The sequence below is a fragment of the Nyctereutes procyonoides genome, unplaced genomic scaffold, assembly GCF_905146905.1.
Source record: "Nyctereutes procyonoides isolate TBG_1078 unplaced genomic scaffold, NYPRO_anot_genome, whole genome shotgun sequence".
Taxonomy (NCBI): domain Eukaryota; kingdom Metazoa; phylum Chordata; class Mammalia; order Carnivora; family Canidae; genus Nyctereutes; species Nyctereutes procyonoides.
This window is the reverse complement of record NW_026575051.1, coordinates 55,798,872-55,870,960: the sequence shown is the minus strand read 5'-3', so window position 1 is coordinate 55,870,960 and position 72,089 is coordinate 55,798,872. Positions and strand designations below refer to the sequence as shown.

Genomic DNA, 72,089 nt, shown 5'->3' with positions numbered 1-72,089 from the left:
CATATATTCCCTCAGATGATTGCTTCATTTGTATTATATCACTCCAGGCATGATGCTTTCTACTTGCCTTCCCAAGTCAGCTCAGGATTGTCCAGATGCAGAAAACAAGGAAATGTGAGCTTCAGCTCATGTTTTCTAGTGTTCCCTTGTGTGACATAATTGCAATAGAACAATCTCAGGTGGGAAGAGCAGTTCTATGGGAAATATCATTAGTTCAAGGGATCTTCAACTTTAACTAAAGCAGTGGGTTGGCTCTGGAGACCCAAAACAAACCGTAGAGATGTAAAGTGGCTATGAGACACCTGTTTCAAGTGCTACAAAATCTCTGAGAAGATGTCCAACAGATCCTTCAGACCATATCAGCAACCACTGCCCTCTCTGGTCCTCTCGGCTACCTCTAGTAGAATTACTACCTTCTACACTCTTTATTATCCAGTCCTAATATAATGTACACTGTGAAGCATGCCCTGACTTCCTACAGTGCATCAGAAAGAAGCAACAGCTCCTTCCATTACAGTCCTACTTCACTTTCCATGATTATGGCACGTATTTTTTCACAATTTTCATTCCTGTCTATGCTGTGAGTTCTTTAAGGCCATGGATATGAGACATATGCATATTTGTCTCCCCAGTGCCACAAACCATTGTTCCTGGCACATGCTGATATTCAGTACATGCTTGCCATGGCATATAGCTGTCCCTTGGTTATACATGGTTCAATCAATTTGTGATACTAGAGAAGATTCTTTTAGCCCCTGTGAATAGGATAACACTGAAAGAAAATCCTGTTGAAACAGTCAAGTCATCTGAGGCTTCTAAAAGTAAAGGTGAATTAACTTTCTTCACAATATTCCTTTTAAATTTTTCCCTTTAAGCTTAATTTTAAAGTCTCAGAAAAGCACAACAAACTTTGTTCCACTTGAGATTCAATAGAAAATCAAGAATAGAAAGGATGAAAGGCAAAAATGATTTACTTTAGCTATTAATTATAGAGGTTAAAGGAAAAGATGGCTTCCTTCTCATGAAGTACATTAATATGTATCTGTAATTAATATGTATAATCTGTTATGTCTAGAACAGCAAGAGGGAATAAAAAACTCCTAGAATCTCTGTTCAGAAGGGAGATAAGACTAAGAGCAGAAACCTTAGCAAGAAGAAAGAGAGATACCTCAGAATGACTCCAGCATTGGTCCTATAAGTTGAGACTCTAGGAGGCTGACTTTAACTCACATTTAACCTGGATCCATAGGTATTTCCAAATCAGGTGTCCAGCTGGGAGAGAATTACAGTTGACAGTGAAAAATTAATTAAAAAGGATTCTCATTTTAAGGCATTATGTGTGCTTTGTTTCATTTGGAGATGAAAGGAAGATTATTGAAAGCCAAAATTAATATATGCAGACATTGATACAGATCAATTTTTCAAGCATCTTTCTTCCCAGTTAACTCTCTCTCTCTTACCTTTCCAATCTCCCTCTCTTTCCTCTTCCATTGCATTATCCATCTCTTTCACCCATCCCAGTAACCACAGTTCCACCTCTCATTCAATTTAAATCCTTCTATCTCAAATTTAAAACCTAGAAGTGGCCTAAAGTCTTTTATATACCCCTCACTGTGCTAAATGCTGAAAATACAAAGACAGCAAAATAGCCTCTAGATTCCATAGTGCTTCATGAAACTTTCCATTGTAAACAGAAAAAAGCAAATAATTAGGTATGAAATACCTATTCCCACTTCTGGTAAGGTTCAGTAGATACATTTTCCTTATTCCTCCTCTTACACAAAACTGAAAATTCCAGACATTATACATATACAAATAACATATATAAGACAATGGTAGTGAGAAGAAAGTAGACTCCTAGGGTCCCTGGAACTTGAGTACAGTACAGTAGTGAGTTTCCTGAATTTTCTTTTTGCCTCATATATACCAGACTTGGTGATGACAAAGCTAGAAACTTGGAAACACAAACAGATGCAGATCAAAAAGCCCCCAAAGAAACCTGCTCTCTCTAGGAAAATGACCAAGAAAGGGATGATCAAGCAAGACAAAATTTTTAAATAATAATCACCTTACTGCAGCCAATACCACAAGGCAAAACTATGGCTCCAAGAAGCAGGAGGATGTCAAACTGAACAAAAGAAAGACAACCAATAAATGCCAACACCGAGATAACAAAGATGTTAAAATTAAATGATGAAGATTTTAAAGCTGACTTGACAAAAATACTTCAACAAGCAATTAAAACATGTTTAAAACAAATGAAAAAATAAAACTTTCAACACAGAAATACAAAATTTTTTTTAAATGGAAATTTTAGAACTGAAAAATACAAAAACTGAAATAGGAAAGCTCAGATGAGTTCAGAATGTAAGGGAAAAGGAAAGAGTCAGTGAAGTGGAAGATAGAATGATAGAAATTTCCCAATCTGAATGTGGCCACAGTGGCAGAGGTTTAAGTGATGCAGCCACAAATCAAGGCATGCCAAAAGCCATTGAAGCCTAGAGAGTCAAGGAACACATTCGCCCAAGAATCCCTACAGGATGCATAAACCTGCCAGTACCTTGATTTCAGCCTAGTGAAACTGATATCAGACTTCTGGCCTCCAGAACTGTAGGAGAATATAAATTTCTATTGTTTTAAGTCACCAAATTTATGGTAATTTGTTGCAGCAGCCACAAAAATTAATATAGCAAAATATACTTTCTTATTAAGTACACATGGGACAGTCTCCAAGATAGACCACCTACTGGGCTACAAAATGATACTTAATAAATTTAAAAGGACAGAAATCATACAAAGTATGTTCTCGTACCACCATGGAACAAAATTAGAAATCAGTAACAGAGAAATTTGGAAGACTCACAAATTAGTGGAAATTAAACAACACATTCTTAAATAATCACTGGATGAAGGAAGAAATCAAAAAGGAAATTAGACAATATTTTGAGATGAATGAAAATCAAGAAAAAACTTATGGAATGGAGGTCAAGCAATGCTTAGAGATAAACATATAGCTGTAAATGACCACATTAAAAAAGAAGAAAAAGGCAGTCAGTTCACTCACTTGGTTAGACCATGCTGCCAAAAAAAGGAAGAAAAATCTCAAATCAATAACCTAGACTTCTACCTAGAGTTACTAGAGGGAATAAAAAAGACAAAATATACCTTAAATAAGCAGGAAAAAAGGAAATAAAGATTAGAGTGGAAATTAACAAAATAAAGCAGAGAAAAACAATTTTTAAAAAATCAATGAAACCAAAAGCTTATTCTTTTAAAAATAAAAACTTAAGGAAATTGACAAAACTTTAACTAAATTGACCAAAAAAGTAGAAAACTCAAATTACTAGGATTAGAAATAAAAGAGACAACATTAATATTGACCTTACAAAAATGTAATAAGAGGAATACTAGGAACAATTGTGTTCCAATAAATTAGCTTAGGTGAAATGTTCAAATCCCCAAAAAGACACAAGTACTGAAATTTACCCTAGAAGCAATACGTAATCTCAACAGACCTATAACAAATAAAGTGATTGAGTTAGTAATCAAAAATCCAATGTGGGGGATCACTGGGTGGCTCAGCAGTTTGGCACCTGCCTTCGGCCCAGGGCATGATCCTGGAGTCCTGGATCGAGTCCCACATCAGGCTTCCTGCATGGAGCCTGCTTCTCCTCTGTCTGTGTCTCTGTGTCTCTATTTGTGTTTCTCATGAATAAATAAATAAATAAATCAAAAAAAAAAAAAAAAAAAAAAGCAAAATCCAATGTCAAAGAAAGACCCAGGCCCAGGAGGTTTTATTTTCAATTCTACCATGCATTTAAAGAAGAATTAATAACAATTCTCCATAAACTGTCGCAATGAATATAAAAGGAAAAAAACACTTCCCAACTTGTTTCATGAGGCCAGTATTACTGTGATACCAAAAACAGACATAGTCCCTGACTTTAGAGCATCAGTCCTTCTAATGGAGCGGCTATTTTTTTAAATATTTTATTTATTTATTCATGAGAGATAGATAGAGAGAGAGAGAGAGAGAGAGAGAGAGAAAGAAAGAAACAGGCAGAGACACAGGCAGAAGGAGATGCAAGTTCCATGCACAGAGCCTGATGTGGGACTCAATCCTGGAACTAACTCCAGGATTATGCCCTGGGGTGAAGACAGGCACTGAGCCCCTGAGCCACCCAGGGATCCCTGGGGAGCAGCTATTAAGCAAAGCACACAAGATGATATAAATTTACAGGGCTGATTGTGCTCCCAAGGACTGAAATCTGCTACCATGAATATGAGTAATGAGTGTTACCAAGTAGAAGAAAAAAAAAAAATCACCTACCAATATCTTTTATAAACATGGATGCAGAAATGCTCAGTAAAATATTAGCAAACTGAATCCAACAACATATAAAAAAATTATGTATCATAATTAAGAGGAATTGAAAAGATTCAAAGTGCCTTTTGCAACTACAATGGAATCAAACTAGAAACCAATAACTAAAGTATAATTTAAAAATTTACAAGCATTTAAAAACTAAAAAAATCTGTGGTTCAAAGAGAAAATTTTAAAGAAAATTTTAAAAAATATTGATCTGAATGAAAATGAAAATACAATATATTTGTGGGACAGAGCTAAAGTAGTACTAAGGGGAAAATTTATAACAATTATATATTCATTACAATCTGTAACAAATTTGTAACAATGCATATATTAGAAAAGATGAAAAGTCTCAATAATCTAAGCTCCTGCTTCTAGAACTTATAAAAAGAGAACAAAATTAACTGAAAGCCAGCAAAGAGAAGAAAATAATAAAAATAAGAGCAGATATCAATAAAAACTGAAAACAAAAGCAATACAGAAAATCAATAAAACAAAGAGCTGATTCTTTAAAAAGATCAATAATATTGGCAAACTTCTAAAAGACAAAAAGAGAGAGAGAGAGAAAAAAGATATAAACTGTCAACATCCATAATGAAAAAGGATATCACTAGACAGTGAAGACATGAAAATAATAATAATACAATAATATTACAAAAAACTTCATAAACATAAATTTGACAACTTAGGCAAAATGGGCCATTTCTTTTTTTTTAATTTATTTATGATAGTCACACACACAGAGAGAGAGAGAGAGAGAGGCAGAGACACAGGCAGAGGGAGAAGCAGGCTCCATGCACCGGGAGCCTGATGTGGAATTCGATCCCTGGTTTCCAGGATCCCGCCCTGGGCCAAAGGCAGGCGCCAAACCGCTGCGCCACCCAGGGATCCCAAAATGGGCCATTTCTTTGAAAAACACAAATTATCAAAATTCACCCAAATAGAAAGAGGTAATATAAGTAGCCCTATAACTATTAAAGAAATTGAATTCACAATTTAAAACACTTGAAAAGAATTTTCCAGGAAAAGAATTTTCCAGGATCGAATGTTTTCACATAAGAATTCTACTAAATATTTAAAGAATTAATACCAGTGCTATACAATTTCTTCAAGAAAATAGAAGAGGTAACATTTCCCAATTCATTTTATGAAATCAGTGTTATCTTGGTACCAAACAGAGAAAGACAATACCAAAACTGCAGACCTAAATTTCTCAAGAATACAGATGCAAAAATCCTTCACAACATTTTAGCAAATAGAATTCGGCAATATATAAACACCATTGTCAAATGGGATTCCAAAATCTCCAACACTCCCTAGTGTATTAAATATGGTCCAATGACTAAATTAATTACCTTACTGCTCTTCCTTTAATTGTTTGAATTTATAATCTCTATTAGAGGATTATTTGAACACCCCCCCCCTCAGTCCACAGACCACCAGAAATGAGCCAGTTACATATGATTCCTTTAAATTCTCCAATCTGACCATGGAGGATCTAACTACTAACTTGATTCAGACCCTAAGTATCTCCCTTTTGGACCACTAAAAAGTGAATATCCTTATCTCTATTCCCTATACTGCCTCTAAGGCTATTTTCTTCAAAGCATACCAAAAATGTAGTATACTATGTTGGTGAGAATAAGTACCCTAAAACTAGACTATCTGAGTTCAACTCTTATCTCTGCAACTTACTAGCTGTGAACCTTGACTTCAGCCCAGCTCTATCTCTGGTCACATTTATCTTAGATTTTGTATTGTTGACTCATTATTTCTGATATGTTGATGATAATGATGATGTAGGATGCAATAAAGTTTGTAGAGGCCTTTTACCAGTGTTATCTCACTCAATCTTCACAAGAAACCTATCAGAAATACATGAGAGCTCTCATTCCAATTTTACAGATTAGGAAACAGAATTTGAAGGGCTAAACAGCTTCCTGATCTATAACTTCAACTAGTGATAAAGTATATTCCAAACATATATTCTAACTCTTAAGCCTTAACCATATACATACTATTAGGCTTGGTGTTCAACCTAGGCCAGAAAAGAGGTTGTCTGTCACTAAATCTCCAATTCAAACTGATTTACTAATTTTCTTGAAAGTTAATTGGTTTCAAAAAAAAAAAAAAAAGAAAGAAAGAAAGTTAATTGGTTTCAACATAACTGAAGTTATTTGGAGATTCTCATTGTTTGACCTCCTATTAAATGAGTTGTACTGTAAATATACATACAATATATATATGTATAAAACACAGTTTAAGAGCTCAAGCAGTGAGCCAAATATTCTGGATTTGAATCTCAGCTCTATCATTTAGCAACTGTGAACCTTTAGGCAGGCTGTCTAATCTGTGAGACCCAGGATTCAGATGTGTGAATTGGAGATAATAGTATCTATCTACTTCTCTGGGTTGTTGTAAAGCATCAGCAATTTAGTACCTACAAACTGCTTTGGACAATTATCACCATTGTTAAATTTAAAAATACTATTATATGCCTTGTTTTATTTGGCTCCAAGGATTTTGACCCCTCAAGAGCACACAAACAAATATGTAAGAAAGAAAGTGATAAACAGAAAATGTTAGGCTAAATTTATGGAGGGAACAAAATCTCCCGAACCTTCTCATTCACAGATGAATGGTGATATACTATAACTTCAGGAGACTAACCATGTTGTTTTCTGATTTATTTTCAAAAGTCATAGTCCTAAATGATCACTACTGAAATTAAGTTGCCATGCTTTTTGATAAGGTAGGTCTTAAAAAGAAAAACAAATGTTACCATGTGCCTTTAAGCACAGTGCAAGTGATGGTTATAAACTAACAACAGGCATAGACTTTCCAAGTAACTCAAATCCCAACATTTGGTGGTATTTATACATTTTCTATAGACATTAAAAGGATCTGAGATGGAGATAACTGTATGAGACATATAAATAAAGACATTTTTATGTGGAGATTTTAAGCTTACCTCGTTTAGCTTTAAACATAAAAGGCAGAGAAAGCAGCAATCATTTTTAAATGAATTACCCTTTTCACATTTGAGGATTTATTGAACTGTAATGAATTAATTCAATTTAGATGTTAGAAAATATTTATATTTATATTGGGTATCTCATTTCAAAAAGTATATATTATTTAAAAGTCAAAGAAAAGGAATGTAATAGTGCTATTCAAGCAAAAACTCTTCAGTCAAGTTCTACCTAAATCCCATCCATTAAATTAGTCACTAAATGTGGGTAGGTATTTAAATTTTGTAAAATTAAATGTATACTCTACTACCTTAGATATCTTATAATGCCTTCCATAGAACTTTTTAAAATATAACTAGAAACCCTCCCACCAAATGGTATTTAGCACTTAGTCCAAATGAGAAAATAATTTCTTAATGGTATCATCAATATAAAGTTTAAGTCAAAGTTTGCAAATATATATATATATATATATATATATATATATAGAGAGAGAGAGAGAGAGAGAGAGAGAGAGTTTCTTTTTCTTTTTTTTTAAGATTTTATTAATTTACTCATGAGAGACGGAGAGAGAGAGGCAGAGACACAGGCAGAGGGAAAAGCAGGCTCCCAGCAGGGACCCCGATGTGGGACTCGATTCCAGGACTCCAGGATCACGCCCTGGGCCAAAGGCAGGCACCAAACCACTGAGCACCCAGGGATCCCCGAGAGAGGTAATTTCATTTAAGGCTAAGATCAAAGTTGTATTCTATATTGACTTAAAAAAAATTAATGACTTAGTATATAAACAATGTTGGTCAGAGGATATTTAGAAAACAAGGTAAATTGATAGGAGTTAAATGATGACCATTCAAAAGATTATCACAAAACCATATATTACCAGTTGCCAATTAGAGACCTGGAAAATGCATTTTTAAGGGTGTTAATATCAAGCTCACATCATCAACACAGAGTGATTATTTATCCTGTTTCTATGGGAAAAATGCAGGTGGAAAAAATGTACCTCACTTAATTACGCAAAGATCTTGTTCTGTTTTGTTTTAATCTAGGAGCTCCTACTATGCAAAACACAAAAGTTAAGAAAAATTTAGGTTTAAGTACATACAAAAGTACCTACAACTCGAGGATTTCTCTCACTACACATTGGAATTTAATGTCAAAAATTACCCATTTAAATCAATAATTAAATGAAACTTTATGTAAAGTTTACAATTTCACTGTTCTGCAGAACATTTAATACCTGGAACTAGGCCAACCAAAGATAATCCTTCATGATGGATTAAACAATTTATAATCAATAGATCTAAGATGTGGAATCATGCCTGATTTGTCAGAGGCAGAGGTCTGAGCTCAGGCAAGCTATGCCTGAGTGGATAAAACTAGCTTTCTATTGCACTCAGTGTCTGATTTTGTTGCTCTAGATTTAGGATTGCAAGTACATTAATGGTTATAAGTGATTGGTCTATTTACTTTAGCTTTGCTTCTTTGTGTAAATTGGCCATCAGAAAAAGTTTAAATGCTAGCAAATAGCATAGAATAAAAATGTAAATTCTTAGGAGGTGAATGTTGTCTGAAAATAGAAGTTTAGAATTAATTAAAGAACAGAATATAAACTGCAACAGCCCCACACAGGCTCAGGTCTTCAGCAATGGTAAATCCACCATAAGTGAGTATTCTATTCGTGAAGCACTCATTCACCAAGTGATGGATAGAACTTCAGTGAAAGTTTAAAGCATGGTTAAGTTGTCTATATTTGTGACTATTTATGGGAATCATGACTTTCAGAAGAAGTACGGCTTATGAGAAGGCCAGCACTCACACTGTGGCGAAGCAACAGTTACTGAAGATTCCATTATCATGAGCAAAGTTTGGTCAAAGATAAAAGAAAAGGATAGGAGGTACTCAATGATACCAACTTATACTGAAGAAAAACCCCTTTGGGAACTTATGCACCTCAGAAGGAATTGTGAACATTAGAACAGGAGGGAAAGATCTGCTCTTCTGATCTGTGGACTTGCTGTAGGCTTGGTGATTAAGCTAGGCCGTCTCTGTCCTTCTTTATACATACCCCAAGGCATCAAAGGGCAAACATAAAGGCCTCTCATACAGGAACCGGCAGTTCAGTGAAATCTTGGGCCACAGCCAACACGTCTGCAGACTGATTTCCTAAGTGCTGTGAGCCAAAAATTGAACAACATCTTGCTTTTCCTGAACATCAATTAAAGATTCTGCCCATCAAAGATACTGCAAAGGGCCATCCACAGTGTTTGAGTTAGCATATTTAAGGTGAAGTTGTACAATTTATTTCCAAAGAATGTGGTATTTTTTAAGGTTTAATAAATCATTTAATTTCTTAATTTGTAGAATCACTGAAAGTTTAGTTTTTTTATACAATGTATTCTATTAAAATACATATAAAATACATAAATATGCATATTCTGTATCATCTAAAGGTGCTACCTTACTGTTTACCAGTCTAAAAAATGCTGATTCATACATGTTGACGTTTTGTCATTTTTTGCTAACTAAATATTTCCAAAGGTCTTGGTAGGTTTTTATAAATATTCCCTTACAATATTATTTCAATCACTGCCCTTCCACTTAAACAAGTTCTTTTTTAAGAAAATATAGAAGAGGGATCCCTGGGTAGCTCAGCAGTTTGGCACCTGCCTTTGGCCCAGGGCACAATCCTGGAGTCCCGGGATCAAGTCCTGAGTTGGGCTCCTGGCGTGGAGCCTGCTTCTCTCTCTGTCTGTGTCTCTGCCTCTCTCTATATCATGAATAAATAAATAAAATATTAAAAAAAAGAAAATATAGAAGAGAACTTTATCCTGATCTTTAACTGAAGTATCTAAAATATTTAGAAGTATGAATAGACTTTTTTACTGAAAATATTATTTCTTAAGTCAAAGTTTTCTTTAGTTACATTTCTTTAAAATGTACTATGTTCTACCTAAAGCTACATTTCTACTCACAATATGATTTCTACTTTTTTTCTCACTTTGGCATCCTGGAAAAATAGACTGCATTTTATAAAATACTACCTTCATATTTACCTTAAATCATTTGTTCTCAAATATCTTTGCTACACCAACACAACTAAAAAAAAAAAACCTAACTCAGTCAGAAAAAGTGAGTGGCTTGCTAGCCAGTGATTTCAAGATCATTAAAAAAATCCTCTAATGGGATCCCTGGGTGGCGCAGCGGTTTGGCGCCTGCCTTTGGCTCAGGGCGCGATCCTGGAGACCCGGGATCGAATCCCACATCGGGCTCCCGGTGCATGGAGCCTGCTTCTCCCTCTGCCTGTGTCTCTGCCTCTCTCTCTCTCTCTCTGTGACTATCATAAATAAATAAAAATTAAAAAATAGTTCTTTAAAAAAAAAAAAAATCCTCTAATGTTAAAACAGATAAAGAAACAAACCCAGTGAAAGAAAACATTAACTCTTCAGATTAGCCTATAAAAGGCCATATAAATTTTTCTTTTGGTTTTGTTTGGAAGGGAGTTCATTTATTTATATTTTATTTTTTAAATTTCTTATTTTTGTGTCTTTTTGTACCTATCAATTTACATATTTCAGGTTTAAATTACCCAAAGGTACCCATGCAAACATAAAAAATGTAGCTAAAATACATAAAACACAGCAGCAGAAGTCATCAGCATATATTACAATACCAAGTAGTACTTGTAAAGATGCTTCCAAACTCAATAGGTTAGATTTTCCTGCCAAGAATAATTAAGGCCTACACAAAACTCCACAAGTTTTCCTGTCACCAGTTAATGAACCTCAGAATTAATTTCCACAGTGCTGAAGCTATTCTGAGTTGTCCATATAGAAAAAAAGACTTAAACTGTTTAGGAATTTATAGATCATAATTGACCTCGAAATATACTCGAAAACAAACAACATTGAGTGCTACAGTATGAGCAAATACCTACTAAATATAATATTCATATTTCAAAATCAATGGTTTCACAGTTACCTCACCAAAACTAACGCAAATTCTGTCTTCTCATTTTAATGGATAGGGATAGTGGGGTGGGAGCAGGGAATTGCTTGTGTGTTTTGGTGATGAAAGGAACAGCCTTTAACTATAACAGACACATGAAAGATGTTCAACATCTCTCATCATCAGAGAAATATGTATCAAAATCACAATGAGATACCATCTCACACCTGTCAGAATGGCTAAAATTAACAACACAAGAAACAATAGGTGTTGGTGAGGATGTGGAGAAAGGGAAACCATCTTGCTCTGTTGGTGGGAATGCAAACTGGTGCAGCCACTCTGGAAAACAGTATGTTAAAGCTTTTTTTAACAAAAAGTTAAAAATAGAACTACCCTACAACCCAGCAATTGCCCTTCTAGGTATTTACCCAAAGGACACAAAAATAGTGATTCAAAGGGTATATGCAGTCTGATGTTTATACAAGCATTATTAACAATAGCCAAACTATTAAAAAAGCCCAGATGTGCTTGAATGAATAAAGAAGATGCGATGTATGTACACACACACACACACACACACACACACACACACAGTGGAATATTACTTAGCCATCAAAAACAATGAAATCTTGCCATTTGCATGGATGGAGTTAGAGTATATTATGCTAAGGGAAATAAGGTCAGCCACAGAAAGATAAATACCTATGACTTTACTCATATTTAGAATTTAAGAAACAAAACAGATGAACATATAGGAGGGGGATAAAAGAAAAAAGGAGAGAAGGAAATAAGCCATCAGAGACTCTTAAAGATAGAGTACAAACTTAGAGTTTTTGGAGGGATGTGGGTCAGGGGGTAGGATAGATGGGTGACCGGTATTAAGGAGGGCACTTGTTATGATGAGCAATGGGTATTGTATGTAAGCAATAAATTACTAAATTCTACTCCTGATACCAATATTGGACTGTATGTTAACTACCTGGAATTTAAATAAAAATTTGAGTGGCTCAGTCAGTTAAGCATCTGCCTTCAGCTCAAGTCATGATCCCAGAGCCCTGGGATTGAGCCCTGCGTCCAGGTCTCTACTCAGCGGGTAGTCTGCTTCTTCTTTTCCCTCTCCCCCTCCCGCTGCTCATGCTCTCTCACTCTAATAAAACAATAATATCTTTTTAAATAAATAAATATCTGAAAAGAAAAAGGAAAAAAAGAAAGTAACAGCCAACTAGATAGGAAATGCCAGGGACTCCTGGGTGGGTCCGTGGTTGGGTGGCTGCCTTCAGCTCAGGTCGTGATCCCAGGATCCAGGATCGAGTCCTGCATCAGGCTCCTGCAGGGAGCCTGCTACTCCCTCTGCCTGTGTCTCTGTCTCTCTGTGTCTCTCATGAATAAATAAATAAGTCTTTAAAAAAAAAAGATAGGAAATGCCAAACACAGAAAGATTTTTACAACTGGAAACATAGTTTAGATTATGTTCCCTGATCATGTGTACATGTGTACTGAGTACTCCTTCTGTCAGTGAAAGGTGCATTTCTCTGGGAAACCATGGGTTAGCCACATACTAGGTGGTGCAATTTACACCAGTGCTACCACCCTGCACATGCACTGCCCTTTAGAATCTACAGAGTGCTTTCAAAGTCATGAACTCAGTATCCTTATGGTCATGGCATCAGCTCTGTGAGTTAACAGGTATCATAATTATCCTCATTCTGTGGATGAAGAAACTTGAGGCTCAGAAACATCAACTTATTCCATAACACCAATATACAAAAGATTATAATTTTGCTTAAAGTTCCAAACCATATTTTGAAGTACCACTGACTGGATCTGTCCCATTACACACTGACTCTGAGTGTGACCTGGCTATCCTGCTGCTTGAGACTATACCACTTTCCAAGGCAGAATGCCACCTCCACATGCAACAGCACAGTAAGCAAAGTACTGACTCCACTACTTCTTGGTTAGATTATCCTGAATCTCAGTTCCTACAATTAATAGCCACCTTAATAAATAGCTTGGAAATTTAAATTAAATGTGGTTTTATTTTTTTAAATATTTTATTTATTTATTTATGAGAGACACAGAGAGTGAGGCAGAGACACAGACAGAGGGAGAAGCAGGCTCCTCGCAGGGAGCCTGATGTGGGACTTGATCCCGGGACCAGGATCACACCCCAAGCCAAAGCTGAGCCACCCAGGTGTCCCTAAATGTGGTTTTAAAAAAACTGCATTGCAAATCATGAAATGCTGCATAAAACTTAATTCATTCAGTATACAAATATTAAATGTCTTCGATGTGGCAGATACTAGGGATATAATGCTTAGCAAGACAAATACGGTTTCTCACCTCCTGATGCTGGTTGATTGTTACTAGTCTGGACGATGATTATTAGTGACCTTAAGTTGATTAGCACACTCAAACAGAAATCTATAACAAAGTAGCAATTTCATAAAACCAAGACCAGAAGCGAAATGAGTAACAGAAAGAGCACAGAATGTGTGAGAAGGTATTTTCATTTATTTACCCCACTGGCTGGATGCTTAGAGGACAGTGTCTTGTTTTAGATACTAGCAAAGAAATCATGTGAACAATTTGGAAATGATTCATAAGAAAGCTACAAATCTGGTTAATTGGTTGGAAAATAACATCAGTAGAAAAAAATTTAAAGGACCATGCTTTTTAACCTAGAAAACAAAAAATTAAAGGAAGCTTAATAAGAGTTGTCAGATGAATTCAGTTATGTAAATTTTCCTTCTTTCTGCCTCCACTGAGGACAAAGAAACTCAAATTGAAGCATAAAGGTTTGGTTAGATTGGAAGGGAGACAAGGGGGTCCTACTGCGAGAGTTCTTAAATAAATGATTAGCCTAAAAATTAAATTGAAAATGTTCTTCCTCTCTCTCTCTCTCTCTCTCTTTCAGTAATAAGTGACATTCTCTTGTGTCAGAAATTGTGTGGATATGGAGGAATAAATTCAGTGATTTCTCAAGACCCTACAAGCTCAACCACCATTAGTTGGTGCTTATTTCTCGACAATTAAATAAAAGGATCCATTATCTTTCATTCAAATTTATTCTGAAAAAGAGTGGGACAGGGAAGGAGGAGCTGGCTTTAACAATTATCTTCATTTTTATTAAAGAACCCTGCATGGAAATTAGACAGTTGTTCTACATGTCCTCAGAGGCCAATGCCACAAAGAACTAGCTTAAAAGAGAGAACATGGAAGATCTGGGTTAGAGGACTCCTACTAAATACCAGGCAGGGAAAAGCAGAGTGGGTCAACGAGCACATATTTAACATTAGCAGGGCTTGACGAATGAGAACAGAAGTACCAAGTGGAAATAGATTTCCCGGACAGGGGACATTTGTTATTCTGAATATATGATGTAACTTTTTTTTAAAAGATTTTATTTTTCAGTAATCTCTACACCCGACGTGGGGCTCAAACTCACAACTCTGAGATCAAGAATCACATGCTCTACTGACTGCCAGGGACCCCACATGCCAGCCAGGGGCCTCAATATTACATAATTTTTAAGGTGATATTTTAATCTGCTTTTCAGTACATTTTATATAATGTCAACTCAATATCATGATTTCATCTCTTCTCTCTCTTTTTTTTTTTTTTTTAATTTGTCTGGAAGACAAAGATCTGGCTAAATTACTCCCCAACACACCTACTGAGAGCATCAAAGAAAGCCTAGCATTGGTTACTGTGGTATTTAATAGAGCTTTTTAAATATTCAAATAAAATCTATTATGTATCTATGATGTTTATTTCAGCAGTTTGGAGACAATTATTACGTAGGAATTCCACTTATGTTCTATTTATTTATACCCCACTTCTTTTTTAAAAGCTTTGAGATTGTTTTCCAAAAAAAGGCCTCATAATAAGGCTAAGAAAACAAACACATAAAATCAAGATAAGGCGAAAAAGAGAACTCACAGGTGCTAATTGTAAGGGTTTGTTTTAAAAGCAGTTCTAACTGACTTTTAAACTGATCTTTTTTACCACCCAGAGTAAAAAAAGAAATATAATAAAGACCTTATAATGATCCCAGCGAAGAAGTATTTCTATTTCTAAGAGAGAAGAGCTTCTTATAATAATAGTTACTGATTTCAACTTTTCTGAAAATAATAGGATTATGTGTTCACTGAAGATAATTTGGAGAGCACAAAAAACATAGAAAAGGAGGAAAAATCATCCAAGATCCTGCCCTCAGAAGTAGCTATTTTTTTATCACTTCAGGATATTCCCTTCCAATCTCTTTTCTGTGCATTCTATATGATTCAAACTAAAATATTTAATTTTGAAAAATCTTTGTTAAGATGATGTTAAATTAAGACATGAATCTTTTTAATGACTGCATAATGCTTTGCTATGTGAATACAGTATATTAACCATTCCTTTAATGTAAGCTATTCATATTATTCTAAGTTTTGTTGTTTTTTTTAACCATTATAAATGATGCTTTATTAGGATGCCTGGGTGGCTCAGTTGGGAGAGCATGTGACTCTTAATCTCAGGGTTGTGAGTTCAAGCCCCACATTGTGTAGAAATTATTTAAAACAAAATCTATTTTAAAAACAAATGTTTTATTGAACATCTTTATGCATAAACGTTTATCTTTATCTCTGAGAACTTCCTTTAAAGGGAGATACTCTTAAAATTGAAATTACTTGGTCAATGAGTAGAAACATTTTAAAGATTCTTCACATGGTTTTCTATTAAAGATAAATGTCCTAATGGAATGCTATACAGCTGTACAAAAAAAAGTGAAGGAGATTTCTATGAACTGATATGGAATGATCTCCAGAAAATATTGGTAGATTTTTTAAAAAAACAAAATACAAAAAAAAAGTGTATTTTCCTTATTTTTCTTTCTGTTACTCAGAAAAAAAAAAATTCATCTTGAAGGGGCTTCCACTGGTCAAATCTGGGCCAGTACAGTGCAGTAATGAATGGTAAGCCATTTTGCCATTTTTAAAAATAGGAAATCATGACTCTATATAGACAAATGAGAGATAAAGGAAAGAGTGCTTTTGCTTACAGTAGAGTGCAGAGGGCCAACTGGTAAATACAAAGAGAGTACTGAAGTTGAAAATGAGCATTTTACAACAATCACTGTAAAGTTTGGAAAGAGCAGGATCATCAACAGTTGCTAAATCTCAGTGATTTTTTTATGAAGAGTAGAATATTTGTGTGATTTTAAAGTGTAAAAGTACAGAAAAAATGATAACTAGATTATGAAGAAATCAGACCACCTCAATCAGGTAGACAAATTAACATTACCAGTGAGGGTCAAATGAACATCATGTGCCTTTAGATGTGGTAATCTGAGAAGTACACATCTGGTTTCAACAGATAACGTAAAGATTAGAATAATGAGAATCATTAGACAAGAACAAAATGTGAAATGTTCTATCAAAGAAAAAAGGATACTCTATATTCTTCAAAGATGTCAAGGTCATAAGGACAAAGTGGGTACCCTGGGTGACTCAGCGGTTTAGCGCTGCCTTCAGCCCAGAGTGTGATCCTGGAGTCCCGGGATCGAGTCCCACATCAGGCTCTGTCAGGGAGCTTGCATCTCCTTCTGCCTGTGCCTCTGCCTCTCTCTGTGTGTGTCTCTCATAAATAAATAACTTAAAAAAATAAATAGGGACAAAGTGGGGCTGTGTGGAAATGTTCTGGATGAAAGGAGGCTAAAGAGACATGACAAGTTAAAGCAATACCTAATCTGAGACTGAAACCTGTCCTGTACTGAAGGGAAAGAAATCGCTATGAAAGATTATTGAATCAATTGAGAAAATTATAAAATGAATGGTAGATCACATAAAAATTATCATATCAATATTAAATTCAGTAACACCAATAACTGTACCATGAATATATAAGAGAATATTCCTAAGGAAATATACTCTGATGTATTCAGGTCTAAAAGGTCATGATGTGTGCATCTTAGCCTCAAATAGTTCCACACAAAAGTTATAAATTAAATGAAGTAGTAGGGTAGCCTGATTGGCTCAGTTGGTTAAGTGCCTTAGGCTTGGGTCATGATCTCAGGATCCGGGATTGAGCCCTAAATCAGGCTCCCTGCTCAGCGGGGAATCTGCTTCTCTCTCTTTTCCCCTCCCCCTGCCGATGCGCGTTTCTCTCCCAATCTCTCTCTCTCTCTCTCTCTCTCTCTCTCTCTCAAATAAGTAAAAAAATAAAATAAAATAGAGTAGTATAGGGGATCCCTGGGTGGCTCAGCGGTTTGGCGCCTGCCTTTGGCCCAGGGCCTGATCCTGGAGTCCCAGGATCTAGTCCTGCATCGGGCTTCCTGCATGGAGCCTGCTTCTCCTCTGTGTCTCTGCCTCTCTCTCTCTATCTGTGTCTCTCATGAATGAATAAATAAAATCTTTAAAAAAAAATAGAGTAGTGGGATCCCTGGGTGGCGCAGCGGTTTAGCGCCTGCCTTTGGCCCAGGGCGCGATCCTGGAGACCCGGGATCGAATCCCACATCGGGCTCCCGGTGCATGGAGCCTGCTTCTCCCTCTGCCTGTGTCTCTGCCTCTCTCTCTCTCTCTCTCTCTGTGACTATCATAAATAAATAAAAATTAAAAAAAAAAATAGAGTAGTATATTAACAATAGATAGATCTGGATAAAAGTTATACAAGTGTTCTTTGTACTAATCACATTCTTGCAATCTTTCTATAAGCATGAAAATTGTTTGCAAGTAAAAAGGCTAAAAATTTAATTTAAAAAAACTGATTGTTCCAATTTACTCTCCTACCAACAATTGTTGAAAGTACCTCTCCTGTTTCGTCCTTACCAACAGAGTATTGTTTTTTGTAATCTGCTATTTTGATAGGAAGAAATAGTATTTTATGTACATTTACCTACTAATGAGGTTGAAAATGTGTCTATATGTTTAATAGAAAATTTTATTTGTCTTACCTGTTAATGATTTTTCCATTTCCAGGCACAATTTTCTTAAATAAATGATTGTAACTTCGATAGCTCCATTGACTCATGAACGTTATCATGAACAAAATCTTCAACTACATTTTCATAGAATATTCAGAATTGGGTTTTATAGGGTTGTTCAGTAAATTCAATAAAGTTGAAGGTATAATTTAATGTAGGCAAGAAGTCAAGATACATATAATTCCCTTCTAGAGGGGCCAGTTTTCTTTTTTAATTACCCATGTAACTCCAGGTAGATCGCCACTAGGTGGAAGTAGTGCACAGCGCCCTAGTGGAAGCAGCTGGAACATCTCAGATTCCCTCTAAGAAGCAGTCATGCATTCATTCATTCAATTAACCTGTAAGTCTTTTTTTCCAGGTACTGTGCTAGACTGTTGATTTTTTGCACCTGCTGCCTTATGGATTTTAAAATATGGATTATTAATATTTTAATAAGAACTAATTTCCTTTCTGAAAACTATTCCAAAATGTAATTATTTGAACAAATATCAAATATACTTACATTTTTTAAAACAAATTTAAATCCCATGATAATTAATATGTTGCCTCACTATATGTTAGCTATTCAATTAGCAGCACAGTCTATCCCTCTAGATTACCCAAAGTAATGCACTGTTCTTCACCCTGGACCCTTTAGCCTAAGATCAAAACAACCTCCACCTTCCTTTCTGGATAAGTCACCTCTCTGTATTATCCCAGTTTAAAAAAGAGGCTCAAAGAATATAAGATTGTCCACACCTCTCTAATGGTTTCACTAATGGTTAATACCTCACAGACCTCAATTCTACTTTCAGGTAACACATGCCCTTCCTCTTTCCAGGAATAGTTGTTCTTTCACCCAATCAAAAGGAGCCATTGATCTACTTTTTATACATAAATAGTTTAATTTTCTTCATGACATTGGATCCTTCTAGTAAAGCTTTTTCATTTAAGGAGCATCTGAGTGGTGCAGTCAGTTAAATGACTGACTCTTGGTTTTGGCTCAGGCCATGATCTCAGGGTCGTAGGATCAAGCCCTGCATTGGATTCTGTGCTCAGCAAGGAGTCTGCTTAGGACTTTCCCTGCCCCTCCCTGTCCTGCATGTTCTCTCTAAAATAAATAATAAATCTTTTTTAAAAAACTTTTTTCATGTAAAAATAAAATACAATTAATTTACTAAGGAACAGACCTATAACTCAAGGACTTAGTAATATGTCTTACCTTTTAACTGGACAAAGAAATTTAGCAGTTTTAAACAATTTGAGTGAGCAACAGGAAGTCAGAGGGTACCAAAAAAAATTATTGCATCATACCTTGTGTTACTTGAATTTTAATATATTAAGTAGAACAAGACAGTGTGATGAGATATCAGGCAAATATAAATACTCTTTTTAATAAATGCTTTTGATTATGAATAAGGCAAGCAACAAGCAATCAGATTTTCTTTACTGAAAGGTTTCTTTTTGAAAATTATCCCAAGGCACCTGGGTGGTTTAGTAGATTAAATATCTGCCTTAGGCTCAGGTCATGATCCTCGGGTCCTGGGATGAAGCCCCAAATTAGGGCTTCTCCCTCTCCCCCTGCCTGTTACCACTGCTTGTGTTCTCTCTCTCTCTCTCTCAAATAAATAATCTTTGTTTTTAAAGAAAAAAAAATTAGCTCCTCATCCTTATGTCTTTGAATGCTCTACTTACGTGATATGTATTTAAAAATTAATAGCTAGGGGCACCAGGGTGGCTCAGTAGATTAAGCACCTGCCTTTGGCTCAGGTCATGATCTCAGGGGTAGGAGACTAAGCCCTATGTAGGGCTCCATGCTCCGCACAAGATCTGCCTGAGATTCTCTCTCTCCTTCTGCTCCTCCCTCTGCTCCCGTGCTTTCTCTCTCTCTAAAATAAATGGATAAAATCTTTTTTAAAAAATTAATATCCATACATTGAATGGCATTCAGGTTAACTATTATATTGTCACAACAAATTTCTAAATTAAATATTATTTGTCTATATTTGTGTAGGAGTTGATAATTTTTGTTTTGTTTTCAGGACATTTGACTTCATTAACATATTGCTGCTCTTCTATGTTATTTTCTCTCCCCATTTCTTGCTCCCACATATCCTTCTTGTCACTTCAGTCACTTTCCTCAACTCTGCATGGCCTGAACCTAAGACCTCATTATCTCTGTTGCAGACATTTAGTGGTTTCCTAATACCTCTCTTGAGATCAGGAAATAAAAATAAAGCATGAGGCCAGCTCACAAAGAAAGAGCTCAATAGTAATCCTCCAAAGAAGGGGGTAAAAATTATTACTATTGCTGCAAACCACTGATCAATTAATCTACTGTTCAACAGGATTTCCATAACTTTTAATTTTATAAGTTTCTATAGCAGTGAATAAAGTCAAGAACTACAATTTCCTGCCTTCACCTTTACCTCTCTACCATCTCTTCCTCACATTTCAGAATTACCTTCTTCTTTATAAAATTTAAGAATGACCAATCAGGTCTATCTCATGTTTTAAATCCTTCAGTGGTTCCCAATTGACCTTAAGTTCAAATTTTGTAACATAGTTACAGACCCTTTCAAAATCTGACCTCTATTTGGCATTCCAGCTTCACCTCTTTTCAGTCACCTCCATCTCACACTTGCTGGACAGCATCCTAAATTTCCCTCAAGTACCATCCTTATTCTGGCCTCTAGTCTTTTGTATGGCTATACCCTGTGTCATTAACATGCTTCCTAACTTTTATATATTTCAAAGTCCAACTTGTGTATTTTCCTAGGAAGCCTTTCCTGATCTTGCTGATAGTACTTATTTTGTCTTTTTCTGTATCTCACATATTATATTATTTCATTTACCATACTGCAATATAGCTAACTTACATCCTGTCTCCCATACTCTGTTACAGTTCCTGAAAGACAGAACTAAAAGTTACATTTTGTACCACTATAGGATAGTGCCTGACCTATAACAGGGGCTCAATATCAATTTAATTGAACTAAAAATGCTATTCCGGGGCACCAGGGTGGCTCAGTCGATGAAGCATCTGACTCTTGATTTAGGCTCAAGTCAAGATCTCAGGATTATGAGATCAAGTCAGGCTCTGTGCTAGGGGTGGAGCCTGCTTAATATTCTGTCCTTCATATGCTGCTACACCTTCTCTTAAAAAAAAAAAACTATCTTATCATCAGTTTAACAAAGAATCTCTTCTATGAGTAATTACCTTAACACTTAACAGCCTACTCCATTTCTGGTCAATTTGGTTCTCTTTGTAAAAAAGAAACAATCCTTTTTTTTTTTTTTTTTACATTTACATGACCACTAAATATTCAATATTACCAAGGTGGGACCAATGATAGAAATGGTTATGCTTGATATTACCCTCTCCAGAGTCCCAATTATAATTTAAAATTGTTCTTTGATATAATGGAAGTACTCATAATTAATAATGCTCATTATTATTAATATCTAGTATTTATTATCTGCCTGACATTAGACTTTGAGCTTTTGTATGATTATCTAATTCAATCCTCAAAACAACTCTTCCCCATTTCTTATTTAAATAGATCTGTGTTGATGTGGCCTCCAGGTCACTTTGAAAATAAATACATTAATTGGTTATTTATTTCATGGCAGTACACATAAATTGTCCTCAGAAAGCATTTGTCCAGTATCCCTAAGGAGAATAAATCAGGATACAGACATGAAAATGTATTTAAGCCTTTTTTGTGAAAATATTTGCTTCAGGGGAATTTAATGTCTTCGCCCAGTGAGTCTTCCAGGCTAGCTTTAATACATGAGTGAATTAAAAACATGAACAAATGGCAATGCTGCAAGCATGGCAAGTTTATTGACTTTTGTCATGTAGGAATATGTACTGGATAGGACAGTTAATGGCAAAAATGCCTGGTGCAGTAGACTCTGCCTTGTTTGACATACTGATGTAAAAATGAGTATTATTGATTAATTTTTTAAAGACAATTTTCTAGAGACTAGATTAGAATCTGAAAATGCTATTAACCTCATAGCAATGGAAAAAGACTCTAATTCTGTTTGATGGAGGCAGCTGACGAGAAATTCAGGTTAGGGCCAATCACTTCACAAAAATTAGTTCACTATACCAGTTGCAATAGCAAGCAATATGGTTTTGAACATCCTCCAACTGGATTTGATGTTTCTGGAAGCTCTGAAACACCAGTGGGAGAATAAGTGTAAAATAAGTGTCAAATTCTCAAAGCATCCTCTTTTTTTCCCCCCTCTGGAGGGTTAAGAGAACAAAAAGGAGGAAAAGATAATGCTTGCTTGTTTATACATTCATTGTTTGTCAAATAAGAATACTCCTTCACAAATGAAGAATCCTTCTGAACTTTACCAAGTCATACATGTAACTCAAGGATTATTTGCATAGAACTGTTTGATTTTCTGCTTTTTTTTTCTCTGTTTTATTTTGATAAATCATTCTTTGGGGAATACTGAAATAAGAAGTTTTCATTAATTCTAGCAGTTTGAGGAATAGAATTATAAAGGATAAAAGTGTAAGATTAGAATTGCCAGAGATATGAATTGGTTTAAAAAGAGGAAATCTGTGATTAAAACTAGGATAAAGTTAGCTATGAATATATGTATTTTACATGAGAAGTGGTAGGGCAGGGTTCAGAAGATTTGAGTTTTACAAATTTAATTACCCACCCAAATTATCTAGACAAAGATTAATCTTCTGGATTTATAAGATAATACAGCTCTTTTATTAAAAGTATACTTTCATTTTATTCAAAATAAGATAGTTCCTAACAAAGAAAAAAAAACACATTTCAAAGTTAATTTTTAGAGCCTCCTTAAAGGCATCAGTGGTAGCAATAACTTGAGTTAACATTAAAGTCAGTAGTTAAAAATATTAGAGGCTGGGGTGCCTGGGTGGCTCAGTCAGTTAAATGTTTGCCTTTGGCTCAGGTCATGATCCCAGGGTCCTGGGTCTGGCCACAAGTTGGGTTCCCTGCTTGGCAGGGAGTCTGCTTCTCACTCTTCCTCTGCCCTTCAGCAACCCCCACCCCCACTCATATTGCTCTCTCTCAAATATATAAACAAAATCATATATATATGATATATGATATGATATGATATGAATCATATCATATCATATATATATATGTATGTGTATATATATATGACCCAGACACCCTCTCTGCCTCTCAGCCCCCTCCCCAGTACTGTGGGGCTGGACCTCACCCACCCCCCCAACATGTGAAGCCAGTGATGGGTGTGTACATCCACACCTGCGTTCATCCTGTGACCCAGGGCTGTGCTGGCTGGGCAGCTGGGTGAGAAGGAGAGGCATTCTGTTTTTCTGCGAATGTTTTAATGAGTTCATTCTTGCCCCCACCTTGCTAGGGTGTTGCTGGCTGTACTGGACTCACACACTGTATGTACTTACTGGCAATGATGTCAAATGTAATTTATTTTGACATTTTCACAATAAAGCCTTGAAGATGGAAAAAAAAAGTATGTGTGTTTGTATGAAGCTATGAATATATTTTTAGTGAAATGAAATATTTGTAAATATGCAAGTTTTTACAACTCAAGAGAACTAAATTGAGAAAACCAGAAAATAAGAGAGAAAAATATATAAACCAATAATTCACTCAAAGGATGATAATTTCCACACAGGTATAATGATAAAAATAGTCTTCTCTAATGATTAAAACACAGAGCAAAACATCAATATGGCACCACCTAATGAAAGTAACATAATTTCAAAATACTGATATAGGAGAGAAGCTGTGGTAAAACAATACTTGCACAACCCTTTCAGAAAGCAATGTAGCGGTCACAAAGATTTTTATATACTTTTGATATGTTAATACCACTTTTCACAATTTATTTTGAAAAAATAATCCGAAAGAGAGAACAGGTATAGGGATACAAAAAAAAAAAACTGCACAAAAATGAAAGATATATTCCATGTCCAACAATATGTACACGATTAAATGAAGTATGCTAGAGTAATATAATAGGACATTGTATAAGTAAAATTTCTAAATAAGAAGCCTGTGGCAACATAAATAAATATACAAAATAGGTTAAAAAATAAGTATAAGTATATATCTATAATATGATTAGAATTATGTAAAAATTACTTATACACAAGCGACCAGAAAGGAAAGTGAAAAACTAAATACTCGTTTTTTAGATATGAGAAGAATATTCCAGGTTTTTAATATCCATCACATTCATATAAAGCATGTTAAAGATAAGAGAATTTATATAAATCATCTTATGTCAGATATTAAAACAGCCACTCACTAGAGCAATACTAGGACATTAACAGAACCAGTTTCAAGCCTTCTCCTACAACTTCTTCGGGCTAGGGCAGTCCTGTAATCTATTTTGGCTTCAGGCAACTATTTTATCTGTAAAACAATAGGAATGCTATATGAGTAAGTCTCAAACTTTAATCCTGCAATTCCTTGTTCAAACTAAATCTTACTTAAAATTGGTGAAAGTAGAGCTCCTGTGGCTGATGTGTACGTAAGAAGGATAGTGCTCTGAAGGCTAGTTCCCTTCCTTCTCCCCTCCCTAAATGCTACTTCTGAAAGCAATCTCTGAGAAGGCTCTGAGGAACGCCAGTAAAAAATAATGAATTAAAGATTTTGATGGTCCCTTTATATCTGAAGTACACGGTTATTAAAATATTAAGGTTCTCTTCTATTATAATTTTTGTGTGTGTTTGTGTGTGTATGTGTGCAATATCCTTCACTAGATTGTAAAGATTGTTATGTTAGAAATTGTTGCTTATAAAATTGGCTATCTAAATTTCCTTTGCTGTGGGGCACCTGTTTGGCTCAGTTGGTATAGCATGTGACTCTTAATTTCAGGATTGTGAGTTCAAGCCACATGTTAGATGTAGAGAACACTTAGAAACAACAACAACAAAAAATCTTCAAAAAAAGAATTGCTTTGCTATATGCACTCAGATAAAGAATCACTGCATAAGCAAAAAGGGGAATGGTAAAATTAAAAAATCTATATTTAAAAAAATCTATATTTTTATTTGCAACAAAACACTGTCTAGCAATAAGCTGTTGTCTTCTAGTTCATCAAAGTCACATATAAATTACACATGGAAAAAAATAAATTACACATGGATTAGCAATTTTCAAATATGTGTAATATTAAATTGGAATAATTTAGGTATAAATTGAAAGGTCTTTTCTGATATAATAACATTAAAGAAAAAAGCCACCTTTCAGGCATAAATCTTCTTGCTTCCTAAAATTCTCAAGATACTTTTAGTTCATGTCTTTGGCAGAAGCAAAGCAGGATTACCTCTAATATTCAGGTTTATTATTTAAAAGTCCACACAGGTAGTCAAGATCACCCCTGTGAAATCTGATGTGATTGGCCTGATGGTTTCACCAAGTGAGACCCTATGCCATAGGACTGTTCTCTTCTACTAAGTTTGAAATCCTGACCACTGGAATCATTTCCCTTAGATAGAGGATGATTAAAAAGACCATGGAGAGAATGCCTACATTTTAGCAAGCAGATCTTCCATTAATTCTCTGTCATTTGTTGGGTTTATTGGATTAGCTAATGATCCTTCAGTAATGTAAATAATCCAAGGTCAAAGGATTGTAAAACAGAAAGTTGGATTAGAGGAAACATAACATTGCCGAAATGGTAGAAACTAGAGAAAGAATTATCTAGAATTGTAGAGGGCCTGGGACAAATTTATGAAAAGGAAAAGATGAAATCTGCTTACCAAAATGTGAAATGGAAGTCAGTAAGAGCCAACCACTTAACAACATATATAAATGCCTTTACGGCTATCTGACTTCCTTTGAGGATCATTTACTTCAGAAACATTCATTTACTCTCACCATTATAACCCTAACACTTTAACTTAAATACTCCATCTCTTATTTTCCTTTCTAAATTTTACTAACAACAAAGATAAAGAGAGAATAATCATAGGCTTGGCAGTAGGAGGAATAAAGGATAGGAATTCCAGCTCCATCTCTTACTGGCTATGTAACTTTGGATAAACCACTCAAAAGAACAGTCTACTGTTGAGCCCACTGACTCATGACCTCAGTCTCTCTAGGTTTAAAGCCCAGGACTTTTACTTACCATGTATGTCACCCTGGCTAAATTACTTGATCTCCCTAATTCTCCATTTCTTTATGTTTAAAATAAGGGCTGATGATGGTAATAATGATGATAAATATAGAGACCACATAAATATATCCAAAAAGAGCCCTTATCACAGTTTCTAACATACAGAAACCACTAAGAAATACCATCATTATTATTAAGTTGCCTAATATCTCTGGCCTTCAGAATGTCAACTATAAGAGAAGTAATATACTTACTGTACTACCTATTTTCAAGGGTACAATAAATAAGAGTAATAAAAGCACTTACCACAATATCTCCACATTGTAGGTACCCAGAACCATTAAGTGTCCTTCTCATTTAAAGCCTGTCTATTCAAAAGCCTTCTCAATTATAACTTCTTTGGCATAGAGTATATTTTCTATACATTTAACTGATATTGAACATTTAATGGCCTACAATTATTTGTGATTTCATGTACTACCTTTGCAACAATTATTACAATCTCTTTGTAGTAGAAATACATTGTATTTTGCACCAATGTCTATTGCCCCTCTGGTCATCCCAGAAAATTCTATCATTTTTATCTACTTATGGGGGAATCACAGAAATCACATACACCCTCACTCTGAATCTTTATACTTCCTATGGAAGTGAATCCACAACCAGTTCCAGAAATGAGGCAATAACTGATGAGCTCTGGCCAGTCCAAGTAGCTCATTTTCCTGCTTTTTTTTTTAATCATTTTAATCATCATACCATAATCACATTAAAATTGGCAGAACTCCCATGACAGACAGAACAGAGACCTGTCATGCAAGGAAAAATAGTGAGGGTTTCATAAAGCTTGAGAGAAGCACCAGGGCTACACAGGGCAGCTACGGCCATCTCAGAGGACGGTGCCACGGTGCTGGAGCAGGGTAGGAACAAATGGTGCTACAGCGACAGCTGGCCTGAAGGCACTGGGGCTTCCTAACAGGAATTTCCTAATATGCTTGGGAAGCAGAGCACTTTAACAGATGTAAATGGAGTAGGGTACTGCTTCTGCAGAAGCAGTTTGACTCAGATATAACACATGACCTTATTGGAGCCAATGATACTCTCTGTGCATTTTGCTATGTATACTGAAAGAGAGGCATGCAGGGTTTGTTGTTGCTGTTGTTGTTTCAAGTGAATCCAAATGTAGAGATATAGGCCTGGAGTTCTTATTACTATGTGGAGACTAAGAATAAGTCATCTAAATAGATTCTAGATTCCGCAACAATAATTTCAACTAAATATTTTTTAAAAGTCAAAGAATACATAACTTTCCAGAAAGAGTCCAAATTTGAAATAGAGATTCATCAGTATTAGGTCATTTTTGTTTTTCTGTAGTACAACCTAGACATCTTAATTTTTAATCTCTCCTTAAAAGTACTTTGAAGATCAACATTTCTCCCTTTCTTGATTATCCATTTCCTTGCATATATTTGGAGATGATTTTATTTTATTTTTTAATGAATTAATTTTTTATTGGTGTTCGATTTACCAACATACAGAATAACACCCAGTGCTCATCCCGTCAAGTGTCCCCCTCCGTGCCCGTCACCCATTCGCCCCCACCCCCCACCCTCCTCCCCTTCCACCACCCCTAGTTCATTTCCCAGAGTTAGGAGTCTTTATGTTCTGTCTCCCTTTCTGATATTTCCCACACATTTCTTCTCCCTTCCCTTATATTCCCTTTCACTATTATTCATATTCCCCAAATGAATGAGAACATACACTGTTTGTCCTTCTCCGATTGACTTACTTCACTCAGCATAATACCCTCCAGTTCCATCCACGTTGAAGCAAATGGTGGGTATTTGTCGTTTCTAATGGCTGAGTAATATCCCATTGTATACATAAACCACATCTTCTTTATCCATTCATCTTTCGATGGACACCGAGGCTCCTTCCACAGTTTGGCTATTGTGGACATTGCTGCTAGAAACATCGGGGTGCAGGTGTCCTGGCGTTTCACTGCATCTGTATCTTTGGGGTAAATCCCCAGCAGTGCAATTGCTGGGTCATAGGGCAGGTGTATTTTTAACTCTTTGAGGAACCTCTACACAGTTTTCCAGAGTGGCTGCACCAGTTCACATTCCCACCAACAGTGTAAGAGGGTTCCCTTTTCTCCGCATCCTCTCCAACATTTGTTGTTTCCTGCCTTGTTAATTTTCCCCATTCTCACTGGTGTGAGGTGGAATCTCATTGTGGTTTTGATTTGTATTTCCCTGATGGCAAATGATGCAGAGCATTTTCTCATGTGCATGTTGGCCATGTCTATGTCTTCCTCTGTGAGATTTCTCTTCATGTCTTTTGCCCATTTCATGATTGGATTGTTTGTTTCTTTGGTGTTGAGTTTAATAAGTTCTTTATAGATCTTGGAAACTAGCCCTTTATCTGATATGTCATTTGCAAATATCTTCTCCCATTCTGTAGGTTGTCTTTTAGTTTTGTTGACTGTATCCTTTGTTGTGCAAAAACTTCTTATTTTGATAAAGTCCTAATAGTTCATTTTTGCTTTTGTTTCTTTTGCCTTCGTGGATGTATCCTGCAAGAAGTTAGTGTGGCCAAGTTCAAAAAGGGTGTTGCCTGTGTTCTCTTCTAGGATTTTGATGGAATCTTGTCTCACATTTAGATCTTTCATCCATTTTGAGTTTATCTTTGTGTATGGTGAGAGTGGTCTAGTTTCATTCTTCTGCATGTGGATGTCCAATTTTCCCAGCACCATTTATTGAAGAGACTGTCTTCCAATGGAAGTCTTCCAATGGATAGTCTTTCCTACTTTATCGAATATTAGTTGACCGTAAAGTTCAGGGTCCACTTCTGGGTTCTCTATTCTGTTCCATTGATCTATGTGTCTGTTTTTGTGCCAGGACCACACTGTCTTGATGACCACAGCTTTGTAGTACAACCTGAAATCTGGCATTGTGATGCCCCCAGCTATGGTTTTCTTTTTTAAAATTCCCTTGGCTATTTGGGGTCTTTTCTGATTCCACACAAATTTTAAAATAATTTGTTCTAACTCTCTGAAGAAAGTCTATGGTATTTTGATAGGGATTGCATTAAACGTGTAAATTGCCCTGGGTAACATTGACATTTTCACAATATTAATTCTGCCAATCCATGAGCATGGAATATTTTTCCATCTCTTTGTGACTTCCTCAATTTCTTTCAGAAGTGTTCTATAGTTTTTAGGGTATAGATCCTTTACCTCTTTGGTTAGGTTTATTCCTAGGTATCTTATGCTTTTGGGTGCAATTGTAAATGGGAGATGATTTTATTTTTATCCTATAATCTTCAATATAAATACATAGTTTGGTTAACTGTTATCCTAACCAAATGAAAAATAAAATCATATTTTTAAACAGGCAATGCCAGAGGGGAAAATGAGCTCTTTTTGAAACAATATTTTTGATATATAATAATATAATATTTTGAAATATAATGCTCCAGCCTACATTATGACTACGATGGATGATTGATGCCCCTACTCTTTGACAATTCTCTCAAAGAACCATCTAGAAATCTATCAGAGATCTTACTTACACATGAATACCAGAGTAGGAGAGAGGAAAAAAACCCAAATTATCCTCTTCTCTCTTTTGGCTTAGGTTCTCAATAATTCCTTAAGATTCTTAAAAAGTATTATAGCTATGGCTTAGTTTTTTTAGAAAGTGTTCAAAATAATTTTTTTTAAATCAATTTCTCAAAGTTCTTTTTTTCAGTACCTCCCAAGGAACAATTTTTACTAAATTACATAAAAGCAAAGATTAATAATCAACTTCAAATACATTTGATACATTAGAATTATATTCTATCAAATCTCAAGTTCCAAGCCCTACATTATCTCCTATTTAAATACAAGGATGACAGTATAGTCCAGCATTAATTTATATTTAAGGGAATCATTCAAAGTTCTAAATCTAATATGACTAACAAAATGAATTATTATAAGAATGGCAGTATTTCTATATTAAAAGGATCATTTACCATGATCAAGTGGAATTTATTCTGGAAATGCAAGGATGGTTCAATATTCACAAATCAGTCAATGTAATACACCACATGAATAAAACAAAGGATAAAAATCAGATGATCATCTCAATAGATGTAGAACAAGCATCTGAAAAATTCAACATCCATCCATTACAAAAGCTTTCAACAAAGTGGGTTTAGAGGAAACATACCTCAACATAATAAAGGCCATACGTGAAAAAAAACTAATATCATAAATCAATAGTGAAAAACTAAGAGCTTTTCCTCCAAGATCAGGAACAAGAAAAGTAAGCCCACTCTCATCACTTTTATTCAACATAATACTGGAAGTCCTAGCCACAACAGTCAGATAAGAAAAAAAAAAAAAAAAGATGAGAGGGGCAAGCATTCATACTGGTAAATAAGCTAAACTGTCACTAGTGCAAATGACATGTTACTATACATAGAAAATCCTAAAGACTCCACAAAAAACTACTGGAAGTAGTAGATGAATACAGTAACGTTTCAGGATACAAAAGTAATGGCCAGAAATCTGTTGTGTTACTAGGCAATAATAACAAAGTAGCAGAAAAAGAAATTAAAAAAACAATTCCATTTACAATTGCACCAAAAAAGAATAAAATACCTAGAAATAAACTTAGCCAAGGAGGTGAAAGACCTGTATGTACTTTTAAAGCTATAAAATATTGATGAATGAAATTGAAGACAACACAAACGAGTGGAAAGTTATTCCACATTCACAGATTGAACAAATATTGTTAAAATGTACACACCACCAAGACAATCTACATATGCAAAATAATCCCTATCAAGATACTAACGGAACTAGAACAAATAATACTAAAATGTGTATAGAACCACAAAAGACCCTGAATAGCCAAAGCAATATTGAAGAAAAAGAACAAAGCTGGAGGTATCACAATTCAAGATTTCAAGATATACTACAAAGCTGTAGGTGTCAAAACAGTATGGTACTGTCACAGAATTAGACAAATAGATCAGCAGAACAAAAGAGAAAGCCCAGAAATAAACCCACATTTAAAATAGTCAATCTAGGATAAAGGAGGCAAGAATATAAAATGAGGAAAAGGCAGTCTCTTCAATAAAGGGAAAAGTGGAAGCAACATGCAAAAGAATGAAACTAGACCAGATTATACTATACACAAAAAACAAACTCAAAATGGATTTAAGACTTAAAAGTGAGACCTGATACCATAAAACTCCGAGAACAGAACATAGGCAAGATTTCTACGACATCAGCCAGGACAACATTTTTCTAGGTATATCTACTAAGGCAAGGAAAACAAAAGTAAAAATAAAGTCCTGAGATTACATCAAAATAAAAACCTTTTACACAGAGGGGAAAATCAGCAAAACAAAAAGGCAACTTATAAAAAGGAAGATTTTTGCACGTGATATATATGGTAAGGGGTTAATATCCAAAATGCACAAAGAGTTTATACAACTCAACGTGAAACACACACACACACAAACATAATCTGATTCTTAAACTGGGCAAAGAAACTGAATAGATATTTTTAAAAAGAGGACATATAGGCACATGAAAAGATGTTCAATATAGCCCATCATCAGGGAAATGGAAACTGAAACCTCCCTGAGATATCACATCAGACCTGTTAGAATGGATAAAATAGAAAGCACACGAAACAACAAGTGTTGGCAAGGATATGGGGAAAAAATAACCCCTGAACACTTTTGGTGGGAATGTAAACTGGTGCAGTCAATGTGGAAACTGTATGGAAGTTACTCAAAAAGTTTCAAACAGACATATTATATGATCCAATAATTCTACTACTGGATTTCTACCAAAAGAAAATACAAACAATAACTTGAAAAGATATATACACCCCTATGTTTAGTGCAGCATTATTTACAATAGCCAAGATATGTAAGCAACCCAAGACAGATGAATGGATAAGAAAGATGTGGCATATATACACAATGTAATATTACATAGCCATAAAAAAGAATGAGATCTCACCACTTGCAACAACATGGATGGACCTAGAGGGTATTATGCTAAGTGAATAAGTCCAAAAAAGACAAATACCATCTGATTTCACTTATATGTGATATCTAAAAAACAAAACAAATGAATAAACAAATAAAAAACAATCAGACCTATAAATACAGAAAACAAATTGATGATTGTCAGAGGAGGAGGGGGCAATGCATGAAATGGGTGAAGGGGAGTGGCAGATACAGGCTTCCAATTATGGAACGAATAAGTCATGGGAACAAAAGGTTCAGCATAGGGAATATAGTCAATGATATTGTAATAGTGTTGTACAGTGTCAGATGGTAACTACACTTGTAGTGAGCATAATATAACATATAGAGTTGTTAAATCACTATGTTGTATACCTGACACCAATATAACATTATATGTCAAGATATTCAAATTTTTTTAAAAAATTATATATATATATATATATATATATATATATATATATATATATGATTGGTAGCCTCTCAAATAGAAGTTTTACAAAAGACTTCAGGATCAAATATCTTCCTTTGCATATAGATTTACATAAATAAAATCAAAGACTTGCTGTATCACATATATTGAAATATTAATAGAGCAATGTTCTTAGGCTCCATACCCTAATAAATCTGAAGTTCTCTTGATACCTAAGGAATTAGAACCCTCCTATTAGGGTTCATTACAGAATGGTTATTCATTCATTCTTGCATCCATTCAACCCTTATTCCTCTCTGGGTGCTAGACTCTGGGAATATAAAGAAAAAAAGATACTGTCCATTAGTAGTTCATAGTCTAATAAGAGAACAAAGCATATGAACAAATAACTGTATTTTAGTAAATATTATGACAAATATATACAAAAGAATAGATTTGAAGCTCAGTGGAGGAGACATTTTCCTTATCTGGAAAGTTAAGAAAGAGTTCACAAAGAAAAAAAAAAATTGATCTGGAACTAGAACCACGAAAAGCCCTTCACATTGAATTTACTCTCTCAAAAGGGAGATTCCTGTGGTGCTTAAGATTTTTTTCAAAGACATGTTTATAATAGAATACTCTCTGTTTTAAGTTCCTAAAAGTGTCAAGAGACATTTAAAGCAAAATTTTGAAGTGTAACAAGATGACTTTACAGCTGCTTAATTATATGACAAACGGCATAATTACTATAGTTACCTCACACCAACAAAAATGGAAATCAATTCAATTTGAGTTTGAATGGGGAAGATCAGAATTAGAATTTCCTTTCATTGAGCAATGAGAATTGTCTCTACGATCCTGGGAACAAGAAAGAAGTCTCAAAAAATAAAAACCACTTGCTGTGAGGAGCAAAGACCCAGTATATTCTTAGGATTTAGGACCTGTCTAGCGTTGTAGTAGGGAAAATGACATTGAGATGTCCTACACTTGATCCTTCAACTTTGGGAACTCTACAAGTTTCCATGCTATAGCCACAAAATCTCAAGTGCCCTTTAGTGGTTCCCTTATGAGTCCTGACTCTAAGATATGAATCAGAATCAGGAACCCAATCACAGAGAGACAGTCCTCAAGTTTTTGAAGACACAGAGCCTGGTAGGCATCTGTGAGCCTGGTTAGGCTTGTTCCATATGAACTGATTCTAGTAGGGTCTTAATAGTCCAAAAAACACATTCCCTCTCGACTTAAGATTTCTGAAATATCTCTCTGCCTTTCAGTTAATCCATTGCTAAAGCTCTTTTTTATAGCATGTCAGCTGCTGAAACAGTGATAATGATAGTTTTTAATTAACCCAGAAAGTTCAGAGGAGGAAGCACAATGTGCCTGGGCTCCAGGGCATAAGCTAACTTTATAGACAGTGATGTTAAAACTTTGCAGTTGCCAGAAGCATCTCCTGGCTGCATTCAGATTCAGGACACTAACACTTATATGACACCTGACAAACCAGTTTTTAAGTCTCTCCAGGGAATAAGGTTCTCCAATGTCCTGTAAGTAGCCATTTCCATGGAAAGATTAATTCATATTTAACATAATCTCCTGCTTCTAATTTTTTCTTGTTATTATCTTCATTTTAATAATCAAACTAAATTAAATCTGTATGTCTAAATGCTAAGAAAAAAGATAAATCAAACTTCATGGTTGAACATTTCCACTTACTGTGTCCAAAAAACAGGGAAAATATTCTCAATTTGAGAGTCTAGGAAACTCTGTCAAATATTGCCTATAATTAATTTTTATGTTAGCCAGTTATATTTTTGAAATTTTCCAGAAATTCTACAGATTATATCTTGCACAAATGGCCTTTTAGACGGTCTTAGAACATATGAGAAGAAATTCCAGAAACCTTGGTAACTGCCACTTACTCAAATTCCACAGAACAAAATATTTTTGGTCCAACCTGAGTCTTATTGGGAAGCTGACAGTGACGGGCAAGGAGTTTATTCAAAGCCGAATACACAGTGCATCATATATTATGTACTCCATGGTTCTGAGATTAATGATGTGCCTTGGTGTAGGTGTGAAGATATCTAGCACATATTCCAGCAAAGTTGTATCTTGGAATATTTTAACCCTTATAATTAAGGTTGGGCCATTAGGGGAGCATTTAAGCTTCCAGAATTTCCGAACTTACCCTTCTTAACCCAGACCTATCATCTGCAATTGTGTGAAAAATATTGGGAAAACCCAGAAACACCTCAACCTATCACTGGAGATTATTACTGATATTCCTTCTGTGTTACTCCCCTCTATATAACTTATACTAGAGTTCTCCAACTGAAGAACTGGCACATCGGTGTGCATCCAGTGCTTTAGAGGTGTATTTAATATGCTGATTCATTTAGACCCAGGGGCTAGAGTTCCCTCATTAGATGGCTTTGATCTCAATAAGCATTTTCCAGAACTCCTCAGTAAAGGGTCAGACATTATGATCAGGCTCACGCTGTGGTCCCACAGATGAGGAGCATACGATATGACAACATGCTACATTTACTGTTCCTCTATAGCATCACAAGCATCCCCAGAGAAGTGGTCTATTACTTGGACATCTGTGTTAGCATCCTGGGGAATCTTTTGAAATGCTTTATTTGAAAGTTTTACATACATTTAACTTTTGTCTTTTCTAATATCTTGTATTTCTCTTTTCAAATTATATAACATAAATAAAACTTTTTTTTTTAAACAAGCCTGTAAGTAAATACCTTTCTGAAACACCTCCATTTTACCCTAGCATACTAAACAAATCCATCATCTTCTATATATTCGATAATGTGAAGATGGTTGGGGAGTACTTCTTTAGATAAGTAGACCTTGATATAATTTGGTTTATGTCTGGCGTAGTCATCAGTTTGAAACTACAATTATCATTTGTCAAGATAGTCAAGTTAGTGTGTAACCCAAATATTCCAAGGCCACATCGGCATTGAGTTACAAAGTAGATAATATCAACACACAACACCAATTACCACAGTTTTAATATACCTTTCATCTCAGTTATTAATGATTTAAGAGTCCCCAAAAAGATCTTACTCCAATACCTTAGTCACAAATCAGGAAAACTCAATTGAAAACTTCATCACCGGGAGGCCTGGGTGGCTCAGCGGTTGAGCGTCTGCCTTTGGCTCAGGGCGTGATCTTAGGGATCCCCTAAATAAATAAAATCTTAAAAAAAAAAAAAAAAACTTCATCACCATTGGTGATTGAAAACCACCATTCACAAACATCTGGGGCCCTACCTATTCCACTCCAGTGACACACTTCCTTCAGCTTAACTCAGTGCATCAGCCTTGCCTCCCTTAATGACAGAATTATATTTCTAGGAATATCCTCAGAAACCAAGGAAACTAATCCACATAAATGCTTCATTCTCAATTAGCAATAATCACACCTCGGATAAACCTCATCGGCTATGATACTGCTACTGCACAAAGCTAAATGCTTCATTCTCAAATAAGATTCCACTGGAACTGGGATGCCTGGGTGGCTCAGCGGCTTAGCCCCTGCCCAGGGGATGAACCGGGAGTCTCAGGATCCAGTCCCACATCGGGCTCCCTGCATGGAGCCTGCTTCTCCTTCTGCCTGTGTCTCTGCCTCTCTCTCTCTCTCTCTCTCTCTCTCTCTCTGTCTCTGTCTCTCATGAATAAATAAATAAAATCTTTTTTAAAAAAATCCACTAGAACAGTAAAAATCATATGTTATCTTGAAGCAAATATGTAATAGACAATCCTTAGAGATTATGTATATATACTCTTTATGTATAGTAGATACATATTATAGGTGAAGACTGCCTCATTCCATATATGAATGGGAACAAACTAGAAGTACCAAATGCTCTGATAGGCCCACATAATACTTTAGATTAATTTTAGGATGTTAACAAACTTCAGTGTTAGCCAAGCTTGCTTAATAAATGCTAATGGTACCAAATACATCTATAAAGCCTGTTAAAAAGCAGAAAGATCTTGGTATAGTTCATTATAGTTTTTCTGAGTCAGAGCAAAGGTTACTTATATTGCACAGTCCCATGTTCCAAAGCCACATTGCTACTCCATGATTATACTACAAATGTCTCTCCAATTATTTAAGGAAACTATTACTTGAATGAAAATATCAGTGGGGACACTTAGACAGTTTTCCAACCCACATGACCAGAAATGAAATATCCAATTGATTTAGGACTAATCTGTAATGGTGGGAACTATTAATTATTCATACATAAAACTGCATGACAGAAATTTTATACGTGCCCTAAAAATATGTAAAAATCAAAACCTCTGAATGAATCATGCTACTAGCACACTCATATGCACAAGTAGTTCTAGTTAGAGGCCAAAATCTACAGCGTGGCTAGCCAGTCCTTTCTTTATCTGGCCTGGGCTTTCCTTTCATCCTCCACCTATTGTCAGCTGTGCAGGCATCTGCTGTGCTTCTTAGAAGTCCCTGAACATACCACCTCAAATACTTAGCCTCATTCTAGGAAATCATTTCCCTGTCATTCACGTCATAAACTTCAACTCATTTCTTAGGAAGCATCATGAGGATTGCCTCCATTGAAAGTTTCTTGGTCTTCTTGCCCTATCAGATTATATTCCATTATAGTCATTTGCTTTCATTTCCTTCTCCTCTACTTTTTGGTGACTGCTTTGGCATCAGGAACTAGGCCTTTTATAGGTTAGAAGCTGTCTTCTGGAATACTGATCCGGTATGTGCCCTGTTTAGTCACAGGAAAGAAGGGGAAATTCAAAAGATGTATTGAGCACTAGATCCAAGTTTGACACAGTGCTTAGTTCTAGACTCTGTACACATACATTTAATCTTTATAACATCACTTGGGATGTATCATTACCCAATACAAAATATATTCCAGATAACTAGAGAGTTAAATGTAAAAAGTCAAACTATTAAAATTTTAGAAGATAAAACATGAATATTTGTGTAAACTAAGGAAAATACCTTTTTTTGCTTAAAGGCAATAGAGTAAATTATAAAGAAAATGACCAATTTGGCTATATATAAATTTAAATTTGTACACCAGATAAATGTATTAAAGGTGATTAAAGAAATGAATGTTCAACCTGAAATGGATGTTTAGTCACTCACTGGCTTTAAACACATACAAATTTGTCAGCAGCAACATAATCACAAGTTTGGAACAAAAACATATGTGGGTCAGCTTTCTTCAGTATAACTGTTCAAAGGTGGGACGCCTGGGTGGCTCAGCAGTTAAGCATCTGCCTTCAGCTCAGGGCTTGATCCCAGAGTCCTGGGATTGAGTTCTGTAACAGGTTCCCTGCATGGAGCCTGCTTTTCCTTCTGCCTATGTCTCTGCCTTTCTCTCTCTGTCTGTCTCTCATGAATGAATAAATAAAATCTTTTTTTTTTAAATGTTCAAAGGTGATACCTTTGGAAAACCTTTACTACGGTACATATAAATTAATTTTCCTGTAATAGTCATGCACCTATTCTCAACACAGTCTCTGGGAAGTTTAAAATTTACCAGGAGAAATAATAAATATGTGCCTATTAATTTCCATCCAGTAGTCTAGAATGAGAACAGCCCATGGTCAAAATTTAACTGATAACTTTTGATGCCTTAACAGAGTACCCTAAACAATCCACAAAATAGTCATGCTATACTTGTGTATAATTCATGAATATTTATATGCATGTGAGTATCTATTATTATAACCCTGCTATAGAACGATTCTTGGAGTCTTTAATGTCATATTGCCTTAAGTAAAACCCCTTATAATGAGATAATTCAGTATCTAAAGCCTGTAATATAACATTCAATAAAGAAAAACCTTAGATAGAATTTTGTTCTATGGGAAATAATAACACAATAATATTCCTAAATCATATTCATAAATGCTCACAAAAAGATTCAAAGGTTAAAGAAAGAGCCCATGTTTTTCTGTTAATATCATCTAATCGCTTACATAGGAACTAAACTTTAAAGGCCTTTATCTTGAATATAGTCATAACAGTTTCAATTTTTTAATGTTCAAAAACATTGCATAGGGAATCTAAAGTGCTCAATGTAGAACTATGTCTTCAAAAAAGAGGGGCATAATCACTGTTAAAATTCCATTTTCTGAATTGGTATCTTCACTTTGAAATAAATTAAGATGATTGATATTTATTACTGATACATTAAACATTCAAGTAATTGAATTACTCTAATATCCTATGTAAGAGTTGAAGCTCATTACTCATTACATTGTCTACCTATGCATTTCTTTTCACAAATCCAATATATTAAACTATGCATATCCACAAATATTAGTTAATACTCTTGGTCTTGATTATATTAAACTATGCATATCCACAAATATTAGTTAATACTCTTGGTCTTGATTATATAGCTTCTTGATATCTTGTAATGATATAATTTTATTTTGTAAGGATATGAATTCATTTTGCCTACTTTGTAATACAAATCTGAACATCACTTTGGGTACATACATAATGACTTGTCCATATCATGAGATAAATACTACCTACTCAAATTAATGATGTGCCCATCATTCTATTCTGCTGCATTACTGACATTTTATGCAATAATAATAAAATAATTTCTCTTTATTAAACCCAAATGTTTAGTATCAGAAGCTACATATAATTTTCATTCCTTTAATACTAAGCTTTTATTCAAAGAAATTGACTGCCAAAGGGCACCTGGTTGGCTCAGTCAAACAAGCATCTATCTTCAGCTCAGGTCATGATTCCAGGGTCTTGGGATTGAGCCCTGCATGGTCTCCCTGCTCAGCAGGGAGTCTGCTTCTCCCTCTCCTTCTGCACCCCCACCCCGCTTGTGCTCGCTCTCTCCCAAACAAATAAATAAAATCTTAAAAAAAAATGACTGTCTGAGGCTAGCATAATCATTTCAAAAATTTAAGTTCAAATTCATAATTAAAAACAATTGCTCTTATTTTTTCCATTAACACAATTAAATTCATGACTCTACCCTACCCTGAACTCTTTATTTCTGTTCTGCTTTCATTCCTATCATGTAACTGATAAAGGATGGTGGAGGAATAAGATAAATCAGACATTGTGCTGAGGATACAATAAGTAGTGGTAGAAAAATCAGAAACCAGAAGGTCCTTCCTGACACTGTCTCTGTCACAAGGCATGTGGGTGATGTTGAGCAAATCAGCCTTCCTTTTCTTGCATTTTGTTATTACAAAATTGAGAGGTATGAGCATGTTTAGAAACCCGTCCCTCTCTAAATTACTTATCTATTAATTGAAGAAAATCCCATTCCCTCAGCTTTTCACTCCTTTAGTCCTGGTACATGCTGCTTCAGACCCTAAAGAGGGTATCCATCCCTATTAAAAACCTGATTTCACCTTGGAGAGTTCCCCACAAGAATTGTACTAGTGGAAAAGACTAGACCACAAAAGATAAGACAATAGGCACAGCTTCAATTGTTTCATAAGAAAGAGAATGCATGGGAAAAAAGAGCCTCAAAATTGAATTAAGAGGACTTCTTTGATGGTGATCTGTCATAATAATGGAGACTTTTGCCCAGAAAATAGAAATGAAATCAGTTACATACACGAAGGACAGAGGTTGCTAAATTCAAATAAAGATCAATATTAAACATAAAACACATCTGTATTATGTTCACCAGAGCATTTTTTAATCAATAATGAAAACTAGAAAGATACTATTCAACACATAAAAACAATATGGTCTACTTATTTATATGTGCTGGTATTGAAAAAAATATCTAATCTAAGAACAGAAAGTCTAGAAAAATCTGAATCAGAATGTTAATGGCAGTTGCTTCTATAAGGTAAGATTAGAGTATTTTTTATTTATTCATACCTTTCTGTAGCATTTGACTTCTCTCCAAAAGTCTTAGGATGTATTATTTTTATTATAAAGTTATTCATTTTAGAAAAGGATAATTTAAAAAAAAAAAGAAAAAGATAATTTCTGATGAAGTATCAGTATGTCAAACTGATTTTCATGGGAAGTTGATTAAACTGCCAATGTTACACTTTGTATATAGCATGATGATTAATACTAAATAAAAGGTTACAGACATACTTTAGTGAAAAGTAGTAACCAGAAAAGAAAAAGGGTGGGAGAATTGACTTCTGGTCTGATTAAATAGTAAACATTAACAGTGAATTCAAGTTTGGTTTTTTTTTTTAATGAATATTTTCAAGTTTATTAAGTACCAATGATCATTTTCTTTATGATATAATAGCTATTTGTAAAAAATATAGTAGAAAAAAATGAATATTCATAAGGTTAGTGATTTCTCTGAATTTTTTCAGTGTGTAAATAATCTACATATTTTAATATTTAGTATATGCTGTGCATTTGAAAAGTATTTTCAAATTCTCAAATAATTTTATGATGTAAAAAAGATTATAATTACCACATGGCTTAGCAGAAAGACATCATCAGGGTTTAGACCCAGACCATAACTTAAATCTTGACTCTGTTAAATGCTGACAATGTAACCTTGTTAAATTAGTTAATATTAGATTCCAGTTTCATCTCTAAAATATGTGTAATATTTGTCTTGAAGTACTGTTGTGAGGATTTGAAATTTTATGTAAGTTAGGTGTCTGTCCAGTCCCCAGCCAGCAATGTTCAGGCATTCTATAGGTATTGTTGCAATAATTCTCATCTACATAATCATGACAGTCAGGACTTTTATGGAATTTACCTGGAAAGGCCCTGTTCTAAGCCTTTTACATGGACCATCTCATTCAATCCTCTCAATAACTCCATATGGTAATACTATGAATCTCGATTTTACAAATGAGGAACTAAGGCACACACCAGAAAAGGGCTAGCAAAAGGGCTCACAGTCTGGCTCTAGAGTTTGTGCTCTTCACCCTTAAGCTTTGCTGCCACAAACCCTATTCAGTATGTCTTTTCATAGTTATATATGCATTGTACGGATGCTTTACATGATTTACTGATACTGGTATATCTTTTGAATAGGCTTTAATTTGAGGATTTTGAATTCATTTTTGTATTGTAATAATTAATTCCACAATTTTTGATATATTTGAAAACACTCTGCAGACAAATAATTTGATAGGTGGCCATTTTTGTCTAAGTGGTCTGATGATTAGTCAACCTATTAGTGCATAAAATACTGCTAAATAATCATCCCAGTTTAACCACATTTACAAAATGAATACTTGTACAATGCATAACTCATTCCTGCATAAAAATAAATTGCCATATACTTTGTCAAAGATATTTATGGAAGAGTATGCTAAGAAGAATGATAAAAACATGACCATCAGTCTTCCTCACATTAAAAGGATTTACATCTTATCATAGTATATTATACATTCAAATCAATAAGCATTCATGTTGTAGTTTTTATAAATTGTAATAAAACTGAAATACAAGAGTTCTCCAAAATCACATGAATATGCATACAATATTTTTTTAAAAAAACAGTAATCACAAAACCTTTGTCGTACTTTCATAAAATATGTTAAGCATTTCTTTCAGAAATGGAAAAATGACATATTTGTAGATAATGGAAAGAAGAAAGCCCAAGGTCAGTGCTCCCTATCAGCAGCACTGCTGATGGGAAAGAAAATGACCAACATCTTTAATCTAGAGTTGAGTAAGATCCTCCTCTATATGTATCACTTAAATGAGAAAATGCTCATATCTTTTCATTCTTTTAAAAATAGAATCATAAGGCTTAGAGTTTCCTGCCTCTTACAGACCTATTCCAAAAAAAATTCTAGAAGAATAATAGACTATTATGTGTGATTTATTCTGTTCTTGCTAAAAATGGGAAACAAATTAGGCTGGAGTTTCCTAATAACAAACAACTTCTAACATATCAGAAAATAACCTACTCACCTGTAGCCACATTGTCTTTTAAATTAAATAAAGGGGTGCTTCAGGGTTCAGATGCTTCAATGTCATGCATAATAGCTAAATGTCATTCCTAATGCTCCCTAAAGCTATTATTTCTTTTGATTTATTTTATAATTATATTCCCTAAATTAAATAACAACAAAAACACTCAATATCAAATATTGGTTAGGAGATTAAAGGCTTTTTTAACTTATTTTTTATCATAACACATTATTAAACATGCTTTATATTTTTTTAACTTTATGACCATGATCAGCGATTCCTCCAGGATTTTTTTCATCATCTCCAATTGCATTGCCCAGCCACTTCTAACTTGCTTTTGAACAAGAGAAGATTGCAATGCATTTTGAACTCAAGAAGAAAGTCAAATTCAAATGAGAACTTTAACTTCAATTTAATCCAGTAACTCGGGATCCCTGGGTGGCGCAGAGGTTTGGTGCCTGCCTTTGGCCCAGGGCGCGATCCTGGAGACCCGGGATCGAATCCCACATCAGGCTCCCGGTGCATGGAGCCTGTTTCTCCCTCTGCCTATGTCTCTGCCCCCCCCTCTCTCTCTCTGTGACTATCATAAATAAAAAAAAAAATTAAAAAAAAAAATAATAATCCAGTAACTCTGGCCAGACACTCCCTAAATACATGTTATGCCTATTTCCGCTGAATCAGAAATTCTTCCTTAATGAAGATATTGCCAAAAAGGAGCTAAGGTTCTAGAATGTATTGTAATTTTTCCAAAAAGAAAATCCAAGCAACTCCTGGGTGGCTCAGCGGTTAAGCATCTGCCTTCAACTTAAGGCGTGATCCTCGAGTCCTGGGATCGAGTTCCACTCAGGCTCCCTGCATGGAGCCTGCTTCTCCCTCTGCCGATGCCTCTGCCTCTCTCTCAGTGTGTCTCTAATGAATAAATAAATAAAATCTTTAAAAAAAAAAAAGGAAAGAAAAACCAAAGGAGAATTGAGAGAAATGGGGTGAAATAAGAACTGATGGTCAGAAACTCATAAAGATCAAATGGAGCCCAGAAATAAGAGAAATGTACAATTGTGCAATTGAAGGTGACGTTGCACCTTGATATGATGATGGTGTGGGGGAAAAGGCATGTAAGTCTTCTATAGAACTCACTTTTGCCTGACATTTAGATTTAGTCAAAGAGAGGCACTTGGAGTTTAAAAAAAAAAAGAAGAAGAAGAAGAAGTTTACCTATTCAAAATTGAGCCAGAGTCAGAAAATAGAAAAACAGACTCCTTAACTAGTCAATATATTAATAGGTACAAATTCTTGCTTTTTACTCAGAAAGAAGCTATCATTTCCTTTTTCAGGTCTCTTCTACTTTTGCTTTGTATAATCTTAACAAGTGTGTTTATTATGCTGGATTAGCACCAGCAAATTAGAAATAAGAGGAAGTAGTTTTCACTGGAAGAAAAATATGACAAATAACAGGAGAAAACAAAAAAAACACAAAGCAGGCTCAAGAGTTGTCAGCAAAGCAATATGGGATTAATTAGCATGAGCAAAAATAAAATTCAGTAGGCCCTGAGGACAATAAAACAGTACAGTATATAACAATTACCTAAGGCTTGTCTAAATAAGGCAAGGATGTGTAAAAAGTAATTCTGAAATATCTTTAATTCTGAGGGGGAAAAAATTACATTTCTCAGAAAATGGCTATTAAAATGGCTCATTCACCAAGAATTCTGGACAGCTAAGCTATTGATGCATTATAATTATAAAGAATTGATCTATATGTCAGTATAGAACTTTGAGCTCCTATTAAGTCTTGGGGAGTTGACACAGTTGTCATTTCAACTTTGGATACTGAATAACAATAATAATGAAAGCACATATAAACCTGCAAGGTTTTTATTTATTTATTTATTTTTTGCTTTGTTTTACTTGTAGTTTGAAACACTCCAGTAATGGGCTGTCCCTTGTAGCTGTCTTAGTTCTTTGAGCTTAATAGAAGTTAATTTAGGACACTGAAATAAAAAGTAGCAGTTTGCTCTAGTGGAGGGGAATGTTATTTGAACTAGCAAAACTTATTTTATGAATTTCTTTGAGGACAAAGAACATTAGGGCATAAAAATCTAACGATGATCCTATTATTCAATAATGAAACATATGTGAAAACATGAAGCTTCTTAGTATCAAGACATCCCAATAAAACGTCAGACTTAAATACAAATTTCTATTAATTCTTTAGAGAAAATGTTCCACATACAAGTATACTTTAAATGTATTTACATTATTTTATCTGTTAAACTTTCACATAATATTCTGATGGGGGGGATTCAAAAGCACAGAGATATTGACCTTTTCTTAATTTATTTACAATTTAATCACTAGCCTAACTGAAGTATATTGGCACTAATGGTTCTGTTTTGAGCAGAATGTTACTTTTACAAGAAAAGCAAATTAAGTCAGAGTAAGATTTGGTTATACTCTCAAACATTGCATAGTGGAAATATAAATTAAATGATACAAACTTTCAGGAGACCAATTATTGGACAGCTTTTGAAACGTACATACACTTGAACTCAGAAATTCCTCTTAAGAAGAAAATAAAGATGACTATTAACTTTACCACAGCATTATTTTTAATAGAAAAAAAAAAGGGATAGGGCAGCCCGGGTAGCTCAGCGGTTTGGCACTGCCTTCGGCCTGGGGCCTGATCTTGGGGGGCCGGGATCGAGCCCCGCGTTGGGCTCCCTGCGTGGAGCCTGCTTCTTCCTCTGCTTGTGTCTGTGCTTTTCTTTGATTTCAAGACGGAGAAAGCAAGTATCCCCCTGCCTTCGATCCTCTCACACAAGCCAACTCCTACATCCCGCAGAAACCAGCCCAAATATCTCTTCCTATTTGAGGTCTACCCTGACCACCTCCCGTAAGGAGCAATCACTTCTTGCTCTCTGCTCCCCTAGACAACAAGCACACTTTGCTTATGCATCTCCCACTCTACATTACAACCATTTGTTGACTCCCTGATTCCCACCAGATCCTGAGCTCCTGAGGACAGGAATCATGTCTTATTCATCTCCATACCACTAGCACTTAACCCTCATGTGGCAGAGATTGTACAATAAATATTCATTAAATGAATTAATTAATCTACTTAAATCTCTACAATCATTCCATTTTCCATGGAATTAAATATAATAAGAAGAGAAAAAGGATAATAAGCCCAGCCCTAGAACTATGTCTGGTACATAACTGTTAAAAAATATCGGGTGAATAACTATTTTCAATATATAGCAATCACTTAAAAAATTAAGTGTATATTTTCCCACATAATTTGCTAATTCAAAAAGATATTTGAAAAAAAATGATGAGAATTGTAAGCCAAAGAAAATGAAAAGGAAAAAAAATACCTACACGCACCACTGTATTTGTATTTGCTCTTGGTTTTCTTTCATTTATACTGAAATAATTTTACTAATGTTGAAAATTAAATTCCTTTTTTCTTTGAATACCTGTATTTATTTATAATGCTGGCCTGAGTTTACCAGCATGTATTAACCAGGCACTTAAGAAACAGCTGAAATAAAGTCCGTAACATTTGACCCCCTAATTTCACTTGGGAGAAACAACATTTGGAAATAAACTAATGTGCATTAAGAAAGCATTAATGTATATAAAGCAGCATGTTAATAATATTTATATATATAATCATACGAATTAGGGGTCAAATAACAGATTAATGGCCAAATGACAGACACTTCCACAAATATGTCCACAAAAGAGACTATTAAGCAGCATTAAATACTAGAGTTCTTAACAGAGGGCAGTTCTTTTACTATTGTAGTAAGTAATGAACCACAAAACAGATGTATACAACATGAGCTTTACTAAGTAAAAAAAAAAAAAAAAATATATATATATATATATATATATATATATATATATATATATATATATATATATAAAAAGACAGTATTGTATCTATAACAATGGTCCCTTCAGAGAATTCAGATAATAAAGTTTATCCTTTTTACAGATTTCTCTATATCATATTTTCAATGGTTATATCTTACCTGACAATTAAAAAGGAAAAAATAGGGGATCCCTGGATTGTTTAGCAGTTTAGTGCCTCGCTTCCGCCCAGGGCGTGGTCCTGGAGTCCCGGGCTGGAGTCCCGGGCTGGAGTCCCGGGATGGAGTCCCGCATCAGGCTCCCTGCATGGAGCCTACTTCTCCCTCTACCTGTGTCTCTGCCTCTCTCTCTCTCTCTCATGAATAAATAAATAAAATATTTTAAAAAAGGAAAAAATACATAGGAAGGAACATGTACCAAAATGTATTTTTCTCTAGCTGCTAAAATTATAGCTAAATTTACTTCCTTCTCATTGTTTTCTGTACTTTCTATAACACTATGATTTACTTTTATAACTAGAGTAGAAATAAATATCATTCTAAAAATAAAATCATTGTTTTATAATCATAAAAAATAACAGTGTATCCTGAATGTTTGCAATGATTTAGTTAAAATAGTTTTCACCAGAATGTTGTTTATAATAAGAATTTGGGCAAATAACTAATTGCTCAATAGAAATTTAAATGAATTATAGAGTATCCATATAATAGAACAAATAAAGAGCATTAAAAGTACCATTACAGATAAATACTAATGACATGGAAGAATGTTTGCCTAATGTTAGGCTTTTTTAAAACGTGTTAAATAATTATATTTATACCAATATCTATTTTATTAGTAAGCAAGTTTGCATAGGAAAAAAAAGAATGGAAAGAAAGATTAAAACCAAAATGTCAATGGTAATTTTCATGGGATAGTGACACTGGAGATCATTTTTCCTTTTTTTTTCTTTCTACTTATTTAAGTTTTAACTTCCCTTTTTTTTTTTAAGATTTTATTTATGTATTCATGAGAGACACACAGAGAGAGGCCGAGACAGGGAGAAGGAGAAACAGGCTCCCTATGGGGAGCCTGATGTGGGACTTGATCCTGTGACCCCAGGACCATGCCCTGAGCCTAAGGCAGACGCTCAACCACTGAGCCACCCAGGCGTCCCAAGTTCTAACTTTCCAATAACAAACAAGTAAGACCATGCAAAAAGAAAAAAAAAAAGAGAGAAGTTTTTAAAATAGATAAACCAAGAAAGAGATAACCAGGTATCAACTATAGAAAAAGTAAAGTATTCTAGATATTTTCCAACTTTCATATGGACCCATTAAATTGTTTCCCCCCAAAGTCAATTCTCTCAGCCATTTTGTATGCAAACATATCCTGAAAGATACATATAATAATATAATTATTATATTATTATAATTATATCATATAATAATATCATTTTCATAAGTAATGATATGCACTTAATGGTACATAAAGACAGTAATATTCAACATCACATATGTAGTAATTACCAAATTTAGTTGAGGTCAAACTTGTAGACTGACAACCAATAGTTTAAAATCTTCTAGGATACAATCATCTCTATACTGATTTCTGGAAGATATTTTGCTGTCTCAACTGAGTAACTGTCTAAGCATTTATACATACTAAAACCAGTTTTGTTTTGTTTTTAAGAGAAAGCATGGTCTTCAATTGCAGGACTCCCTTTGGTAAACCACTGTGCACAGGTTTCTACCACACATTCAGGTAGGTCAAATTTCCTTAATCTAGGATGGCAGCCAATCCTTTCTTCTGGACACTATGTAGGTAAGACACAGCATCTTCATTTAAGCCACAATACAGAGCACCTGTATTTCATTTACTTTGTAGAGAGCTCAATCTTGCCTATTAGTGAAGGGACATGTGATTCATAACTTCTACAGGTCAAGCTAGGTCATGAGAAAGCAACATTTTAATTTTTACAAATATTATATTTTAAGTTTTTATTTTAATTCCAGTTAGTTAACATACAGCGTTATATTAGTTTCAATTGTATAATATAGTAATTCAACAGGCGCATACATTACCTTATGCTTATCACAAGTCCACTCCTTATTTCCCATCCTCTATTTAACCCATCCCCTAGGTATTTACCCAAAGAATACAAAAATAACATTTTTAAATTTATCCTAATTCTCTCACAAATGCTTTCTGTGTTTCTCAAAGTCAAGATTCAGCTGTACATACTCAACCTTGTTTGATAATAAAAGAAAATGTCATATGTCCAGGAGAGCTCCATATTTTACCAAATCACACTTGAAGATATGTTATACTGATAAATAATCTTACTAAAAAAATATTCAAGTAATACATCAATCATTTTAGACATTAGACAAAAAAAGCCAATTAACCTAGTGCCTTCCTTTTTTTTTTTTTACTTAGTTATGACAAAGCTGTGAGTCAAATATCCGGATATTTATTCTTAGCTTAATTTTAAATACAAAAAATATAATTTTCTTAAGTGCACTTAATCCTTTCCAGAGGTAATAAGTGCCTATATTTGGCAAGCTCGAAGCGACTTTAGAGGGTATATACAAACAGATCACTGATTGTTAAACAGTGCTTTGTGTAATCTTAAAGCCTTCATAAAATAGTCCAGGAGCCACCATGAGGACCAAGGGATGAGGTCTTGACTTCCAACCTCTGGTTCTGACTAGGAGGATTCAATCAGAGCAGCCAAGCAGTTTTTACTTACATATTAAAATATCTTAACATACTTTTTGACAAAAACATTCCAAGGAGAAAAATTATTTTAAAAACATTTCACAGATATGGCAAGAAAATAAAAACCACAGAAGCAGAGACAGTATAAATTATAAAGACATTAATGATGGTAAAGATATTTACATACATTAAATATTCATCATATCTAAAATTTCTAAAGATATTGTTGGTCATTTACTAAAGATGTATTGCTGAAATTGCCATTGGTGAGCATAGGAAAAGCGACAGATAAAATACGGAATCAGGTAGGGTTCCTGGATGAAAACTGGTCCTTTTAGCTGTCTTTCTTCCTCTGCAAAAAGAATTTCATCCTCCTACCCTTTTTAATGCATGATGAGAGGTGGGGGGAATAAAAAAATTTATGTATATCATGCTAATTTTGCTTTTTACAAGTTACTAGGTAGCTTTTTTCAAAATGTTTGTATGTGTCAGCTCAACACTAAATCTGAGGCTGCTCAGTGCCTGCTTTCAGTTAACTAGCTTATGCTCATCTCCTATATCAGTATTTTAAAGAAGCCTGTGGCCTGTTTAGCACGGTCTTGTAAAACAAACTAGCAAAAAAAAAAAAAAAACGCATTTACTTTTATTTGCCCCCACCTATAACTTAAAGTAACTCAATATTTTCTCAAACCTCTGAGAAAAATCTTACCCAACAGATTTCTATCCTTTAATAATATTTTGCCAGCCTTGGAGTTATCCCAATTATTTGATTGCTGTGAATATAGCAGAAAGTAAGAAAACTGCTTATTTCAATTTCTACTTAAGGCAGGAAGTGTCAAATTGCTGAATAAGAGTGTCTAAATATCTGTATGCAACCGTACAAAGAGGATATTTTAATTAGCTAATCCACACAAGTTTTACCTATCATTGCCTGTGTTTTCCTTCAGAGTCATTCATTGTATCATTTTTTAGTGCCCACTCAATAAGCAACATTTCACCTATTTCCTTTTACTTCCAATTTAATCAAAATAAATGAACAACAACCTTGGTTAAATCAGAATTAATATAACTGTTTCTCTACATCCCCTCTTTCATCCAGAATACAGTTTCCATTGATTTCGAAAAGATCATTGATTCAGATCAGCTCTGCAGGGTAAAGAGCAAAATAGGAAATGAGTGGTTCATTAAGAGTGCAGAGCTATTTCTTTCATAAAATGGCAAATCCACTTAGTTACTTTTTTCAGGTAAAGCTAACTCCCTACAGTGTCCATGTACACAAACCATGTGTACCTGCTACCATGAAGAGACTATCTTATCTCCATACCTCCTGCCCCAGAAAATGCTAAATTGGTGGTTCTCAACCTCAGCATTATTGACATTTGGGATTGAATAATTCTATGGTGTAGAGAAGAAATGATGTCCTGTGCACTGTAGGATGTTCATCAGCATCCTCGGTCTCTATTTCTAAGAGGTTGGTAGCACCCTTCAGTTGTGTCAACCAGAAGTGTCCCCAGACATGGGCAAATGTCCCATGGGGGACAAAATCATACAGAGTTGAGAATTACTAGACAAACCAATGGTTCTCAAAATGTGGCCCTTGAATAACCACCACCACCTAGAAACTTGCCAGATATACAAATCTAGGGGGCTCACCCAGACCTACTAAATCAGAAACTTTGGGAATGGAGCCCAGCAATGTGTTTAATAAGCCTGTAAGGGATTCTGATGCAGAATCAAGTTTAAAAACCTTAGCACTAACCAGTGTTATCACTGTTTGGTTGAAAGGCCACTATGGAAGAATGATCTGGTTCCTTGTTAAAAACATATTTCTAAATCAATACCCTGCCTTAAATCAATATATTGATAGTGCTAATTTCGCCTTAACAGTATAACACAAAGTGACCTGACACTTCATGAGAGACTAAGAAATGCACTATAGATGTAAAAGAGCAAGTATTGGGATGCCTGGGTGGCTCAGCAGTTTAGCACCTGCCTTCGGCTCAGGGCATGATCCGGGAGTCCAAGGATTGAGTCCTGTGCCGGGTTTCCGGCATGGAGCCTGCTTCTCCCTCTGCCTGTATTGCTGCCTCTCTCTGTCTCTCATGAATAAATAAATAAATTTTTGAGCCTTACTAAAGGCTTTATAAATATTACCAAATGTAATTCTCCTGGAAATTCGGTGGTTTTGTGTTTTTCATGTCTTTGATGAAGAAGCATTCTAGAGTAACCCGCACAAGGCCACCCTAGCATAGCCAGGAGTTCAACCGAGGGCCAATCCACCTCAAAGTCTTTATTTTCTTCTCAGGGTTGGTGGTGCAAAACAGCAATTTTCAACTTTGTGTTCACACCAGAATCCCCTGGAGAATATAAAACAATCATCCATTCGAGTCATACCTCAGACAAATTAAATTAGAACCTATGAAGTTACAGCTTAAAGTATCACTTCTGAGAATTCCTGGAGTAGTACAATAAATGTTTTAATTTTTGTGAGTTGTGTATTATTGTGGTAAATTATATAAAGGTATAGCCAGCTTTCATAGTTTGATATACAAGTTTTTGCCACATGGTTACCCAATCACAATTTGAACAATTTTGGGGAGAGGTGTGTTGGATTTTTTTTTAAGATTTATTTATTTATTTATTTGAGAGAGAGAAGCCTGAGAACATAAGAATGGGGAGGGGCAGACAGAGAGGAAGAAGCAGACTCCTTGCTCAGCAGGGAGCCTGAAGATGCAGGAATCTATCTTAGGACCCCAAGATCATAACCTGAGCCAAAACCAAGAGTTAGATACCCAATTGACTGAGCCACCCAGGCACCCTGAGGTATATTTGTTTTAATGTGATATACCAACATATTCTGTAGAATTCCAAAGCACTTAATTAATCTTTTGCTTTGGGGGGGAAAAAAGAACAATTCTAAATCATAGCCATTTCAAACACTAGAATCATCAAGATATACTTCAGATATCTAAGCAAACAGCAAACCTTGGTGTCATTTACTTTTTCTCTCACATCAAGCTATCTAATGAAACTACAAATCTACATTTGCCAGATTCCAGATGTTTGGAAATTGGAAAATAGTATCAACAAAAATAAACCTTTATAAGCATTTTTGCAATTCTGCTTTTCATTTATATAGCCTGTGTTACTTACTGGTCATGACTGATATAATTGCACACAATACACCAATGAATGGGGGAAAACAGACTCTTTCTTATCTCAAGTATATAAAAGCAAAAGATATGTCCACCTTTGTTTATTCTATAAAAAAAACTATATTTAGGGACACCTGAGCGGCTCAGCGGTTGAACATCTCCTTCCTTTAGCCCAGGGCATGATCCCAGAGTCCCCAGATCAAGTCCCACATCAGGCTCCCTGCATGGAGCCTGCTTCTCCCTCTGCCTATGTCTCTACCTCTCTCTGTCTCTCTCTCTGTCTCTTATGAATAAATCAAATATTTTTTTTAAAAAAAACCTTAAATTTAGAGAGGGAGACAAACTATGAGAGACTCCTAACTCTGGGAAACAAACAAAGGGCTGTGGAAGGGGAGATGGATGGGGGGATGGGGTAGCTGGGTGAAAAGCACTGAGGAGGGCACTTGATGGGATGAGCACTGGGTGTTATACTATATGTTAGCAAATTGAATTTTTTTTTAAAAAAAACCTAAATTGAGCTCATAGCATTCCTGTACAAAAATTTGAAAATTTGGAAGAGTGTTCTAATATCTTCTAAAAAGATGCAAAAATTATCCTAGCAATTTATAAAGATATTTCAATTAAAGCATCAGGTATTTGCATGTCAATGACTTGTTTCAGGCTCCACAAACAACACAATACACAATTCCTTCAAAATAAGCTATAATCAGAAACTACAAAAATTACTCTTAATATCAGACCTGATGCTTGTTCACCTGGACAAGGGACAGAGAGCAATGATACTTGAGAGTATCATTATCAGGTGAAAACAAATGAAAGAAGTCACTCCAATCACTCAGAGGTAAATAAGCCCTCATTTATTTTTTTAAAGATTTTATTCATTTATTCATGACAGAGGGGGGTGCAGAGATGCAGGCAGAGGGAGAAGCAGGCTCCATGCAAGGAGCCCGGAGCCCGACAGGGGACTCGATTCCAGGTCTGCAGGATCATGCCCTGGGCTGAAGGCGGCGCTACGCTGGACCGCTGAGCCCCGGGGCGGTGGGGGGGGGGGGGTGTTCCTGCCCTCATTTATTTTTTTTTAATTTTTTTTTTTTATTTATTTACGATAGTCACACAGAGAGAGAGCTAGAGAGAGAGGCAGAGACACAGGCAGAGGGAGAAGCAGGCTCCATGCACCGGGAGCCCGACGTGGGACTCGATCCCAGGTGTCCAGGATGGCGCCCTGGGCCAAAGGCAGGCGCCAAACCGCTGCACCACCCACGGATCCCCTCATTTATTTTTAACTATGGTTATCTGATTGTTACTTTAATACCACATACTAACAATAGCACCTGAAGTGAAAGTTACTCAGAACTAAAATAACTGAATGGATGGAAGGCCAAGGACCATTAACCTTCATTAGATATCAGCCCCTGAAATATAACTGATACTGATTTCCTGATATGCTTAGTAGAGAGAACCAAATTTATTCTATGTCAGATAGTTTATATCCATGGATATGCCATTTTGTTTATATTCAGTGTTCCTGTTTCTTTTACATACTTTCAAGGTGACAGAATTAATAACAATGAAGATTACCATTAAAAATATAATGTTGGGATCCCTGGGTGGCGCAGCGGTTTGGCGCCTGCCTTTGGCCCAGGGCGCGATCCTGGAGACCCGGGATCGAGTCCCACATCGGGCTCCCGGTGCATGGAGCCTGCTTCTCCCTCTGCCTATGTCTCTGCCTCTCTCTCTCTCACTGTGTGCCTATCATAAAAAAAATTTAAAAAAAAAAAATAAATAAATAAAAATAAAAATAAAAATATCATGTTACATGAATTTTAGGGCTTATAACACTATCCTGATTTTTTTCTTTTTGTGAAAGTCCTTTAAGAAGAAATTACTATCTTAAAGGTTTTTCTATACTTCTACAATATTTTAATCAGAATCTATTACAAACAGGTAAACACACACATACTACACATACATATATGTTATATATGTTACCATAAATACTATCCAATGTGTGAATATTTATATTGTTATTAATACCTGGCTTTTAAAGTGAATTTGATTTGTCTGAAGTGAAAATCATTTAACTACTTTTCACAGTACGGAATTACTGAGTCAATTATGCACCATAGCTTTTCCTTGCAAGAATGTATCTGCAGTATATATTACATTGCTTATATAACCTTTTCTCTTCTTTTATAGCACTAGTTCAAGAAAACTTAAAAAAAGGAAAAATCAAGTTTCTTTTGTTTTCTTTTTATATACAAATGTCTCTCAGGATGTTTTCCACATTAAACTAAGATATGTACCAAATTATATTTGTAATTTAAATATACCTCATATTTTTCAAGAATGTGTGATTTTAGATTTTTACATGCTAGTCACATACGCCATTGAAAATTTAATATGTCACAAAAAGATAAAAATGGTAAGATGAATTCATTTTTTAAATTATAGTACATGGCATAGTTAGCTAACAGGGACTATCTTAAAGCTTTGCATAACCAGAGAATATTAGAAAGAAAATATAATACTATTATATAAATTATAGTATTCTTTCACCTTTCAATAAGGGTCATCTTTCTTGGAGAAAAAGACATACAAATTTTGTAAGAGTATACCAAAAAAAGACCTTGAAAATGCTTAAACACATGGAACACTTATATGCATGAAAGGTTTAAGAAAAACTAGGACTTGTCTGGTGAAACTACTCTCATTATATAGATAAAACTCCAATCTGTACACCTCTGGCCTCTGTTTCTCTGCTTGTATCCCAGAAATCTCTCAAATGTCTTGCTGCTAACTGCATGAAAGAAAGTCTTGTTAGTCAATAACATTCGTTAAGCATCTCTGGGTGCTTAATAAATGTTTCTGAGCATTATGACAGGTACCCTAGGGATATGCAATAGAAACTAGAAGATATGGTCCCTGACATCAAGGAACTTTCAGTAGTACTGATTATCCACACTATACAAATGAACTAAAATAGACTTTCCAAAGAAATAGATAAATTATGGCAAATTAAAACACTTCAAATAATATATGTATGCTGAGGTGATTCAGCAGGCGATCTGAGTGGGGGAGGCAATCAGAATGTTTTGAATCATGTATTAAAGAATCAAAAAAAAACATGGATTAATGAGCTAGGGAAGAAGTTTTTCAGAGGGGAGGAGGTTTAACTAAAAAGATGGAGGAGAAAGAAATCCTGAAGCAATGTGAGTGAAACTGGAATCCAAGACTATGCAGTAGGCTATTGGTCTGACTTTGCTTATGTATTTTGTTGTTGTTGTTTTACAATACCACCTATTAATTTTTTATCTGGCTAGTCTAGAGTAGAATCTTTCAAGCTTTTGCTTTTCATTAACCTCTTTCATGAGGAGAAATACCCTTCAAACAAACAATGCCTATCTAACTCAATTCTTACCACCATTATCCATTAAAAACACAAAATTAATGGCCAAAAAAAAAAAAGTCATCACTGTTTTAACTTCCCTCTGTCCTTAATAAAATGTCATAAATAAGTTTCCTCTGTACTCAAAAAAGGCATTGTTGTGTCATTTGCATTAATGTAATGGAGACCATTACAGCATATTATATACTGCTACAGGGACTGTCATAGTTTTCTGTCCTCCTAAGACCACACCTATAAAATGGGAACCCTAAAATAAGAATAAAGAACATGAATTCCCTTTCACACATACCAAAACCTCACTGTATGGTGTTGATTACCATTATAGCAGTAGTAGCAAAAGTAATGGTGGTAGTAGAAATTTATACTGACTACATTTACCAGAAGCACTTTACTCATGTTATTTAATCCTAACAACCACTAATAATCAGTATTATTCTCATTTTATAGGAAGAAATATTGAAGTCATATAAGCAACTTCCCTAAGGACACACAACAGGTGGGTGGTTTGTGGGGTGAATGCAGGCCTGGCAAAGGCAAGGTACAGGCTTTTAGACATGACACCTAACTGCCTCTGCATGTGCCATGTGCCTATCTCATAAACACATGCCCTTGATTTTGAACTGAAAATAATACCTGTTCTCTTACCTGCCTCTTAAAGATATAAGGATTAATTTGATGTCTGTCAAGTGTTTTGACCTCTCCATAAAGACACCCATATGATTACAACTCCTTAATTTCCATTTCCTCTTATGCCACATCTTCAATTACAGTATCTCATAGGTATGCAATCTTGGAACCAATTGACTTTGCTTTCTCTCATACCACATTCAGACTGTAATCAGTTGCTATTTTATCATAGAAACATCATCCCTAAAATTCACTCATTTTATTCTAATTTTTGACGCTTAAACTATCATTAGTCTCAGTTAGTGTAATCTCCATAGAGTACTGCTATTTTATCTCGTGAAGAGGAAATTTTAATGGAAATTGGGTCCTAATACCCATCAGGGGGGAAAGAAAAAAAATTCATGTGTTAATCAAGAAACAAATAATCTCACTCAAATATGCACATTCTTAAGTTGCTCTCAGCTTTGAAATCTGCCTTAAGTCTCAATTCCACTGAGTACTTACAGGTTCTCTATACTTTATCTTTGTACTTTCACCTTCAACAATTTCTTAAAATAGTACAATTTTGGAGCTAAAAGGAAACTTAAAGATAACTTAAAGCAAACCCTATTTAAGAAATGAGAAAACTAAGAATCACAGATAAGATAGATAACTTGCCCAAGGTCCCTCAGCTAAAATGTGATAGAGCTAGAACTAAACCCAGGAATTATTATTTCAGGTATATACTATTTCTAATCTACATAGCCTTCCATAACTCCATAGCTTTAAATTTACTTTATGTTATGAATTCCAATACTTTTTTCTAGTCCTACCTTCTCTCCCAGGTTCCATGCCCATATTTTGAATTAATTCATGGAATTCTTGGAGGACTTTAATATTAAAAACTAATTTTAGAATCTCCCCACTGAAAACTATATATCTCCATCCACTCATTTTTCTTGTATTTCTCAATCCCATGAAAGGAACTGGATATATCAATCTAGATGGGTTCCAAGAAGAAAACAAAAGAGGTTTAAGGTTTAAATCAGTGCTATATCCACCTAGAAGAACATTATCTTGGATTCCATTTGCCTACTCATTTCCAGAATTGATGAGGAGACCCAACAAATTAGTTTAGCAAGTAGTCTTAGGTGAATAAAGTCAGCCTGTTAGAAGTTAAAATGTGAGTACGCTTGTGGTGATGAGCACAGGCCATTGTATGGAAATGTTCAATCACTATATTGTACACCTAAAACTAATATTATACCATATCTTAACTAATTGAAATTTAAATAAAAACCTTTTTTTAAAAAAAAAGGTAAAATGTGGCTCTGATGGATTATATATCGCCCCACCCTGTTTAAATAAATTTGAAAGCAAGCCTCAACTGGTAATTATGTATGTAGAACCCCTGTCTTAAAAAAAATGTCTTCTATGTTTGAAATAAACAAGTGAAAAAAAATTTAATGAAAAAATGTTTTAAAGTTTTCTATGCTATGTATTTTGACAAACTGCGATAGTAGGAGGCTATTGGAGTATTTGTGCATCTAGGTTGACAACTAATTTTTCCTCCACTGGAAATACTCTAAGTATGGCAATAATTCCATGGTAGATAAATAATTGGGGACAAAGTTTATTCCAAAATGCCAAACATCTAGAGCTGTGTATCTCTTACACACTAAATTCTTGGTAGAAGCATGGCTTATATAGCACATATGTAGGAAGATTCTAAGAAGCAGTAGACAGAGATTCAGTTCTGGAGCTAATGAAGACTCTATAAAGAGGAGCTACACACATAAGTGACCCTACATCAAATAAAGTGTGAAGAAATCTAGTCTTGGAAAATATAAGAATTCATCATGGGAACCAGAAAAGATTTACATCAAATAAGTTATACTCAATGACATAGTCCAGTCTTTTGGATTAGTGGGTTGGATTAATGAACTCTAGTTTGTTTTATTCACAATAGCCAAGATGTGGGAACAACCTAAATATCCATGGACAGATGAACTGATAAGGAAAATATTATATATATTTATACATATACATATATATATATAATGCAATACTATTCAGCCTTAAAGAAGGAAATTTGCAATATGCAATAACGTGGATAAACCTTAAGAACATTATGCTAAGTGAAATGAGCCAATCCAGAAAAACAAATACTGCATGATCCATTTATCTGAGGTATCTAAAACAGTCAAATTCGTAAAGTCAAAGAATGGAATAGTGGTTGGTAGGGACTGAGGGGCAGGGGAAATAAGGAGTTACTAATTAATGGGCATAAATTTTCAATTATGCAAGATAAATAAGCTCTAAAGATCTACTGTACAACACTGTGCCTATAGTCAATAATACTGTATAGTATGCTTAAAAAATTAAGAGGGTATATCTCATGTTAAGTATTCTACCACAATTTTTTAAAGAGGGGAGATAGTGGTTTGATACTAAACTTTAATCACTGTCACTAACTTTTGGAATTCATAGTATAGATTTGTCCAAAGTGTAATTCAACAAGAAATAAAAAAAAAAAAAGAATGAATGAATGAGTTCTGAAAGCAGATAGGTGATACGCCATCTTCTTGGACTAAAGGGAAGAAAAATGCAATATATCCAGGCAAAAATACGGTATTTTGCATCTTATGCCTAGAACACGGACTCTAGGAATCTGATTTGTGCAATGGCAGCACAAAAAGAGTAAGCTAATCTATAACACACACCAAATTCATAAACAATTGGAGAACTTTTGAGTAATAAAAACTTATGTAGAAGCAGTTTGAAAACCATGTTTTATGGGAAGGTTGTTTTTGTTTTTAAAGATTTTATTTATTTAATCATGAGAGACACAGAGAGAGAGAGGCAGAGACATAGGCAGAGGGAGAAGAGCAGCCTCCCCATGGAGAGGCTGACCTGGGACTCGACCCCAGGACCTGGGATGCTCAACTGCTGAGGCAGATGTTCAACTGCTGAGCCATCCGGGTGCCCTGAAAACCAGGTTTAAAAAGTTTTATTTACTTTTTCTTGATGTTAAGATAGGAATTGTGACAAGAAAAGAAAGCTCAGATCCAGCAGAGTCCCACAACTGAGAGGATAGAAGAGAAATGGGTCCCACTAGTTGACCTTGTAAAATCCAGATAAAAGAAGATAAGAAATGCCAACTGGAAGTGGAAACAAAGTGGGATATTGCTTCTGAAGGGAATGAATTTTCAGAAAGAGTTGTGTGTGTTACCTCAGAAGCAGTAAAATAATCCAAGGACCAAGGAATTCAAAAGCAAGATGAAAACCAGGTTTAGAAGGAGGATCTCGCAAAGACCACAGGATCCCTGAGAGTGCATGTGGGAAGAACCAATAGGAACAGCTAGCTCCTCCTCTAAAGTCTTTGGATGAAAATTTTAGTATCTGGATAATGTCAATTTATTTGGAGATTCGAATGGGGTCCTTTAGCGACAGTGAGGACCATCACAAAATAAAGAAATATCTGAACTAAAAAAAAAAAGAAAAAAGAGAAAAGAAATATCTGAGCTAGATACATTAGCATCAAATATCATTCAGAAATGGAAGGTTGGCCTTAGAATGCTGAAGATCTTGCTTGAACAACAGTAAAAAAAAAATCAAGAGATAAACAATGTTAGGAATCTGAAAAATGCAAAATAAGACGAAAAGAATAAAAATAATAAAATCTGCAATATTTTTGATTCCCTACACTTTTAAAACTTTTCTCTGGCTTTTACCATGAAACCATGTTTAGTATTTGCAAGATTTAATAAAGGTTAAGTATAAACAATCTGAGGACAAGTGGGTAACTCTTCTAAACTCTTCATCAAACTAAAGAAACCTCAAATGCTTGCCAAAAGCAGGTTTTCTATGCTCTCCACTGTGGTTTTTCATAAACATATGTAACAGGTATCAAAGGAGTTATAAATACATGATGATAGCAATAAAACACCATTATATATTGTCAACATTTTATTATCTCTGCACACTTGGATGTAGTCCCATTTGCTTGATTCTAAGAATAATGAGGTGAAAAAAAAATGATGACAGAGCTAACAACTAATGGACAAAATAGCATAGATGAGTATAGTAAGTTTCCTGATAAATATCTAGCCATACATACACTTAAAAGCAAGCAAAAGAAGAATAAAAATGCTTTCTGGAAAGAAAAAAATTAAATAGAAACAAGATGTTATTTGTATTATAGGGAAATATAAAGAGAAAATTGAATAGATAATTGTATGGGGAAAAGGAATTGAAATTTGTAAAGGAAATGGAAAATGTTATCAAATCTGGTTTGACTCACTGTATATGATTTATGTTCCAAACTATCCCAATCTTAAGAATCCTTATTTATTATTTTAATATTCATTAAATATACCAATAAATGTATGTTAAAGTTGTAAGTTATATGTCTCACAAAAATAAATTCTGAAACCAAAGATACATACTTCTAAGTCCAAAATCAAGATCTATTACATATCTCAAAAAAGGCCTCATTTTTGGTTCAGAAAACAGCTTTTTCCAAACATAAGGGGAGAGGAGTTTTAAAACACTCTCTAGAGTTATCTATTTTATACTGTAGTGGATGCTGTAAGCCCTGCCCCTTTTCAGGCTGGTGCTCCTATCTCCCTCCACCTACTGTTCTGAGTATTAGTTGATAATAGCTTATAGTTGCCCCCAGTCCCTGGAGAATCACCAGATGGCACTGCCTCACCAGAGAGGTTATGCCCTCCAACATCACTACCCTTATAACCTTGGTCAATGAGTAATACACAAGTAAAAAGGTCTCCTTCTTACCCCTTTTGTGCATTTTTTTAAGATCATATTTGTTTATTCATGAGAGACACACAGAGAAAGGCAAAGACATAGGCCCAGGGAGTAGCACGCTCCGCATGGGGACCCTAATGTGGGATTCAATCCCAGGGCTCCAGGATCACGCCCTGAGCAGAAGACATATGCTCAACCACTGAGCCACCTAGGCATCCCTTTTGTGCAGTTCTTATCGAAGAGTGAAGCCAGTCTCTGGCTGAGATGCATTCCTGCTTAACTCTATCCCATGCTCTACCCTACAACCCTCCCTCTCTTTCTCCTGAGAGCATTCCCTGTATTATTCACTTGAACAAGTTGCCTCTAAAGCACACAGTGTACAGTAAGTTACTTTTTAAAAGACACAAATATCTAGATGTGAATCATAAGCCTTATCCATCATTGCCTAATTAAACCTAAGCTTTCCTTGTACTCTCAAGAAAACTTTTACCACATTGCAAATACAATGCCTCCAGGTATAAACTGAGGACAGCTGTATATGTTTAACAAACCTCTTCAAGTCTTTGGCATTAAAAAAAGTGACAATGACCCTTGCAGCAGAAATGTGTTCTCTTAAAAATAAACATTTACTTTTACTTCTTTCTACTTATCATATGTACCTAAAGGCGCAAACATATTCTACATCATCACCACTTCTCAATCCTCAAGCTCTTGCCTATTTTCTACCCCAGAAAATAGAAGTTACTTCATGTAAGATAAATCAACATAATCAGTATCTTCCCCCATGGTTGCTTGCTTCCTCTACCCCTCAGAACAGGTAGTTTAATGTGTGCTCTGTTCAACAAGTTCCAAGCCTGTAGGAACTTTTTGAGGTACAATTTATATACTAGAAAAATACACAAACCATAACCATACTGTTCATGAATTTTGACAATTTTAACCACCCATGTACAACCATCTGGCCAATCAAGTTATAGAATATTTCCATTACCCCCCAAAGTTCCCCACTTTTCCTTTCTGGTTAATCTCCACCCCTCATTTAGAGACAGTCACTGTTCTGATTTATTTCACCATATGTTAGTGTTGGCTGTTCTTTTTCTCCCTTTTAGAACAGCTTTATTGAAATATATAAAGTTCATCCCTTATGAGTGTACAAGTCAATGATTTTTAGTATATTTATAGAGTTATGCAATCATCACCACGATCCAGTTCTTCATTTCCAAAATCTCAATATTTTCCCTCATGCCCATTTGTACTTCCCACTCTGCAGCCCCATGTAATCTGCTATCTATAATCACAGATTTGTCTCTCTGGAAATGTAATATATATGTAATCATACAATAGGTAGTCTTTTGCATCTGTCTTATTTCACTTAGCATAATGCTTTACCTGTTTGGCGTATGTCAGATCTTTTTTTATGAATAATATTAATATTCTATATTCCATTGTATGGCTATGCCACATTTTATCTGTTTACCAGTTGGACATTTAAATTGGTTCCTATATGAGTTTTGCCTGTTATAACTTCATGTACATTTAAATACATTATGTGGTATCTTGTGTCTGCTTTCTTCCATTCAACATAAAATTGTGAGATTCATCTATGTTGGTCGTTGCAGTCATTTGCTCCTTTCTATTGCTGACTAGTAATACATTGTATGACTACATCACAATTAATTCATTGCTCTGTTCATGAACAGTTGAGCTGCTCTCCGTTTTGGTCTATTATGAATAAAGTAACTATAAAGATGGTGTGTTTTTGTTTTTGTTTTTTTGTATCTGTTTTTGTCTTGTGCAAATATCTAGGAATGAGATTTTTGAACCATATTAGGTTTATTTTTTTTAATTTCTTTTTTTAATTATTTATTTATTTATTTATTTATTTATTTATTTATTTATTTATGATAGTCACAGAGAGAGAGAGGCAGAGACACAGGCAGAGGGAGAAGCAGGCTCCATGCATCGGGAGCCTGATGTGGGATTCGATCCCGGGTCTCCAGGATCGCGCCCTGGGCCAAAGGCAGGCGCCAAACCGCTGCGCCACCCAGGGATCCCCCATATTAGGTTTATTTTTAATTTTAAGAGAAACTGCAAACTGTTTCCAAATTCTTATACCATGTTACATACTCAACAACAATAGGAAAACTTCAATTTTTCACAGTTCACCAACATTTGCTATTGTCAATCTTCTTAATTTTTTAAAGATTTTCTTTTATTTTTTTAGAGAGAAAGTGAGCCCATGGGGGGTAGGGGTAGAGGGAGAAGAGAACCCCACGAAGACTCCACACTGAGCAAGGCAGAGCCCTAACCAGGGCCCAGTCTCACAACCCTGAGATCACGACCTGAACTGAAAACAAGAGTCAGCCACTTAACGGACTGTGCCACTCAGAAACCCTCAATCTTTTTAATTTTAGCAAGTTGTCTGGGTATGGAATGGTATTTCATTGTGGGTTTTCCCATAATGATGTTGAGCACTTCTTCATATGCTTATTGGCCATTCTTTTCTTAGTGTTGAAGTATTCTAATCTGTTCATTTTTTATTGACTTGTCTTTATTATTGACTTTTAAGAATTATTTTTTCTTTTTTTTTATTAAATTATAATTGACATACATTATATTAGCTTCAGGTGTACGACATAGTGATTCAATATTTGCATATGTTAAAAAAATTTAAGTTTGTATATGCAGTATTGCAAAATGATCACCAGTCAGTTTACATTTTTAGGTTTTATTTATTTTATCAGAGAGAGTGAGCGAGCAAGCAAGCAAGAGAGAGAGAGAGAGCATAAGCAGGGAGAGGGGAAGAGGGAGAGAGAGAAGCAGACTCCCAGCTGAAAGGGAGCCTGATGAGGGGCTCCATCAGGGCTCCATCTCAGGACCCTGGGATCATGACCTGAGCCAAAGGCAGATGCTTAACTGACTGAGCCACCCAGATGCCCCCACAGTAAGCTTAACATTCATACATAGTTACAGAATTTTTTTGTTTGTTTTTTCTTGTCATGAGAGCTTTCAATAATTATTCTCAGGGCACAAGTGGCCCAGATGGTTAAGCGTCAGTCTTCGGCTCAGGTCATGATCCCAGGGTCCCAGGATTGAGTCCTGCATTGGACTCCCAGATCCCTGAGGAGTCTTCTTCTCCCTCTGCTGCTCCCCCTACTTATGATCTGCTTTCTCTCTCTCCCTCATATGAATAAATAAAATCTTTAAAAAAAAAAGAATTACTCTCTCAGCAACTTTTAAATACAGATTATAGTATTATTAACTATACGGAATTATTTATATATCTTGGAATATCTTGAAAGATATAAATGTTGCAAATATTTCTTCTAAGTTTGTAGTTTTTTGTTTTCTTAACAATACTTTAGGTTGAGAGAAAAATTTTAATTATTACACAATCCAATTCACTTATATTTTTCCCTTTTGTGATAGGATTTTTTTTTTTTTTTTGGTGGTGGTGGGGGGGTTGTCTTGCTAAGAAATCTCCAAATAGAGAGTACCAGGGTGGCTCAGTCAGTAGGGCAGGCGACTCTTGATCTTGGAGTTATAAGTTCAAGCCCTACATTGGGCTTACTTTAAAAAAATTTAGTAATTTTTTTTTTTAAAAAAAACTTTCAAATATCCAAAGCCACAATAATATTCTCCTATATTATTTTTCTAGAAATGTTGTTTTAGCTCTCAAATTTAAATCTGATACAATAAAATAAAATAAAATAAATCTATGATACATCTTGAATTAATTTTTATCATGTGAGATAGGAGTAAAGATTCATTTTCTACTTGTTTTAGACCATTTGTTAAAGATTTTCCTCTTTTATTGAGGTGCTTTTTTGTGCATTTGCCCAATATCAACTGACCATATATGTGTTCAAGTTCTATTCAATTAATCTATCTGCCAATTCCTATGCCAATAACACACCTATCTTCATTACTTTAGTTTTAATAAGTCTTAAATCAAGTGGGTGATGTAAGTTCTTTAACACTGATCCTTTCAAGATTGGGGGAGGAAGGCATTTCTGTAGGAATTTAGAATGAATTTGCCACTTCCTACCAAAAAAGAAAAAAAAAGCTATTGGGATTTTGTTTGGGTTTTTACTATATCTACAGACTTTGTAAAGAATTGATATCTTAATACTGAGTTCCAATCTAAAAATATGGTATATCTTTCCATTTATTTAGCTCTTCTTTTGCAGTTACTTTCTTATGGCTTGATTCTAAATAGAATGAGCTTATGAAAAAGATCTACTTTTATTACTAACAATAAACTAAATTGATTCCTTAAGAGAGTATATTTGGTTTCATTTGAGAAATGCTTATGATCATTTGAAAAAAGATCACACACACAAAAAAAAAAAAAACACACACACACAAAAAGAAAAAAGATCACAAAATTTTAAAATTGAAAGGAAAACTTAGAGATCATTTGCCCAGTACTTGCATGGGAACTAGAAGCCTTTAAATCAAGATATAAAGATATAAAGTATGTTTATAGTTTTATTGGAACTATTCCTCATTTGTCCTCAATAGTAAAATGAAGGAGAATACCTGGAAACTACTCTTCTTGCAATAGAAGAAGTGGCTTTGAAGGGTAACAGTACAATCAAGAGTATGCTAAGTTTTGTTCTCAGTTTCCAAGATATATTAATTAGATAAGTCCTAGATATTTAAAACTCATTGGCAGAATTTAGATGATTTTATGGCAGAATCTTTGATTTCTGCATTAATGTGTTTTATATATCTCTACTTTTAATGCTTATAAATATAAGTGAAAGGTAAGGATCAAAAGACTTCTTGGATCATGTTTAAGCTGATAACCCGCAGGCTCTATTCAGCAGTCACATATGTTAGGAAGAAAAACATATAGAGAATGGAATTCTTAAAAATACAGTAACATATGGACACCTGGATGGCTCAGTGGTTGAGCATCTGCCTTTGGCTCAGGGTGTAATCCTGGACTTCGGGGATCAAGTCCCACATCGGGCTTCCTGCATGGAACCTGCTTCCCCCTCTGCCTATGTCTCTGCCTCTCTCTCTTTCTCTGTGTCTCTCATGAATAAATAAATAAATAAATAATCTTTTAAAAAATACAATAACATAGGGCTCCTAAAGTATGAGGGTCAGCTGATCAGAAGCTGCCATTTTTTCTGAAAGGGCATAGCTTTGCAGGCCATGTTCAACTATGCTATTATAGCATGAAAGTACCAACAGATAATACACAAGTAAATGAGTATTGTTGTATTCCAATAAAACCTTATTCACAAAAATAGGCAGTGGGCCGATTCAACCCACAGACAATAAATTTGCCAAACCTTAATCTAGATTCTTATTCTTCATAATATGATGTCTATCATATATACATTTTACATATATATTATCATACATGAATACATATACTCAGAAGAAAGTACTATAATGAGTATTTCAGGGACTGTTCTGAAAGTAAGAGAATAAGACAAATAATGGAAAATTTCCCCTTACCCCTTTTTTTTCTGTTATATGATACTGATGAAGTCATTTAAGCCATATCAAAGATATTACATTTGTTATCTGTAGATATTTTATTATCTTTCAAACAAGTAGATAACAATACCTTATACTCATTGTTTTTATGCTTATAAATCAGATACTTTATAAATATTCATAGAAGCAGACTATTCCCTACAGAATTATCTCCAAAACAATAATTATGCAAATTACTGATTGTCCAAAGCACTTAATTTCTTAGCAATATGCAATCTGAGTTAGCCTAAAGACAAGTTAATAAACAGTCTTTAAAATAAATGATAGAAGTGCCTTGTATCTATAATCAGTGATAAAATTTAGGAAACAGAATGAACAATCTCAGAGGCAATTTTTAATTTGATAAACACATACTAAAGCTCTTACTTCCATAAAATACATGAGAGATATTATAAACACTGCAAATAAATTCAGCATATCACAAATACTGCAACATATCTCTTTCAATTAGCAAAAAAATAATAATTTTCTACCAGATTTTCCCAAAAGAATATTTACCTACTTATGCATTTAACTCTACTAAGATCTTAACTCAACTAGAAGTTAAAACTTCCACTTGTGTGCTTTTTATTTTTTTAAAGAAAGTAAAACATTCTTTCCATACCAAATTTCTTTTATTTTATAGGCACCCTGGAAGGCTTTGAATTTTATAGGGAAACCTGTTAAAGACCATGCCGTTATCATCATGATAACAGGAATAATAGTTTTCAAATAATGAAAAGGGCTGATTTAAAAAGACTTGTAATGAACCATATTTGAAGAAATGATGTCAACAACCTTATTTCACCAAGTTTGTTAAAGAGACATTATAATCATTATTAATAACATTGATTTGGCTTTCTTCTCTTTAATTTGCAGTGAAAACAACTTAGAGTTTAACGAGTAGCTCAACAGCCTGCTCAATCACTCTACTCAACACTATAGGTATCCAGTGGGCTGAATATGTCTCGTGCCCCAGGTAGCTTATGATCTAACTGGCAAGGCAAAATAGACAAGAAAAAATAATGGTGAAATTTTGTTACAAAAGTTCAAAGCAATATAAACTAGCACAGGGAGTCCATCATTAATTTAAAAATGAAGAGAAACACAGCTGTTTATATAGCTTAGGAAAAATTCTCTAATGGCAAAGCTTATTTGTGTAATTGAACACCTGCGATTCTTGACCATAAAGCAACAAGGATTGTCAGAGACAATCCTTACAAAGAACCTAAGTTTATAAAAAAAAAAAAAAAAAAAAAAGAGGAAAAAGTAATCATATGCCAAAATAAAGTAAAATGGAGAACAAATTCAGGCATATATTAAGAAAACAGTCATATAATTAGTCACGATTAGTCAAAGAAATTTTTAAAACCTTTAATATAAGACTATTTGGGTTTAAAAAAATGACTACCTTCAAGGAGCTTATATTCTGGTGTGAGAACAGAAACAATAAATATATAAATTAAATTATTTCAGCTACTTATAAGGACTATGAAGATGATAACATAACATGGAGAGAAAAAACTTTGGCATTAGAGTAAGTGGGGAAGTATTCTAGCTGGAGGTAGTCAGGGAAGGCCTTGGAAAAGCATTTAGACCAAGATTTCAAAGATTGAAAATGCAGTAGGTATGCAAATATCTGGATAAAGCTTTCCAAGAAAAAGTGAATAAAAATAGCAAATACAAAAGCTTCTAGGCATATTAATGTAGGAGATACAGAAAAAGGGAGATATGTTTGTTGGTTTTGGTAATCTCTTCAAACTATAACATTTTATTTTCCTTGTTCACCGTATACTCAAGTATTCTTTAATAGAAATTGCTTTTTTTCTTAAATTATGGAACTATCATTACAAAAACTTTATCAATAATTGTGTATTTTTACTGATCACATTTTGAAATGCCTAAAAAAAACTACTGTTACAATTATTTAGATGTGCCTTTGGAAAATAGCCTTTTTATGAATTAGCTGGTAAGACTGTATGTTTCTGGAATAAAACATGATCATCTAAAAGTGTTTTGTTTTCTAGGTTCTAGGAAAATAAAAAACTGAGAGTTAAAATTTTAAATAAATTCAAAAGAAAAAAATTAACCTGGATTACAGAGTTATCATAAAAGTTATTATAACTGTATTTCACATATTCAAAGAGCTAAGTAGATATAAATATAGGCCCAAAGCAAACTTCTAGAGGTGAAATTCATAATATCTAAGGCAAAAAAATAATGGATTAATAACAGATTAAACATTGAAGAAGAAAAATTTAGTGATCTTGAAGACATACCAAAAGAACTTTCCAACATGAAACACAGAAAAGGAATATTTAATTTTTTTTTAATTTTTATTTATTTATGATAGTCACAGAGAGAGAGAGAGAGAGAGAGAGAGAGAGAGAGAGGCAGAGACACAGGCAGAGGGAGAAGCAGGCTCCATGCACCGGGAGCCCGACGCGGGACTTGATCCCGGGTCTCCAGGATCGCGCCCGCCCGGGCCAAAGGCAGGCACTAAACTGCTGCACCACCCAGGGATCCCGAAAAGGAATATTTAAAAAAGAATCATCAGTAAGTGATGAAATAACTTCAAGCTAACTTATATTTTTTGTAATTGACTCCTTTAATGTAGTAAACTAGGCCAATAATAGGGCTTACCTCATTTGTTTTCTGCCACTCTGGATTACTGTCCCTTGTTACCTGATGTTCACTATCTTTGAAAGCAATGTTACCTATATTTGGTCTTTGTTTGGGTTGTTTTAGATGGTAAATCTGGTTCTTCTCTCTCCATCTTAGTCAGAAATTAAAAAAAATAATAATAAAATAATCCTTTGACTTCTTATACATAGGAAAGCGATGGGTAGGAGCTACCATAGACTCAGAGTTTGGTTGCTACCCCTTTATCAATAATGCTGTACATGAAACACTTACACTTCTCTACTGGAGAATAAAAAACACAAATCTGCATTATGCCCAAGTAGAAAGCAGGAACATTAGGGAAATGCAAGAAAATACTTGAGGCACCGAGAAATAAGACAAAAGAAACCAGGCTAGAAATAACTGATGAGGTCTTCCTACAATTCTCAGGAATTTAAGATTTCCCACACAGCACAATCCCATTCTCATTAGCATAAAACTGGTCATCACCTAACACATACTCCAGATTCTGTTTCTTCTTGGCTTTTACAGATTGCCACCCTGCTAACATTAATGAAAACTCCAGCTCCAGGAGTCTCTTGCAGCCAATGATTTAAAAGATGGCGACATCTGATATGTTTCATTATAGGAAGTAATGATTGAGGATTTGCATTACTACAAAAAAAATTTGAAGAAATAATGAATTGTTCATTATCAAACCTTACAAGTGTGACTCCCTTTCCCAATATCCAGAAGTACTTAATGAATACTCTGCCGGCAAACTCTGGCTTATAAAAGACTCATAATTACCAAATACTAATATTTCCCACCAGAGTGAGTTTTCTTTCACTAAACTTAAATCTCTAGATCAGTTCTTCCCCTGAGAGGTATTTCTAGCTTAAGAGGCTTTTCCTACTTTCTTCTGGCACATGCATGGTGGCTGGAATTAACCCTGTTGACTCTGACCCTTGTTGTTTGCTAATATTAATAGCTAATAATAAGAAGTCAAATCTCCCACTGATAGTGTGCAATGGTCTGAAGTTTTTGTACAGTAAAGTCTTATATGGAAAGAAAACAGAGTAATGGGGGACAAAAATGTTTTCAAATCCCAGCTTTGCTTTTACCAGCTCTCTGAGGCCTTAAGAAAGTTATAACTTCTTGAATCTCAATTTCCCTATCAAGTCACTCTCAGGTTTCTCACCTACACATTTGTGATGCTTTTATCTGCCTCCTAGGTTATTTGGAGGATTATATAAAATGTGCAAGGAACTTGGTATATAATCACCCTCAGGAAGTGAAAATGATTATCTTCTCCATCATAGTCATTGTCAGAAGTATCAGCACCATTAACATCACCATCATCATCCTTATAGGATGAGTCAGACAGAATAGTCTCCCAGTAGAAGGGCAAGAAAAAATAATCATGTGATAATGGTCGTTATCGGGAAAGACCACTAAATTCGTATTTAGGGAAATAATTTCAATATTAGCTTTATAAGTAAATAAATGTTAGCTTTAAAATTTAGGTCAAATGTTAAAAAATATATATATAGAACTGTGAGAACATTTACATATTTTAAAAAATAGTAAAATTGGCTTCTTTGGAAACAATCTGCAAGTAGGTTTAAAGATTCAATGCCTGTCAAAATTACAGCTTTCTATTTTTGCAGAAATGGACAAGTTGATCCTAAAAGTTATATAGAAGTACAAGCCACTCAAGTGTAGCCAAAAACACAGTGTTGAAAAAGAAGCACAAAGCCAGACGACTCATACTTCCTGATTTCAAAAACTATTATAAAACTATAGTAATCAAGACTAGGTAGTATTACAATACGATCAATGGAATAGAATTGAGAGTTCAGAAGTAAAACCTTACATCTATGATCAATTGATTTTCAAGAAGGATGCCAGAAACATTCAATGAGGAAAGAATAGTCTTTTCAACACATGGTGGTGAGACAACTGGTATACATAACAGTGAACTTGGATGCCTTCTTCATGCTATATTATAAAAAACTTCAAATCCATCAAAGTCCTAACATAAGAGCTAAAACCACAAAACTCTTGATAAAACACAGGAGTAAATCTTCACAAATTAGGCAATCTTTCAAGTTAAGTGAAAGTTTGTTAGATATCATCAAAAGTGTATGCAATCCAGGAAGAAATAGATAATCTGGATTCATTTTAAAATAAAATAATGAGAGGCATCTGGGTGGCTCAATCATCTGACTATTGATTTCAGCTTAGATCATGATCTCAGGTTTGTGAGAACGATCGAGCCCCACGTCAGGATCCATGCTGGCTTTGGAGCCTGCTTAAGATTCTCTTTCTCCCCTTCTCTCTGGCCCTCCCCCACTTCACTCTCTCCCTCTCTAAATAATAATAATAATAATAATAAAATAAATGAATTAAAAATTTAATGAAAATTTTTTTAAAACTTGTCTGTCAAAAGTGATAAGAAAGCAAACAAACAACTCAGCAATGGGAGAAAATATTTGCAAATCATATACCTAATAAGGCTCTAGTTTCCAGAATCTATAAAGAACTCCTACAACTAAATGATGAAAAAGATAAACAACCCAATTCAAAAATGGCCAAAGGATTTAAACAGATACTTCCACAAAGAAGATATATGAATAGCAAAAAGCACATGAAAAGATGCTCAACATCATTATCATTCATCATCAAGGAAGTACAAATCAAAACCACAATGATATATCACTTTACACACACTAGAATAGCTATAATTTACAAAATGGA

At 34.7% G+C, this 72,089-nt stretch overlaps 1 pseudogene; it reads right to left on the bottom strand.

Annotated features, from left to right (window-relative positions):
* Positions 1 to 36,204: 36,204 nt before the first annotated feature.
* On the bottom strand, positions 36,205 to 36,276 carry LOC129513227 (U4 spliceosomal RNA; annotated as a pseudogene).
* Positions 36,277 to 72,089: the final 35,813 nt, after the last annotated feature.